The sequence below is a fragment of the Erinaceus europaeus genome, unplaced genomic scaffold, assembly GCF_950295315.1.
Source record: "Erinaceus europaeus unplaced genomic scaffold, mEriEur2.1 scaffold_550, whole genome shotgun sequence".
Lineage (NCBI taxonomy): Eukaryota > Metazoa > Chordata > Mammalia > Eulipotyphla > Erinaceidae > Erinaceus > Erinaceus europaeus.
In genome coordinates this window covers 1-72,089 of record NW_026647356.1, presented here as the reverse complement: position 1 = coordinate 72,089, position 72,089 = coordinate 1, and the positions used below count along the sequence as shown (strand labels likewise).

General features: G+C 41.3%; 3 protein-coding genes across 3 annotated transcripts in view; 1 reads left to right on the top strand and 2 right to left on the bottom strand.

Moving 5' to 3' along the window:
* LOC103122917 (ankyrin repeat domain-containing protein 6) overlaps nt 1-13,786 on the top strand; it is a gene marked incomplete at its 5' end in the record, with an annotated part of 22,024 nt that extends 8,238 nt beyond the window's left edge. Inside the window, 6 exons of the mRNA XM_060183943.1 lie at nt 888-1,022; nt 1,283-1,462; nt 3,754-3,906; nt 5,935-6,048; nt 10,970-11,096; nt 12,299-13,786. Coding sequence (XP_060039926.1) covers nt 888-1,022; nt 1,283-1,462; nt 3,754-3,906; nt 5,935-6,048; nt 10,970-11,096; nt 12,299-12,870 — 1,281 coding nt within the window. The remainder of the gene's footprint in view (nt 1-887; nt 1,023-1,282; nt 1,463-3,753; nt 3,907-5,934; nt 6,049-10,969; nt 11,097-12,298) is intronic.
* Nucleotides 13,787-20,965: 7,179 nt separating this feature from the next.
* LYRM2 (LYR motif containing 2) lies at nt 20,966-24,491 on the bottom strand. The gene is made up of 3 exons (XM_007533526.3): nt 24,381-24,491; nt 22,482-22,622; nt 20,966-21,638 (listed from the first exon to the last, which is right to left on the bottom strand). The coding sequence occupies exons 1-3, from the start codon at nt 24,423-24,425 to the stop codon at nt 21,558-21,560; spliced, it is 267 nt and encodes an 88-aa protein (XP_007533588.1). The 5' UTR covers nt 24,426-24,491; the 3' UTR covers nt 20,966-21,557.
* Nucleotides 24,492-30,118: 5,627 nt separating this feature from the next.
* LOC132536318 (midasin-like) lies at nt 30,119-70,780 on the bottom strand (the record flags this gene model as incomplete). The annotated part of the gene is made up of 19 exons (XM_060183942.1): nt 30,119-31,569; nt 32,822-32,964; nt 41,130-41,193; nt 42,539-42,653; nt 42,757-42,830; nt 44,808-44,982; nt 47,526-47,641; nt 49,520-49,609; nt 50,270-50,433; nt 52,297-52,467; nt 53,813-54,020; nt 55,843-55,944; nt 56,658-56,828; nt 57,923-58,245; nt 61,984-62,131; nt 62,954-63,094; nt 63,953-64,128; nt 66,220-66,361; nt 70,643-70,780. Coding segments are annotated over 19 exons (2,850 nt in total), but the record flags the coding sequence as incomplete, so codon positions are not given.
* Between the last annotated feature and the right edge of the window lie 1,309 nt (nt 70,781-72,089).

The window sequence follows — 72,089 nt, the reverse complement described above, 5'->3', positions numbered from 1 at the left end:
GAATTGTCAGGGACCAGTTTGCAAAACTGGGTTGGGCTCTTTTTTTGTTGGCCTACAAAAGACCAAATGTCTCTAATGATGAGGTGTTTTGTGTGTGGTATGTTCCGGAAGTTCTTGCTCGTAGCATTAGACCCAAGACTATAACTAGTTGGGTACCTACTCAGTGAAATAAAATCAAATTTTGAACCAGGAAAAACATGTGTGCCCAGTTAAGGCCACTATGCAGGGCTTCCTGGGACAGAAATTCACCATTGGCTCAACTCCCCATGGGGCCTTTGGTGAATGAGGTCAAGAAAATTTTTGTTTTGTTTTGTTTTTTTATTAGTGATTTAACATTGTTTTGCATAATTATAAGGTGTCAGGAGTATTTTCATACCCACATACGGTATATAGAAGTCATCACATCCCTCACCAAAGTTCTATGCCTTCTCTCAGCATCTGCCCCTCTCCATAATCATCTTATTTCTTGCATTTTTGTTTTTGCAAGGAGGCAATCTGCTTTTTTTCTCTCTCTCTCCTTCCTTCTCCCTCCCTTTCTTTCTCTTTCTACAAGTTCCTTTGCTTTAGTCATTTATACTCCACATACGAGCAAAACTGTCTGGTAATTGTCTTTCACCTCTTATTTTACTTAGCATAATCACCTCTAATTCCATCCATTTTTTTCCCAAACGATATAGCCTTGTCATTTATTGCAGTATAGTATTCCAGCTGTGGGATATATATATATATATATATATATATATATATATATATATATATACACACACACACACACACACACACACACACACATATGGAACACTATTCTGCAGTCAAGCAAACTTTCACACTGTTACTGACAAAAGGAAGGGCAAGTAAAACATCTTCTCTGCCCTTTTTTCCTTTAGGGAAGTGTCTCTGCAGGAGACACTCCTAGCAGTGAGCAGGCTGCACCCACAAAAGAAGAAACCAGAGAGGAGATCCTGTCAGCCTCTCCCAAGCCCAAAGCCAAGGACAGCAAGCAGAGGAAGTCAAAGCCCAAGGTCAGTAGAGGATGCTGGGAAGCAGGCTGGTGGAAGGACTGGTAGCAGCAGCACCCCCAGTGACTAGAAAATCATCACACAGCTGGCATTGATTTAGGTCACAGAACTGAAACCCAACCAGCTTCAGACACAAGTGCTGGCAGCTCTCTTCTAACACGTGTTGCTGTTGGATTGGACAACAGGGTTTCTGGGCTGGGCTAGTGTCCCATCTTGGATAGGTCACAGTGCTCAAAGGGGGTTGTCCTCTGACTTTCCCACAGGTGTCAGCCTTTTCTGACCCCACCCCACCAGCAGACCAACAGCCTGGCCGCCAGAAGACCTTGCATACTCACAGTCACCCTAAAAAGAGGCATCAATGTTCACCCCCGCCCCCGCCACATGAGTTCAGAGCCTACCAGCTCTACACGCTGTACAGGGGCAAGGATGGCAAAGTTATGCAGGTACTGTGGGCTCTGTGGGGAGAGGGCACCACCGGTCCTGGGGCTGGGACCAGCTTAGGCACTGACTTTAGAAGGTGTGATTTGTAACCTGGGAGGTAGTACAGCTGATAAAGTATTGGACTCTTAAGCATGAAGTTCAGAGTTCAAGCATTGCATATGTCAGAGTGATGCTCTGGTTCTTTCTCAAGTTAATAAATAAATAATTTAAAAGAAGATATGGGGTAGGGTGCTGACACACCCAGTAGAGCATACATGTTACCATGCACAAGGACCATGGTTCAAGCTCCCAGTCCCCACCTATAGGAGAGAAGCTTTACAAACGGTAGAGCATTGCTGTAGTTATCTTCCTCTCCTCTCAATTTCTCTTTGCCTTTTAAAAAATGAAAGCAAAAAAATGGCTGCAAGGACAAGCCAGGTGACAATAAAATAAAATTTAAGAAAAATAACATAAGAAGGCATGGCTTTCACAGTCCAGGAGGTGGCACAGTGACTAGAGTGTTGAACTTAACAAGCATGAGATTCTGAGTTCCTTTCCTAATACCTCATGTGCTAAAGTGATGCTGTGGTTACCTCTCATTAATATATATATATATATATATATATGGAGAAATAATATATATATAATATATATATATATAAATATATTTTTTTTTATTTTTGAACATAAGCCCTATGGGCTAGGAGATAGCATAATGGTTATACAAAAGACTCTCATGCCTGAGACTCCAAGGTTTCAGGTTCAGTCCCCAGCACCACCATAAGCCAGAGCTGAACAGAACTCTGGTCTCACTCTGTGTATCTCTCTCTCTCATTAAAATAAAATAAAATATTTTTTTAAAAAGAAAGAAAGTAAGCCAGATGACTCTTCTCACCTCAGTGCTTCAGACACAATCCTGTAGTCCAGACACACCTCTTTACATACTGCATTTGGTGGGGCCAAGTGGTAGCACACACATTACTTAATTTCACTTAGCATAATCACCTCCAGAGCCCTCCATTTTGTTTCAAATGATACAACCTCATCTTTTTTTCTTTTTCATCTATCAAAGTATATGGCATTACCCTCTTTTTAACAAGCCACTTTTTTATTTGTAAAATTGCACGGTATATTCCTGTAGTTCTGTTATAGAAATTCCACACTACACCCACCATAAAGTTCTGTGCTCTCACCCTCCCATTGATAGCTACCATATATCTCACAAAGTCTTAGAGATAATTTGTTTATTTCTAGTGTTTCTGCTTTATTTATCTATTTATTTACTTTTGAGAGAGATGCAGAGGAAGAGAGAGAGAGAGAAACACCAGACCACTGCTCAGCTCTGGATTATGGTGGTGCAGGGGATTGAACCTGGGACTTTGGAGCCTCAGGCATGAGAGTCTGTTTGCATAACCATTATGCTATCTCCCCCGCTATTTCTAGTAGTTTCTATTTATTATTATTCTTTTTGCAATTTAATGTGTTTCAGTTCTCTAGATCACATAAGAATGAAACCATCGGGGAGTCGGGCGGTAACGCAGCAGGTTAAGCGCAGGTGGCGCAAAGCGCAAGAACCAGCCTAAGGATCCCGGTTCAAGCCCCCGGCTCCCCACCTGCAGGGGAATCGCTTTACAAGCAGTGAAGCAGGTCTGCAGGTGTCTATCTTTCTCTCCCCCTCTCTGTCTTCCCCTCCTCTCTCCATTTCTCTCTGTCCTATCCAACAATGATAACATAACAACAACAACAATAAAACTACAACAACAATAAAATACAACAAGGGCAACAAAAGGGAACAAATTAATTAATTAAAAAACAGAATGAAACCACCTGTTAACTGTCTTTCCCCTCTTTACTTATTTCACTAAGCATAATCACCTCCAGTTCCATCCAGTTTGGGTGGAATATCCAATATCATCTTTTTTTTTATTTTATTGCAGAGTAGTATTGTGAGAAGTATACACCCTATAATTTCTTTATCCAGTCATCTATTGGTGTAGCCTCATCTTTTGGTTTGCAGATTACTATTCCATTAGATATATAGTTTATAACTTCTTTATGTAGTTATCTTTCTGCACCACCCTTAGGTGTCTAGATAATCCTGGATAAAAGCAATTTGATGATTGTAGTCATACCTTTCCTTCTCTGAACCTTCTACTGCCTACAGTTTGGCCTACTGGTTATTCTAGAGTCCTGCCAGGGATGAGGCTTTCTCCCCCATACTCTGAGCCCTCCTGATTTTCTACCTGGCATTCAAAGTCCAGTTATTAAAGGAATGAATGAATTGAATTAACTTTCTCCTTGACTTCCCTCGTAGGCCCCCGTAAATGGATGTCGGTGTGAGCCCCTAATCAACAAGCTGGAGAACCAGCTGGAGGCAACAGTGGAGGAGATCAAAGCCAAGCTGGGGTCAGTGCAGGATAAGATGAATATAAAGCTTGGACATATGGAGAGTAAGACCCAGCACCAAGTAAGTGAGCTGCCCAGCCTCTTTGCAGCCCTGTGTTCAGGCAGGAAATACTAACACTCCAGCATGCCTATTTGCTCTGCAGACTCCACTGTATGGAGTCCAGGTATACTGTCAGAAAAGAGAGACTTACTTGTATGTGATTTTTTTTTTCCCCAATCTGGTCAAAACCCATTTATTTGAACTTCTTTCTTCTTTTTTTTTTTCTCTTGCCTCCAGGGTTATTGCTGGGACTCAGATCCACTGCTCCTGGAGGCCATTTTTTCCTATTTTTGTTGCCCATGTTGTTGCCAATGATGTTGTTGTTGTTGGATAGGACACAGAGAAATCGAGAGAGGAAGGGAGACAGAGAGGAAGAGAGAAAGATAGACATCTGAAGACCTGCTTTACTGCTTGTGAACCCCCCTCTCCCTGAAGGTGGGGAGCCAGGAGCTCAAATCAGGGTCCTTATGCCAGTCCTTGGGCTTTGGGCCATGTGCGCTTAACCCGCTGCATTACCGCCTGACTCTCCCTTATTTGAACTTTTAAAAAGATTTCACCAAATTAAATAAGGACCCAGTTGTTCTCTTTTACTTCCTTGTAATTGGTGAGGCTGAACATACAAAAGGTTAGATTAATTTTAGAAACTCCATTTTTTACTTTAGATATTTTATTAGTGATTTAATATTGATTTACAAAATTATAAGATAATATGGGTATAGTTCCACACCTTTCTTACCACCAGAGTTCTCTGTCCCCATTCCCTCCATTGGAAACTGCATTAGATCACAGATATGGGTTGACTATTTCTGTAACTATATATATGAGTGTGTGTGTGTGTGTGTGTGTGTGTGTGTGTGTGTATCCATTTTTTCTATGGCCCTGCCTTCTCTTCCTTTCTAAGTCACACCTACTACTTTTTTTATTTATTTTCCCTTTTGTTGCCCTTTTTTTTATTATTGTTGTAGTTGTTGTTGTTATTGAAGTCGTCGTTGTTGGATAGGACAGAGAGAAATGGAGAGAGATGGGGAAGACAGAGACGGGGAGAGAAAGATAGACACCTGCAGACCTGCTTCACCGCTTGTGAAGTGATTCCCCTACAGCTGGGGAGCCAGGGGCTCAAACCGGGATCCTTACGCCAGTCCTTGTGCTTCGTACCATGTTGTGCTACTGCCCAACTCCCGACACCTACTACTTCTAAGTGTTCTTCCTTTTTTTTTTTTTTCCCTCTTCTCTTCAGGTCCTGAGAGAGTTCAAAGCCCTCTGGTCATCTTCTCCTAACATTTACTCCTCTGGGAATATGGACCTAAATTTTTGAATCCCATAGGGTGCAAAAAGTGGAAGGCCTGGCTTCTGTAATTGCTTTTCAGCTGGACATGGGTGTTGGTAGTTCAATCCATACCCCCATCCTGGGAAACCCCATCTAAATTTCTGGCTAATATTTTAATGGGTCTGAGATGATTTTTTTAAAATAAAAACCCACTGAAACTAGCCTAAGTTCAGAGAGGATTGTGTCTGGGGAATGCTGGGGTGGCTCATAGACCCCTCTTTGGTCCAAGGAAGGTGACAGCTTAGAATATAGCATCTTAATTCTGATTCAGTGTTGCATTTTACTTCTGTTTCTGTGTTGTAAGGAAAGGATTCTCACCAGTGGGATGCAGGAATCAAGCTTGGGACCTCATGCTTGAGAGTCTGGGATGCAGGAATCAACCTTGGGACCTCATGCTTGAGAGTCTAACACCTTATCTACTATGCCACCTCCCAGGCTGCTCAAGTTTTATTCTTAATGTGTATTCGTATTTGTTTAAACACCTTAGGGCATTATCAGCTAAGAGAAAGACACACTTGTCTACACAGAAGCATGCTCAAGAGTTCAGAAAAAATAGAGTCCTATTTAATGCTTTAGTCACAGGAAAGTAGAGTGAGGGTTTTAGGTTTGCTGGTGCTCTCTCTTCTTCCCAACTTGGTTCGGCCCAGCCCCTCCACAGGAGTCCAGAGATAAATTGGATCCAGATCATCTCAGTTACATGCTCTGTGTGCTTTGACTCCTAGATGAGGGTTCTGGACAAGTTGATGGTTGAGCGACTCTCAGCAGAGAGAACGGAGTGTCTGAACCGCCTGCAACAGCACTCAGATGCAGAGAAGCATGAGGGAGAGAAGCGGCAGGTGAGAACCACTGCTTCACACTCCTTGTAGTTTAGGATGCATCTGAGTTAACTATTCAGACCCATCACTGAAAACTCAAAGGCTCAAAGCTGACAGAAACATTGGTATTACATAGCACTTCCTTTCTTTACTTTTTTCTTTCTTTTTAAATTAAGGTTCTGTTTTTACATTTTATTTTATTTTATTGGATTGAGAGGAAGGGGGAGATAGGGAGAGAGAGAAAGAGACACCTGCAGCACTGCTAATGAAGCTGGACACATGCAGATGGGGAACAGAAAACAGTTCAAACTCAGGTCCTTGTGCATGTCTGTCTTTCTTCCTCTTTTTTAAAGATATTTTATTTATTTATTTATTTATTAACGAGAAAGATAGCAAAAGAACCAAACATCACTCTGGTACATGTGCTGCTGGAGACTGAATTCAGGACCTCCTGCTTGAGAGTCCAATACCTTATACATTGCACCACCTCCCGGACCACATCTGTCTTTCTTTCTTCTCCTCTCCTCTCCTCTCCTCTCCTCTCCTCTCCTCTCCTCTCCTCTCCTCTCCTCTCCTCTCCTCTCGTGTCCCCTCTTCTCTCTCACTTCTCTCTAATCTACTTGTTTATTTATCAGAGTACTGTTCAGCTCTGCCTTATGGTGGTGCAGGGGGTTGAACCTGAGATCTTGGCATCTCAGGCATGAATGTCTTTTTGCATAAATAACCATTATGCTGTCTCCTCCACCTATGTCTGTTGTTTTATCCGGGCTGGCTTCACGGTAGGGTAACAGAGACGACCAGAGACACACGGCTGGGCTGAGAATGCAGTTTAATCTTTATTCACGAACGGGCAAATCACCACACCATGTGCTTTTCTCCATCATCCTCTCTCCACTGCTGCTGCTGGGACTCTGCCTGTCTTTAGCATAGGGGGCGGGGAGAAAGCAGGGTGTGAAACTAGCAAGGGGCAAACCAATTCTTCTCAGAGGTCGGGGGGAATGGAACATACCAACAATTCCCCCTTCTGTTTTTAACTAAATGACCACAGTATCAGGGGTGTGGGGTGAACAGAAACCTATATCGTACAGGCATTTTTTAAAAAGAAACTGGCACAAACATGGAGAAACATGTAAGCAAGTAACAAGAACCAGTGTGCTGCCAAGGGAGGGCCTGAGGGGGCCATTTTTTTGCCTCTGTGGGCAAAACTTTATCAGCTTAAAAAAAAAATTCCTGCCTCTGGGGGGCGTACTTGCCTTGACAGGCATTTTATAGCATGGGGCGGAGAACGGCCAAAGGCAGCTGGCTGCAGTCAGTGTTTGAGAAATATAGCAGAATTTTTGCACTTTTGTGCAAAGTGTCTAAGGGTGTACCAGTGAGTCCAATAGGAGTGCCAGTCGAAAGCAGATGTGCACGGAAGAATGCCAGGGGGTGGAGCATTGTATGAGGAAGGTCCGCTGCTGGAATTCTGCTTTTCTGTAGAGAACTTGACAGCTGCAATTTACTTACTATGAAACAAACTTGTAGCAGGTTAGAAGTTTATCACAATTGATAACTATTACAATTAGAAGTCTTTTTTAGAATGATTTTAAGGTTGGTTAAAGTTTAAACAATAGAATGTGAAAAGGTAAACATGAGAATCAAGGAAAGAAAACCTCAGGCATGAGTATCATTAGCATAGCCATTGTGTAATCTACCATTTCTAATAGGGAAGGTAATCGAGAGTTTTACACATCAACAAGTCTATTTAACCTTTTGTTACACCCATTTAAGATGGAGACACACCCTAGGTGTGCGCAGGTTTTGTTTAGACCAACTTAGTTAAAATATATTGATTGTTAACTAATTTTTACCTCAGACTTTAAATGTAAGTTAATTTTATCTTTATGAGAATTACTTTGAAAACCTTTTTCATTTCACTTTGCCTGGTAAGAATTTAGCCTTAAAGTTATATTCTTAACCTTAAAGTTAATGTTACCAAACTTTAAACACACACATACACATGGTCTTCAATATACAAGGAGAGAAACTTGTTACGAAGACATGTCATTTTTTTTTAATTTTATAGTCAGAAAGGATTTTTTAAAATTTTATTTTATTTATTTATTCCCTTTTGTTGCCCTTGTTGTTTTATTGTTGTAGTTATTATTGTTGTTGTCATTGTTGTTGGATAGGACAGAGAGAAACGGAGAGAGGAGGGGAAGACAGAGAGGGGGAGAGAAAGATAGACACCTGCAGACCTGCTTCACCGCCTGTGAAGCGACTCCCCTGCAGGTGGGGAGCTGGGGTTCAAACCAGGATCCTTATGCCGGTCCTTGTGCTTTGCGCCACCTGCGCTTAACCCGCTGCGCTACAGCCCGACTCCCCGACATGTCATTTTAAACACGAATTTAGATCTATAATGTCTTAGCCGTTCTGGGAGTGTGTTGTCCAGTGGTGGCCTCTTGGGCAGCTTCACTTCTAGGAATTGCAGGTTGCAATCTCTGGACGAATCTCTGCGTATTTTAGCTCGTCTGCCTTCAGACCCAAGCTGGAGATCTCGGCCAGGGGGCCCAGTTTCGGTAGGGAGCCGTGGTCTCCAGGTGGTCCGGGATCTGTCCAGACTTCATAGCACGAGGGCAGGCAGGCCAGCCGTGCAGAAGGCGTGGGCCGAGGTGCCCCGGGGTGGTGGCCATGATAGGCTGCCGCGGCCCTGCCCCATGACCCTGCCATGTCTGCTGCCCTGCTCACAGTGGCCGAGCAGCGTGGAGGGAGCCCACGCCCAGTGCCCCGCGCCACACGGCTCCGCCGGCTCATGCGGGCTGGCGTTGGGCTCCTGCGGGCTGGCGTTGGGCAGAAACCACAGAGTGGTCCAGAGATAAATGTTCAGAAACAGCAAAACAGTCTCGTGAAGAAAGGGCAGACGCCTTTGGAGATCTCTTCACAAGCAGAAGAGAAGGCCATAGTGCATAGGTAGCCAAATTGTCTTCACTTATCTGAGAAATGCGCAGGTCCGGTCCCACGTTGTAGGCGCCATATGTTGTTTTATCTGGGCTGGCTTCACGGGCAGGTAACAGAGACGACCAGAGATACATGGCTGGGCTGAGAACGCAATTTAATCTTTATTCACGAACGAGCAAATCACCACACCATGTGCTTTTCTCCATCATCCTCTCTCCACCGCTGCTGCTGGGACTCTGCCCGCCCTTAGCATAGGGGGCGGGGAGAAAGCGGGCGCAAAACTAGCAAGGGGCAAACCAATTCTTCTCAGAGGTCGGGGGGAAGGGAACATACCAACAATTCTCAAACACTGACTGTAGCCAGCTGCCTTTGGGACTCTAGGCCATTCCCCACCCCCATGCTATAAAATGCCTGTCGAGGCAAGTACGCCCCCCAGAGGCAGGAAATTTTTTTTTTTAAGCTGATAAAGTTTTGCCCACAGAGGCAAAAAAATGGCCCCCTCAGGCCCTCCCTTGGCAGCACACTGGTTCTTGTTACTTGCTTACATGTTTCTCCATGTTTGTGCCAGTTTCTTTTTAAAAAATGCCTATACGATATAGGTTTCTGTTCACCCCACACCCCTGATACTGTGGTCATTTAGTTAAAAACAGAAGGGGGAATTGTTGGTATGTTCCATTCCCCCCGACCTCTGAGAAGAATTGGTTTGCCCCTTGCTAGTTTTGCGCCCTGCTTTCTCCCCGCCCCCTATGCTAAAGACAGGCAGAGTCCCAGCAGCAGCAGCGGAGAGAGGATGATGGAGAAAAGCACATGGTGTGGTGATTTGCCCGTTCGTGAATAAAGATTAAACTGCATTCTCAGCCCAGCCGTGTGTCTCTGGTCGTCTCTGTTACCCTACCGTGAAGCCAGCCCGGATAAAACAACATATGTCATTTTCTATAACTCTGAAATAAATTTAATAGAAGAGAATTTATGGGACACTTTGTTTTTGTTTTGTATGCTGGCAGTAGGGAGAAACAGAATATGTTGGAGCTGGCAAAATACAATTAGATAGTATGCTGCTTTGCTATGTACTCAACCCAAGTTCAAGCCCGGCACCCATTGCATTGAAGGAAGCTTTAGATTTGCAGTCATTCATTCTCTTTCTGCATGTCTGGATTCCTGTCTCTCTGAGAGAGAAAAAACATGTTGATTTCATACACACACACGCACACGCACACACACACACAGACATTTATTAATTCAAAGTAGAGTAAGATACAACTAGACCATCACTGGAATCTGGTGACACCAGAGATTGAACTTGGGACCTTGTGCTTGAACCTAGTCCATATGTTATAACATGTACGTTCAATTGGGTGCACCACTGCCTAGCCTCTGGTCTATTGCTCTTGTTAAACAAGACTTGGTTCCTGCCCTCATGGAGTTTGTGGTCATCAGGCCAACTAGCTGGAAATAGTGTGAGAGTTCATGCTTCTAAGCCTCCAGAGATGCTTGGTTTGGAAGATTTGGGAGATTTTGCATGTCTTGTTTGCTTTTTGTCACTACTGGGTTTCAACTACTTTGGATGACATTTTCAACTAGAGAGGGGAGGAGGAAGGGAGAGAGGGAGGGGAGACAAAGAGAGACACCACAGCACCAGCATTTCCCACAGTGCTATCGTACTACCATGTGTTGTACAGGGAGCTGGAACCTTGGTGACACACATAGCAAAGCAGGTCCCCTCCCAGGTGAGCTTCAGGTGCCTCTAAGTCTTTTAAGGAAGATTGAAGGCAGCAATTTGTGAATTTCAGTGAATCCTGGTGCACTGAAAACAATAGAGGAGGAGGAGGAGGGTGGGGGGAGAGAAGCTGGAGGCTGGAGAATCCACAGCTTTTGAGTTTGTCAAGGGAGCTTCAACTGCCATCACTGAAAATTCCATTTCAGATGCTTTTAATTCATAAACTGTATCAAATTATAATTATTCTGTGCTTGACTGTTGTGAAGTTTTGTTGTTGTTTTCCTCCAGATGTCCTTGGTGGATGAATTAAAAACCTGGTGCATGTTAAAGATCCAGAATCTGGAGCTGAAGCTTTCTGGAGATTCTCGGGCCTCTCGAACAAAGTCTACACCTTCTACTTGCGAGTCCTCCACAGGTATCCCACATGCAGCATGAGAGGGCCCTCTGATATAGATTAAGACAGGTTAGAGAGGGGCATGGGTAGACAGCATAATGGTTATACAAAGGATTCTCATGCCTGAGGCTACAAAATTCTAGGTTCAATCACCCATACCACCATAAATCAGAGCTGAACAGTGTTCTGGTAAAAAAGAAAAAAAAACAGGTTAGAGGAAAGAGTAGTGACTTTTTGTTCCATATATATCACCAGTGAGGCTAGCACAGTACCCGTCAAAGCCCTGGCAAGCCAAGATTATGATGACCAGGGAAGAATGTGTAAGTGACCCAGGTTTGAGCCTGACCCCTACCACACTGGAAGAAACTTTGGTGTTGAGGTCTCTTTATCTCTCTCTCTTTCTGTCTCTCTTCATCTCCTTCTTTTTCTCTGTCTCTATCTGGAAAAGTCTACCCAGAGCTGTGAAGCCCTGTGAATGATGACAAAATAAACTAAATAAATAAGAAGGGGGAGAAGGAAAGAATGGGTAAGTGATTAAGAAGGTGGTGGTTCAGGGACTGGGTAGTGGCACACCTGGTTGAGCACACATGTCACCCACCATGTGCAAGAAACCAGATTACAGGAGTCAGGCAGTAGCGTGGTGGGTTAAGCGCACGTAGCTTGAAGTGCAAGGACCGATGTAAGGATTCCAGTTCGAGCCCCCAGGGGAGTCACTTCACAGGCGGTGAAGCAGGTCTGCAGGTGTCTAGCTTTCTCTCCCCCTTTCTGTCTTCCCCTCCTCTCTCCATTTCTCTGTGTCCTAACAATGATGACATCAATAACAACAATAATAACTACAACAACAAAGAAAAGGCAACAAAAGGGAAAATAAATATTTAAAAAAAGAAAAAAAAAAAAAAGAAACCAGATTACCAGATTCAACTCCCCGCCCCCATCCCCACCTACAGAGGAAAAGCTTCACAAAGTGGTAAAGCAGTGCTGTGTTTCTCTTTCCCTTCCTATCCCCCCTCCCTTCTTAATCTCTCACTGTCTTATCAAATAAAAGAAAAAATGTTGCCAGGAACAGTGGATTCATCATGTAGGCACAATAACCCTGGCGACAATAAAAAATATAAAATAAAAGAGAAGGTGGCAGTTCCTAAGACCCCTGAATGCTGCTGCCCCACTGCTGAGTGAGTAGGTTGAGGGGAGTGGCTCTGATCCTGGTTTCTTGTTGTACTCAGGTGTGGATCAGTCCGTGGTGACAGCAGGTCCAGCAGCAGCTTCTGATGGTTCCCCTCAGGTGGTCAGGCCCAAGGACAAGGCCCCAGGCTCCACTGTCCCCCACCAGCTGCAGCAAGAGATGTCTTCCTCAGACTGCACAGGCTCCCGGCTGAGGAATATCAAGGTCCAGACAGCCACGATGTCCCATCAGGAGGCAGCCAGGTGTGACCAGCAGGCAGGGCTGTGCATAGACAAAGGCACCCAGACCAAGAAGTTTGGGAAAAGTGGGCAGGGGAGGCATCGAGTCCAGCACCCAGCATCCAGCATCACCTATGGGCAGGTACCAGCAGCAGCAGCAGGTGAGCAGCTGGCCCCCCACATCCGAGATACCTCCCAAGCTCTAGAGCTCACCCAGTATTTCTTCGAGGCTGTTTCTACCCAGATGGAAAAGTGGTATGAAAGGAAAATCGAAGAGGCCAGAAACCAAGCCAGCCAGAAAGCCCAGCAAGACAAGGCCACACTGAAGGAGCACATCAAAAGTCTAGAGGAGGAGCTTGCTAAGCTAAGGACAAAGGTGCAGAAAGAAAATTAAGACCCGGGGAGTAGCAGGAGAGAGCAGACTCAGTTTATGCAACTGTATAATGGCTGTGCCCAAGGTGTCAATCATCTCTACATGGCAGACTTGCCTGTCAAAAATGACTAACTTCCAGGCCTGGGGAGACAGTATAATGGTTATGCCAATCACTTTCAGGCCTGAGGCTCTGAAGTTACAGGTTCAGTCCCCAGCACCACCGTTCTCTGGTTAAAAAAAATTTTTTTATTAAATTACAAAATGTGCCAGATGCATACTATCTAGGCCCTGAAGTTCTGGAGATTTCCAGTTAAAGTGAAAATGAGAGAAGCTAGCTTAGTTTCAGGTTTCATTACAAGCTCGGCACTACAGTCAGCGTTCACCAGAAGTTCAAAAGCTCCAGTGGAGCAGAGCCAAACTAAGGAAATGCTGTGTACTTCTAAAGGCTACAATGCAGGATGTATGAAATACCATAAACTGAAAGGGGAAAAAATTCACCTCTTATGAACTTGACTCAAAGCTGTCATTCATTGCAACACACCTGCTGTGCCTAGACAAGCTTTTCTATAAAAGAGCTCTCATGCAGACACACTAAATTCTCCCCCCTGTCTGTCTGTCTCTGTCTCTGTGTGTGTGTCTCTCTCTCACAATAACCAGGATCCAACTATCTTTTATGGAGGAGGAAGGGATTTTTTTGTAATGATTAAGGTTCAAATCTTCTATCATGGCTTCTCTGTTTATAGCCCAAATACAGAAATATTGTGAATGATTGATTATAGTGGTTTTAAAATTAGATTAATAGTAGAGAAATATCCATGTCACAATTAGATAAATCTTTTGTAATTTATTCACAGACACACCTGATTATATTCAATAACTCTCTGAATATGAGCTTATTGGTCGGTATTTTATAAAGAAATGATTATTTTATTCTGAATTGAGTTTTATCACTGGATAATGTTCGTGACTGTGTAAATAATTCAATCACTTGATTTAGACTGTACTATTTCATTTAGCTTCATGGAATCTTACTCTGCTCTGTGGTGCTCACAAAGTTCCCTGCATATGTTAAATTTTTGGATTTGTCTTTCAAATGTCTTGTCTCTTGGGATATAGGGTTATGGGTATTTCCTCAGATTTTCTCATTTGCATAGAAACATCTATTTCTGTAAACTCAGAACAAGATAGCTCAACAATTATCATTTTGAGTGAAATGTTGCTCACCAAGCCAAAAAGAAAATAGTGACTCTTGATACAGGAACACTCAGAAAAACAAAGTTTGCTTTTAGTTCTTTTGGCTGTTTTCCTATCATGTTCACAGTTGGGTTTCTTGTTTTTTAATGGTGATAGTGTAGACATTGCTGGTAAGTATAGATGTGGACACAGATCACCACTATAGAACAATAGGGGCTGATCTGGAATTCTCAAAAATATTTTCAAATTTGTATGTCCTGCTCCTCAAGTACTATATATAGGTGGATTCCTCCCAGAGATTTTTTTTTTTTTTGTATTTGCTAAAAGGCATCTTTCTGTTTCACTTTCCTATTTATCCCTAATGCAAGAATCACAGTTTTCTAAATCTGTCCCCAGTAAGGCAATCACAACCCTCTCTTATTCCTTGACACTGGAGAGGGTGTGTACCTTGTCATGCTTACTGCCCAGGTTTGAGTCCCAGTACCACATTCTAGGTGCCATACTGCTTCTTGATCTGAGTGAAAAAATGGCCCACAGGTTGTGATATCACTCATGTATGCGAGGCCCCAACCACACACACACAAAGAATCATTCCTTAGTATGCATCTTTTCATTTATTGAGAGCTAATACTCTTACAAATAAGAGACAAAGTTAAATCCTGATATGTTCAGTAAGTCATGGTCAGAACAAGTTATTTTTGTTTATTAAAATTCTTCCTTTGCCTCAAGGAATATCTGGTACACAAATTAAAATCGGATCTATCAAGACCTTAGAGTGATCTGGAGGAAATTAGTTCACTATGCAACTCCTACCCCTCAGGAACAAGCAGCTTATCTTTGTGAACTGGCTATTCTTTTTTAAAAGCTTATTTTTTAATTATCTTTATTTATTAGTTAGATAGAGACAGCCATAAGTCAAGAGAGGGTGCTAAAGAGGGAGAGAGACTGAGAAACACCTGCAACAGTGCTTCACCACTAGCAAAGCTTCCCCCTGCAGGTGGGAACAGGGAGCTCAAACCCAGGTCCTTGTATATTGTAGCATGTGTGCTCATCCAGGTGCGCCACCACCTTGCCTCATAAACTGGCTGTTCTTTTTTTTTTTTTTAATATAAAATAGAAACACCAACAAGACCATAGGATAAAAGGGGTACAATTCCTGCCACCAGAACTCCGTATCCCATCCCCTCCCGATAGCTTTCTTTATCCCTCTGGGAGTATGGACCCAGTATCATTATGGGGTGCAGAAGGTAGGTCTGATTTCTGTAATTGCTTCCCCACTGAACATGGGTGTTGGCAGGTCGATCCATACTTCCAGTCTGTCTCTCTCTTTCCCTAGTGGGACAGTGCTCTGGGGAAGGGGAGCTCCAGGAGACATTGATGGGGTTGTCTGCCCAGGGAATTCCGGTTGGCATCATGGTAATATCTGGAACCTGGTGGCTGAAAAAAGAGAGAACTGGACTATTCTTATCTACATCAAGGAGAAAGATAAAGAGGAGTGAGGAAGATCAAAGTCAGCTAGTCTGGAAGACCTATTAAAGTGGGGAAAAGCAGCAGGAGCAAGAGAACAGAACAGGCTCAGTCAACTTTCTGAGCAAAGGTGGTAGTAATTCCAGACCAATGCAGTCACTTTTCATTTCCAAAGATTGTGTGTGGCTTTGTTTCTTAGCATTCCCAGAAACTTAACTATGGGTCCAGTGTGTACTTTCCTTTCTTTTTTCCACTGTGCTAGCTGCTAAAATGAGCAAATGCTAGCCTAGTACTTTTCCAAAAAAGGCAGAACTCTTAATTTATAAGTTGGGGGGAAAAAAGAAAGGGGAAGGGGCAGAGAAGGAGAGACATACTTTTTTCTGTAATATTAAGTCAAATATTTTGACCATAACTGTGAACATACTAATTTCAATCCATGAGTCACAAAAGCAAATCACAACACCAAAAACATTTTCTGAGTACTTTATTTATCTTAATGAGAGAGATATATAGCAGCTGGGGGGAACAGAAAGATATGTATAGAGAAAGAACAACTAGAACACTGCTCAGCTCTGGTGGTGATGGAGATTGGACCTGGGACCTCAGGGCCTCTGGCATAAAAGGATTTTTCCATAACCATTATGCTGTCTCCTCAGCTCCCCCAAACATTTATTTTTCAAGCATTTGGTTTTTATTCTTTACTACTATTTTTAGATAGAGACAAAGGGGCCGAGAAACAGGGAGAATGAAAGAGACCATAGCTGAAGCTTCCTTTAATGAGGTGGGGGCAGACTAGAACTTTGCACCATAGCAAAGCAGCACACAATCTAAATGAGCTATTTCAATGGCTTGAATTTTATTTTATGTTTTATTATTTTAATGAGAGAGAGGGAGAGAGAGACCTCTGCCATATGGTGGTGCTGAGGATTGATCTGAGACCTTGGAGCCTCAGGCATGGAAGTCTCTTTGCATAACTATTATACTGTCTCTCAAGCCTGCATTTTAAAAAAATATTTACTTTATTAATGAGAAAGATAGGATAGAAAGAGCCAGACATCACTCTGGTACGTGTGCTGCTGGGGATTGAACTCAGGACCTCATGCTTGAGAGTCTAGTTCCTTAGCCATTGTGCCACCTCCCGGACCACTGCATTTTTTTAAAATAGAAAATAGAACGTGAAAAAATGCTTTATTCCTTGCTGGCCACATAGCTTTTCTGGACAGTGTGCTTGGCTTGCTGTGCACATAGTCAAGGTTTGAGCCTGACCCCCACTTTATTCAAAGAAGCTTTGGTACTATAGTATCTTTCTGCCTCTTGTCTTTCTATGTGAAAGTCATTCCACAGCAGTGAAGCCCTGGTAATGGGGAGGGGGAAGTGATTTACTCTTCTTAGTAGCAACAAATAGTAAATCTAGTCCTAATATTATTTTCCAGTTTTTTCCATTAAATGAAAATTGAATTAAAAAATAAATCAATTACATTATCTATTTCAAATATTTTTTAAATGTCTACAAGTAAAATAGATTCTGGTGATCCCAGTAGTTTGGCATGAAGTACTACTTTTGATACTGTTTGGGCCTTACTTTAATATTTATTTATTTATTTATTTATGCCACAAGGGTTGTCACCAGGGCTCAGTACCAGCACTAAGAATCTACTGCTATGGCAGCCTTTTAATTTTTTTTTTTCTATTTTATTAGACAAGACAGAAACTTGAGAGGGGAAGGGAAAATAGGGAGAGAGACACCTGTAGACCTGCTTCACCACTTGTGAAGCTTCCCCCCTGCAGATGGGGAGCTGGGCTCAAGTCTAGGTCCTTGCACATGGAAACAGTCCACTTAACCGGGTACACCACCACCCAGACACCCTTACCTTTATTTTTTCAAATCAATATGAATGCTCTTACCTGCTGCTTCTTTTTTCTTTTTTTTTTAAGTCAGTGACAGAGCCCAGAGCACAGTTTAGCTTTGGCACATGGTAGTACTGGGTATTAAAACCTGAGACCTCTAAGCATCAGGCATGAAAGACTTTTGCAGAACATATTAATTTCAATCCATGAGTCACAAAAGCAAATTACAGCACCAAAAACATGCTGTCTCCTTAGCCCCCCTTTCTGTTTTTTGCTTACCTGTTGTATAAAGACATAATTTAGGTAAATGAGTCTCTACCTCTTAGCTTCACCAGAATGTCTCTAAGACTATAATAGTACAAATAGCAGAAAATATGTTTTACTTTCCTCAAATATTATAGAAAGGTATGGGCTTCTGGACACATGTCCAAAGCAATGACTGTTCAATGAATTTAAAAATATCAGAGCACAGCTATAAGAAACAGGGACCTAAGGGCATAGCACAGTGGCTTATCCAACAGACTTTCATGCCTGAAGCTCAAAAATCACAAATTCAATCCCCAGCACCATTAAGCCAGAGCTTACAATGTGTTAAACAATAACCAAGAAAGCTTTAATATTTTAAAAATATTTCTTTTTTTTTCATTTGTGAGATTAAAAAAAAAAAAGTTTCATTTGAGAGAAGTCAGAGCACCACTTTGGGACTTGTAGCTCTTGCCAGGGATCAAACCAGGAGTTTCGGACATTCAAGTCTCTGCCAACAGCCTATTTCTCTAGCCACTAAAGTGTTATAAAAGATCTACTGTAGTTCATAAACTTCACATTCAGACATTTAATATTAAATTTCAGGAACAAAACCTTAACATGGAAACAAGAGTATAATTTATAAGGGAATTCTCAGAAAGGTAATTTGTCATCTGATCCAGAATACTGACACAAAGATGCTGAGGAAAATGGGTTATACCAGCAGATTTACAAAGGCCAACAGCAATGAACTCATACATGATGGGGAGAAAACTCTTCTCTTAGGCTAAACAGTAGGCTTGGCCTATAATTCTGAGGATATAATCAAAGCTTGTTAGTAAACAAATAAAGCTAGTTTTCTACAGGTGAAGGCAAAAATATCTTATGCATTATAATAATCTTAGCTTCTGCAATATAAAAATTCAATTTTCAGGGCCAGGCGGTGGCACACTTGGTTAAGCGCACATATTAGAGTGCACAAGGTCCCAGGTTCAAGCCCATGGTCCCCACCTGTAGGGGGAAAGCTTCACAAGTGTTGAAGCAGGGCTGCAAGTGTCTGTCTTCCTTTCCCTCTCTACCTCCCTCACTCCTCTTGATTTCTCTGTTTCTATCCAATAATTAAAGTATTTAAAAAATAATTCAATTTTCAGTGTTTTACCTATTTTAAAAATCAAAATAGTAGTCCTATAGCTGACCTTTAAAGTGGCTAGAGCTTTGGATTTAAGACCATGAGGTCCTGAGTTTTATCCAGAGTGATACTCTGGAGCTCTCTCGCATGTTAATAAATCTTAAAAAAAAAAAATTAAAATGAGGGGCCAGGTGGTGGCACACCTAGTTAAGTGCACACATTATAGTGGACAAGGACCCGGGTTCAAGCCCCTGCTCCCCACTTGCAAGGGGAAAGCTTCACAAGAAGTTGAGTAATGCTGCAGGTGTCTCTATCTCCCTTCCCACTCAATTTCTCTCTGTAAATATAAATATAAATCAAAGGAAAAAGCACAACAAAACAACCCCCAGCGAAGATTTTCTTGGAATCTATGGTATATCCACCTTGCAGAGTAAAAGCACCAATCTTAAAAATACAAAAAATTCACAAGGACTGGCATAAGGATCCCGGTTTGAGCCCCTGCTCCCCACCTGCAGGGGAGTCACTTCACAGGCAGTGAAGCAGGTCTGCAAGTGTCTATCTTTCTCTCCCCTTCTCTGTCTTCCCCATCTCTCTCCATTTCTGTCCTATCCAACAACAAGGACATCAACAATAATTACAATAACAATAAAAAAACAAGAGCAACAAAAAGGAAAATAAATAAATATTTTTTTAAAATTACCAATCTTCCTATATCTCCCACTTACACCACTAGGAAGAATGTCACTAATTTCCACACATCATGAAAAGATGATTGGTAGCTTCAAGATTTTAGAGTTACTAGAGACTGCCTATATTTTGAGTATGTGTGTCAATCATTTGTCACAAAGAAACAAAATATTTCCAAGTGTCTGCTGCTCAGAAACCTCACAAATGCTTCTCCTAAGTAGACTGATGCCTAACTATATAAAGCCCCCCCAAAGCTGGCATATACACACAAACATTTCAAATTAGATTACCCTGTAGAATTGTGGACTCTGAGGCTGTGGGAGAAGGGAGGACCCTCGATATACACTGGTAGAAGACACGACCAGTTTCTGCTTCTCCTTGGCCACTAGGTACCATATATGCTGGTCAAATTCTTAGATTTTCCTTTTTTTTTTTTTTTTTTGTAGAACAGAGGACTTCAGCTTGCAGAACTGCCAACCCAGCTAGCTTTCACTAAAAAATGTTTTATTTTTATTTATTATTGGATAGAGACAGAGAAAAATTGAGAAGGGGAGATAAGAGAGGGAGACAGAAAAACACCAGCAGCCCTGCTTCACTACTCGAGCTTTCCCCCTGCAGGTGGGGACCAGCAGCTTGAACCTGGGTCCTTGTGCACTGTAATGTGTGTACTTAACCAAGTGTGCCACTGTCTGGCCGCAAATTTATTATTTATTTATTTGCCTCCAGGGTTATCACAGGGGCTCAGTGACTGCACTGCAACTGGAGGCCATTTTTCCTATTTTATTGCCCTTGTTGTTGTTATTGTTGTTATTGCTGTTGTTGGATAGGACAGAGAAAATCGAGAGAGGAGGAGAAGACAGAGATGGGGAGAGAAAGACACCTGCAGACCTGCTTCACCAACAGTGAAGCAACTCCCCTGCAAGTGACTCCCCAAGTCAAGGGCTCGAACCAGAATCCTTGAGCCCGTCCTTGAGCTTCACACCACATGTGTTTAACCCGCTGCACTACCACCTGACTTCCAATTTCTTTCTGTCCTGTCCAGCAAAGACAATGACAACAAAGGTAACAGCAAGGGCAACAAAATGGGAAAAATGGCCTCCAGGAACAGTGGATTCGTAGTGCTGCTCTGCTCGTAGAGCCCAGCAATAACCCTGGAAGCAAAAAGAAAAAAAAATCATGAAAATAAAAAGTTTTATTGAGTTATAATTCATACACTGTGCCTATAAAGTACATAGTTCAATGGATTTATTATGAAACCATAATTGTCATCCTCAAAAGAAAGTCCATATCCATCAGCAGTTATTCTCCATGCTGTGCACAGTCCTCCACAACCACTTATCTGACTATTCTGGACAGTTTGTGCAAATGAAATCATTCAGTATGTGAGCTTTTGTGACTGGCTTCAGTAATCTTTTCAAGATTTATCCATATTTTTGTATATATTAGTACTTTGTTCCTTTTACTTGCTAAATAATATATTATTGCACAGCTATATACCACGTTTTATTTATCAATGTATTAGTGGTACACAAGAGGTACAATTTTAAAAATATTTTCATTTTATTTATTATTAAATACAGAGAAATGGAGAGGGGAGAGGGAGATAGAGACAAAGAGACATCTGCAGCCCTGCTTCACCATTTGTAGAACTATCCCCTGCAGGTGGGGACCAGGGGCTTTAACATAGATCATTGTGCACTGCACTGTAGTGTGTGCACCACTGCCTAGTTCCCAAATATTTTGTGTACTTGTATTTTCAAGTCTCTTGATTATAAACCTAGGCAAATCACTAAATCATATGATAACTATGTTTAACTTTTTAAGCAATTCAAAGTCTGTTTTCCAAAGTGGCTGCACCATCTTCTATCCCCACCAGCAATATATGAGTAATAATTTATATGTATCTTCACCAAAAATTTGATACATCCAGAAACACTGTCACATTGCAGAGTATATTTTTCAACTAGAAGGCATTGTTCTAATGAACTTCTTCTCTGATAGGCCCCACTCCATGTTCTGATATTCTGCCCTACCACTATCCATATAAACAGTTTGACTCAGCTTTGAGTTGCCCATTGTTGAGCAAAGGCTCATCAAAACACTTGGAGACCTTAAAAATCTTTCAAAATGATCCTGTTAATCATGATTTTGCTAAAGCAAGTGTTTTCTCTAGCTCCTTGAGCTGCATGTTGCCTTGAGTAATCATCATCCGGACTGTATCCTGTAGAATAAAGTGAAATCTGGTCACTTTTACCTGATTAAACATGGTACAGCTCTACCACTTTATAAATTAAAGTCAAGAACTGACACTGAGAATTGGAGCCGATGCATATTATGAGAAGAAAACGCTGGCAGTAAGAGTGTACAGTGTCTGGTATGAATTTATACAATCCAGTCTCTCTTCTCAAACCATCTGCTGTGATGGTTTTTATAGTCTTATATAAACTGTTATTTATAGTTTTCTTGTGTGAGTGTGTATGTGTAAGGCTCAAAAAAAAGTAGCACTACTTTAGAATGTAGGTACAGCAAAGAATATCGAACTGAAAATATTTAAGTGAGTGGCTATCAGTAATATTAAGAATTAGAGGTTGTTGGGGTCATAATGCATCAAGAGTAAAAGACTTCTGTATGGGGGTTAGAGTGTTGCAGACACCTATCATGGGAAGATGAGAAATTGTACCCATGTGTCATCAACTACTGTAAATCACTATTTTCCCATAAAATGATCTGAAAGAAAAAAAATCAGAGAAATTCTAAAAAAAAGAAACAGGTCTTTTTTTTTTTTCCTTCTTATTTATTTATTTTTTTTAATAGAGGGGAAAAAGAATCCCAAAGTATAGCCATTTGTGGGGCGAGGGATGGAGGGCACAGAACTTTGATGATGGATTTGATGTGAAACTATAACCCTGTAACCTTGTAATCTTATACATCATTATTAAATTACTACTACTAAAAATAACGAAGTGGAACATAAAGTCTAAGTGACATATATATGCTATGGTGCCTATTAAAATAACTTTAAAAAAGTTAATGCAATAGGTCCCCACCATGATTTTCTTCTCACCTCTTCAGTGGCACTTTTGTTTCTTTTGAATTCGTCCCTTGCCCAGTCCTTCAAGTACTTCTTATCAGAATCATTTGGAACTTGACGAATAGCTCGCAAAATCCTTCTATAAAGAAGGAGAACTTGCTGCCTTCTCATGAACTGTACAATGGAGGAGAAATGGCAAATAACAACTACACAATCTGCAGACTCAGGATTTGACAGCATAACAAAATTTAACTAGATGGCTTCTCCTTGCTCCTCGATTTAAAAAAAATTATTTTTAAATACTTATTTCATTCCCTTTTGTTGCCCTTTTTTTATTGTTGTAGTTATTATTGCTATTGATGTCATCATTGTTGGATAGGACAGAGAGAAATAGAGAGGAGGGGAAGACAGAGAGTGGGTGAGAAGACAGACACCTATAGACCTGCTTCACCACCTGTGAAGTGACTCCCCTGCAGGTGGGAAGCCGGGGCTCAAACCCGCATCCTTAGGCTGGTCCTTGCGCTTTGCACCATGTGCGCTTTAACCCGCTGCGCTACCGCCTGACTCCCGCTCCTCGATTTTTAAAAAAAATTCTCTTTCATTTGTTTTTCCTACTAGGGCCTTCAGCCTGTGCAATTCCATCTAGAGGGATTTATTTTTAATTTCAGAGACAGAGAAGGAGAGACAACAGAGCACTCTGTCCATTCATGGAGCTTCCTCTGATGCCATGTGTGATGCTCTTGTGTGGTACTACATGGAAGGGGCTCGAACGCTATACTGCACAGCAAGGAGCTCTCTCCAGGTCCCTGTTCCTCAATTTACTATTATTTTTCTAACTTTAAATTGTAAAAAATATTTTATTGGGTAGACAGAGAAACTGAATGGAAGGGGAACTAGAAAAACACCTGCAGCATTACTTCACCACGCTACATTTCCCCCAGCCCCATAGGTGTGGATTAGGGGCTTGACCCCAGGTCCTTATCCATTATGAGTATTCAGTTGGGTGTACCCCTTGCCTTCAATTTTTAAGTGGTCAAGGAAAATCTTTTATTTTGTTCTTCTAAGAAAAAGGTAATTCATCTTTATATTTGTTTTGTAACTGCTTATTCCTTTGTCAAACCAAATAACCCTTAATATCCAGAAGTGACTACTGGCCAGGAGCTGAAACCACAGGAACATTTTTTTTCTTTTCTAAAGCAGTTGCTAAAATCCTTTGGGGCTATGCTGGAGGTGGCTAAGTGGATAAAGTGCTAGATTCTCAATGTTGAGGTCCTGAGTCTGAGCCCCAGCAGCTAGAGTGAAGCAGTTCTCTTTCCTCCCGTCCTCCCCTCATTAATAAACGGCATGGTTATGCAAAAGAACTTTAATGCCTGAGGCTCTAAGATCCCAATTATTATTTTTTAATTTTTTTCCTTTTTTGTTGCCCTTGTTTTGTTTTTTTTTTTTTTTTTTTTTACCGTTGTTGTGGTTATTTTGTTATTGATGTCGTTGTTGTTGGATAGGACAGAGAGAAATGGAGAGAGGAGGGGAAGACAGGGGGAGAGAAAGACATCTGCAGACCTGCTTGACCGCCTATGAAACGACTCCCCTGCAGGTGGGGAGCCGGGGGTTACGCTGGTCCTTGTGCTTTGCGCCATCTGCGCTTAACCCGCTGCGTTACCGCCGGACCCCCTATCCCAATTATTAATAAAAATAATTTGGTAACCACTTAGTGCAACAGGCAGAGGACCCTCGCGCTTCATAAAAGCAGCCCCCCCAACATCTGCTGCGGGAAGCTTACCCCAGACCCGGGCCAGAGTGCGCCCTGGGGAAGGTCCCACAGTTGCCACTCCCCCAAACCCACCCTGTACACTGGGTGGAAGGAGCCGTGGAGAACTGAGAAGAGCAGACTCCTGCAGCCTGCTCCACGAGGCCAGTGAGAACAACAGGTACCTGCTTCAGTGTCAGCGTCGCCGGGGGTAGCCGGGAAGCGGCCATGATGACTTGCCCAAGGCAGTCCTGGGGAAGCTCAGCGCGCAGGAGCGGAAGTGAAGGCGCCGCCAGGGGCGGGGCGAGCCCAGTTACGTAGGAGACGACCTGGGGCTGGGCTTCTCCCTGTGGAGCCTGGTGTTGTCCAGGCCTGGAAATTGCTAAAACGCATTTCTCTTGTCCTCAATCTAATTTTCACAGCTCCTCCTCCTTGAATTGTGGTGATAGAGAAAGAGAAAGGGATTTAACACAGTTTCGGGGCAGGTGGCTACATTATATGGAAGTTAATGGGGGGGCGGTTTTGAGGAGGGAAAGTTGTTTTAATGTTCATCTTTTTAGTTGTTTAAAATGTATAGCAGGTGACAGTGGAGACGGCATAATGGTTATGCTGAAAAACGTTCATGCCTGAGGTTCTGAGGTCCCAGGTTCAATCTCCAGTACCACGCCAGAGCTGAGCAGTGTTCTGGTCGCTTCAATATCACACACACACACACACACACACACACACACACACACACACACACACACACACACACACACACACACACTTAAAAAATATGTGTAAGATGGGGAGATACCATAATGGTTATACAAAAAGTACTTTTATGCCTGAGTCTCCTAGGTTCAACTCCCCAAACCACCATAAGCCAGTGCTCTCTGTAACTTGTTTCTCAAAATATTTTAAGTGTACAGCTTCTTCGTCTTCTAGCGTTTGCCCTTCTTCCGTAGCCAGTCAACAGCGTCAGCTTGAGCCTGATGTAAAGTTTCCAGACCTCCTTTGAATCTGGAGAGGTGGCAGTCGTTGACTATGTGGGTCATAGTCTGTCTGGAGCCGCAGGGGCAGTTCGGGTCGTCTCTGGCTCCCCAGCGATGGAACATAGCGGCGCACCGGCCTGTACACTGAAGTATTGTTTCTTTTCTGGAATTTTTATGGCTAACCCCATAAAAATTATTATTATTTTAGATAAGAGAAGGAGAAAGTAAAGAGACCACAGCATCAAAGTGTCCTTCACTGCATAGGAGGGGCAGGCTTGATCCTGGCTGTTGCATGTGGCAAAGTAACACTGTCTACATAACCTATTGTTCTCGGATTCTCAGGCAGAGACCCGAGGAAGCAGTGTTTATTTAATGCTGGCCGGGTCAGCCTGACTCCTGTCCAAAAACTAAAGTGAGCCCCTAGCACAGCTGCACTTGTCATTTTTAGTTATCTAATCAATTTATTATCTTTATTTATTGGATAGAGACAGCCAGAAATCGAGAGATAGGGAGAGATAGAGAGGGAAACAGCTGCAACCCTGCTTCACCACTCACTAGGCTTCCTCTCTGCATGTGGGGACCAGAGGCCCAAACCCGGATCCTTGTGCACTGTAACATGTGTACTCAGCCAGGTGTGCCACCACCAGCCCCTAGTTACCAGCTTCCCCATAGTAACTCATAGCAACAAGCTTAACATTCCCCACCATCACCCCTTGTATAACAGGTTATCAGCAAACTTTGACAGAAGTAGAGGGTCCTAAGGCTACTGTCTGAGGCCACTTTGATTACAGCAATAGATAGCCCTGTTTATGATGAGAGGGGGAGGAAAATTGCTGCCAACTGCATTTTTCTTCTTCAGTTTAAGTTAACCCAGGGGGGCCAGGTGGTGGCACACCTGGTTGAGTGCACATATTACAATGCACAAGAACCCAGCTTAGAGCCCCTGTCCCCACCTGCAGGGGGAAAGCTTTGCAAGTGGTGAAGCAGTGCTGCAGGTGTCTCTCTAGCTCTGGCTTATGATGTGGAGGGCTTTGGATCCTCATATATGAGTCTCTTTGCTTAAAATTTATGCTATCTCTCCCGTCCTTATTTTTTTAAATTTATTCCCTTTTGTTGCCCTTGTTTTATTGTCGTAGTTATTGTTATTGATGTCGTTGTTGGATAGGACAGAGATAAACGGAGAGAGGAGGGGAAGTCAGAGAGGGGGAGAGAAAGATAGCAGACCTGCTTCACCGCCTGTGGAGCAACTCCCCTGCAGGTGGGGAGCCGGGGCTCGAACCGGAATCCTTATGCCTGTCGTTCCACTTTGCACCAGGTGCGCTTAACCCGCTGCGCGACCCCACGACTCCCCCATCCTTATTTTTTAAAGGATGTGTTTAAGAGAGATTATCAGCACCATTCAGGCTCCTGCAACTCCGGGCAGGACAATGACTTACCTGGTTCCGAGCAAATATTATCAAACGCAAGGACCCTGGTTTGAGTTCCTGCTCTCCACTCTTTGAGCCATGAAGGTATGCTTTCTCTCCGTCTCGCCTCCCCTCTCAATTTTCCTGTCCTAGCTTTTTTAAAAAAGTAATTTGTTATGCAATACATAGTGTACACAAAATGTTTTTATTGTAACTTCAGTCAGCAGCAGCGTGTGTTTAATTACTTAAACCTGGATTTTCTACTTTGGGAGGGATGTCTTTAATTGCCTTCATTGTTCAAATACCAAGGCTTCCCCCCCTTTGTTGCTCTTGTTTTTCATTGTTGTTGTAGTTATTATTATTGTTGTTGGATAAGACAGAGAGACATGGAGAGAGGAAGGGGAAAGACACCTGCACACCTGCTTCACCACCTGTGAAGCGACTCCCCTACAGGTGGAGAGCCTGGGGCTCGAACTGGAATCCTTATGCCTGTCCTTGCACTTTGCACCACATGCGCTTAACCTGTTGCTGCTACTGCCGCACTCCCAACCAGGGCTTTTTAAGTGACTTCCACATTCAGCTTTAAGAGCTTTTTATCACTAGTAATGAGAATATGAACATCCCTTAGCCTTAAACCTCTATTTCCTCAACTGCTTAATCCTCCCCACAATACACACTTTTAGGTTATAATACCAAGTGTCCATTCCATCACCTGTTAACATTTACTTGATTGCTTCCTTTGAGAATTCTTGGTGCTCCTTTTTCCTAGCTGTTGTGGCTATTGACATGTTTTGGACTATTTACTCACCTGTAAAACGAAACAAAGGCATCTACCTCAGAGCAGTATTGAATGTAATGTGCTGAAAGTAGGACTTCGAACCTTACCAGGCACCGTGTGATGCAATAGCAATTCATTGACGACCTATTTTTTTTTAATATTAGCTAGTTTAAAAAAATATTTTGATAGAGAAATCGAGAGGGGAGGGAGAGAAGAGATAGACTTGCAGTACTGTTTCAGCAATTGTGAAACTCTTCTCTGCAGGTGGGGACCAGGGGCTTGAACCTGGGTTCTTACACACTGTAATCTGTGCACTCAAGATGCGCCACTGCCTGGCCCCTCAAGTGCCAGTTTTAGTTACATTTATTCTGTGATGTTTGCTCATGACTTTGGCTCACTAATGTTCAAGACCTTTCTTTCAATTTTTTTTTTGTCTGTCACGGTGTCAAGTATGCATGATGGTGCTGCTCCAAGCAGACTTTTTCCAGTAAGTTGGACAGATACACTATAGCACTGCTTCAGCATTCATGGAGCTTCTGTAGGTGCCATGCATGATGCTCCCTATTAGTGCTGGGAGCTGCTGTGCTCTACTGGCTTTTCTTCTTTCTGGTGGAACTGGAGACTTCATGTGTGACAGAGACATCTACAGGTCGTGGTGACTCCCCCCTACAGGTGGGGAGTGGGGGCCCAAAACACCTGGGTCCTTCCATACTACATTTTTTTTACAGCCCCAGTCTAAATGGCCATAATTAGAGCATCCGAGTGACATTTTTAAATCAACTATGGATTAAATTATACAGATAGGAATTTGAGAGTAGAGAGAAAGAGATCTGCAGCACTGCTTCACTGCTTGTTAAGCTTCCCCCCTTACAGGTGGGGGACCCCTGGTTCTCATGCATGGTAAGGAGTCTGCTCAATCGGGTGCACCACCACCCTACCCCTCCTTTTTTTAAATGGACTTTGCTTTTTGGTGTTTTTCTTTTAAGTCTCTACAATCACTTGTGGCTTCTGATACATTTCAATTTCATTTCTCCTATTCATAGCACTATAAATCTCCAACTTAAAACTATTTACTCCATCTAGAAATTATTCGGTTTGTGGTGTGGATAGTTTCCCCCCTCCCCCCAACTCCCCAACTGCTAAGCCAAAATTTCAACACCAAGTATTCAGTATTTCACATTTCTTCCTGGGCTTTATGATGACTTTTGCTCATAGGGTAAACTCTTAGAATCTGAGCAATTTGTTCAGGATTTTTTATTTTTTTGCCTCCAGGGTTGCCTACACTATGAATCCACTGCTTCTGGAGGCTATTTGTTCCCTTTTGTTGCCCTTGTTGTTTATCATTATTATTGTTGTTGGATAAGACAGAGAAATGGAGAGAGGAGGGGAAGACAGAAAGGAGGAGAGATAGACACCTGCAGACCTGCTTCACTGCTTGTGAAGTGACTCCCCTGCAGGTAGGGAGCCGGGGGCTCGAACAGGTATCCTTACGCCACTTCTTGTGCTTTATGTCACGCGTGCTTAACCCGCAGCACCACCACCCGGCCCCCAGGATTTTTATTGTATGCTGTTTTTATTATCTGGTGGGACTGTTCCTCTCTGTAGTTATTTCTGGGGAAAGAAAAAAAGAGTCAGTTTTGTGTTTCTTGAAGCACATGGCTTCAGCACCGAGATAACTTTTTCAGAGACAGGGAAAGAGACCACCTATAGAAGCTTCTTCCAGTGCAGTGGGAGCTGGGTTCAGTCTCAAGCCATGTGCAACTGGCACACTCTCCAGGTGAACTATCTTGCAGACCCTAGATCTTCTGTTACTATGGTCTGTATGAACTTTAGAAATATTTTTTGTATTGTGGTCTGGGAGGTGGCACAGTGGAGAAAGCATTGGATTCTCAAGCATGAGGTCCTGACCTCAATCCCCAACAGCACATGTACCAGAGTGATGTCTGGTTTGTTCTCTCTATCCTCCTAGGTTTCTAATTAATAAATAAAATCTTAAAAAAAAAATTTTTTTTGTGGCAGCTCAGGAAGTGGTGCAGTGCCTAGAGTGTTGTAATTAACCAAAAGCTTGGACTTCTGAGTTTTGATTCCTGACACCCTATGTGCTGGAGTGGTGCTCTGGTTCTCACTCATGTTAAGCTTGAGCCTTGAGTGACAAAAGAATGTATCTTCAGTGACTTCCTCAATGTGACTCAGGCTTGCCATGTTTCTTTCCATGAGGCAGGGGTCTCCTGACCCCACCCCACCAGCTCTAGACAGGTTTCCTAGCATAATTTCCATGCTTCACTACCCCACCCCAGCCCCAAACAAGACAAGCTGGAAAATGACACAGTTGGGTATCTACTTACTGGAATGCCTACTGTCCCAGATCCTATGAGCTATATCTGAGAAACAAGGGAATCACTTGGCACACCAGTTGGGAACCTCTAGTTTAGATGGTCCCGTCAAAAGTAAACATGGCTGACTACATCACTTTTTGTTGAAGTCTTTTTCTGCCATACCCAACTCTAATGGAAAAATTGAACTTCCTACAGGGATTTATTTAAACAATGAAATGTGAGAGGGAGGAATAATTTTGTAAGTAATATCTTTACACATATTTCTACCCACTCGCCCTTTCTTATAGCCCACCCCCCACACATATAAAAAGTTAATACTTAGTAGAGGATGTAGAGTCATATTAGCACAGAATAACCAACAACTCACTGATCCAACAGACATCTTTAACATTCCTTTGTTCTATCCCATTAAGGATGGTAATAATATATATCAACAGTGGTATATTTTTAATAGTTTTCAGAATATAAGCTGCATTGCTTTTTAGAGTAAAAAATAATGATGACATAACCTCAAGTACATGCTTTAGGATACTTGGTTAAACAACAAGCAATCTGTGTCTTTGATGACCACCTAAAATGGTGGTAAACCTCACAGTGTAATTTGATGACATGGAAAGAAATTATTATATTGAGGCATATTGTCTACAAAAGGATACATTGACCAAACTTAAAACAGAACACAGCATACAGTTTCAAGTATTGAAGCACTGCTTTCTGGCCAAATCAAAACTGCTGGAAAACCACACTGCACTGATATATTTGGAGAGAAGGAAAAAAAAAACAAAAAACACAGTCTATTTCTTTTCCTAAACAAGACTGGCTCAGGTCTTTTAGTCCGGCTTGAAGCAGTGTAAGGAATGGTCCTTTCCCCTTAACTGTTGGGGGAGGGGGGTGAACTAAAGAAATAAATTACTACAACAAGTACTATGTCATAGAGAAAGTTAAGTAAAGGGAAAATAAGTTTTTCTATCATTGCATAGTCACCCAAAGCAGCAAATATGAGGACACTGAAGAGCCACTTCATTGTTCCATAGTGCCAAGGGTCATTGTTCCGATTCCTTGGACTCCCATGATGGCTGGTTGCTTCATGGGAAAACACACACACACACCGTGCACGCACGCACACACCCCACATGCTTCTTACCCTCAAAGAAGGTAGTTTCACGTGAGCACAATTAAGAAAGCAGTCATACTCTCTAGAAAACTGCAGCTGTCTCAGCCATCTGACTGCTGAGTACACACAATGGGCAGGCAGGGCAAGGCAGGGCCAAAGGGTCCAAAGAGCAGCTTCCTTTAGTCCAAAGGACTAGCAGTCCCAGGCTGCTGGCATCTCCTCAGGATAGACATCAGGGTCCCTGGTGAAGAAAAGCAGGCCATGGGGCCCTTTGGGTGAAGTTGTGGTCTCCTCTTGGGCCAATGCTTTCATGACAATTCAGAAAGAAAGCTCTTCCTCAGCTCCAGAGCCAATGCTTTTGGTTTTTCTGAACTGTTTCCCAGGCAGGCAAAGCAGGGAGCTTTCTCTAAGCTCAAAGCTTTTTATATATAGCAGCTGAATGAATCTTTATGTATAAGATTTAAGAGAATACATTTTAGAGCCATGAGTTCAGAAGCCTAAAAGGGAACACCTAGGCAAGAAGTGTGACATTTTTGCCATGGTTTATAGTCTCACTTTGTCTTCTTTTTCTGGTCTAGGGGTGGTCAGAGGCTGTCACCAACTCAAACCACTGCCTAAGAGCATCACTGAGTGTCTCAGGAAGCACGTTCACATCACGAAGAATGACATAGAATGGGAATGGGAACTCTTCCATGTAGGATCGGATTTCAGGCATCTCACCTGGCCCTTTAAATATTGGTACTTTAATGTCCAAAATAGAATCCTGTCAACAGAAGACATTTTGAATTAATAATTGCATTCTTTTTTTTTTTGCCTCTGGGGTTATCACTAGGGCTCGGTGCCTGCACTACAAATCCACTGCTCCTGGAGGGTATTTTTTCCCTTTTGTTGCCCTTGTTTATCCTTGTTATTATTGTTGTTGCATACGACAGGGAGAAATCGAGAGAGGAGGGGAGGACAGAGAGGGGGAAAAAAAACACCTGCAGACCTGCTTCACCACTTGTGACACCTCTGCAGGTGGGGATCTGGGGGCTCGAACTGGGATTCTTAGGTTGGTTATTGCGCTTCACACCATGTGTACTTAACCCTCTGTGCTACTGACTGGCCCAACAATTGCATTCTAACTAGCTCTCCCACATGGGGACTAGGGCTTCCTGACTTTTTTTTTAAAAAAACATTTATTTATTTTCCCTTTTGTTGCTCTTGGTTTTTTATTGATGTTGTATTTATTATTATTGATGTCATCATTGTGAGACAGGACAGAGAGAAATGGAGAGAGAAGGGGAAGACAGAGATGAGGAGACAAAGACAGACACCCGCAGACCTGCTTCACCAAGAGGCAACTCCCCTGCAGGTGGGGAGCCGGGGGCTCGAACCGGGATCCTTACGCCAGTCCTTGCACTTTGCACCACATGCAGTTAGCCCACTGTGCTACCACCAGACTCCCTGCTTCCTGCTTTGTAGAGGTATTGCTGGAACAGAAGTAACTAGGAAGGGCAGATTTACATTTCCCACTGGGCAGTGTCTATTAACAGGAATGCAAGGGGGAGATGATGAACCACCAGAGTGGTTAGTTAGCATAAGAAGTGGTCTCTGGAATCAGTGTGAATCCTCACTTCCCTATTCACTACCTATAACCTCTACTTTATTTATTTTTTACCAGGGCACTGCTCATCCTTGGCTTATGGTGGTGCAGGGGATTGAACGTAGGACTTCAAAGCTTCAGATATGAGAGTTCTTTGCATAACCATTATGCTTTCTATCCCCGATTTCACCCCTTGCCCCCAACCTGTGTTTCTGCCTTTGACTATAATGGACTTAATGGTTCCTACCTCACTGAGTAAGATGAAAAAAATATTGTAAAGTGCTAAGACCATATAGTGCCTGATAGGACACCAGGAAAAATTAGGAGTTCTGGACAGGACAGTGTGAGCCTTTATTTCAGGTTAAGAGTAGATTGAAAGGAATTAATTCCTTCTCTATCCTGAGGAAAGTAGTTTTTAATAGTCACTCACCCGTGAACTGGGATTGTCCAACACCACAAAAATGACAAAGATGTTAGCATTCCGGGCAGCCTGAATTGCTGCTAGGACTCTATCTTTGCCCTCGAGGAAAAGGCCACGTCCATCAGAAACCACCAGGAGGAGTTGTGCGGTTTCTATAGTAGAATGAACAACGGAAGAAAAAAACAGACAGAATGAAAATCCATTTTGAGCAACTCAAAATTACCTAAATTAAGATATATTAGTATATAACCTTCTTTGTATCATTAAGATTAAATACTTAATTTTGTCTTCACCAGGGCTTCACAGATCTGGTCTGTTTCAGACAGAGATGGGGAGAGGGAAAGATAACACAGAATCAATCCCCCAGGCAGTGGGGGGCCAGGCTTCAGCCATTAATGACAAAGCACATACCCTTCCCCACCTCCAAGCTATTTTACTGGCTTCAAATATTTATATATCTATCTATCTATTAAGTGAGTAAGTGAGTGTGAGTGTGTTTAAGGTCAGAACATCCACTCCAGCAGATATAGTGCTAGAAATTGTATCTAGGCCTCTCATATGCAAGTCTTACACTCTATTCAGAGCTACCCTCCTGGCTGTAAAACCAAGTGTTTTTTAAAAATGAATTATAGTCTGGGACTTCCGGAGGCAGAGCTACGAGCAGCAGATTGCTTTCTCTCTTCTCCTCTCCTTTCCCGGATCAACTAGGAATACCAAAGGACACCACCCGGACAGAAACAAGACAGGACTAGAATGACCACAGAAACCCAGTAAATCACCCGTGAGTACAAACACGCGTGGCTGGTGACAGAGAGGAGAGAGAGGCCTAAGGAGAGATTAAGTGACTGCTAACAGTTCGACAGTTTGTCAGTGGAGACACCACCTTCAGTCTGCTCCACCAACAAGGGTACAGCTGAAGGGAGGAAACGACTCCCCAGAGACTCACCAAGTGCAACTCTGAGTCTCCATTGCTACTACCCTCAGAATCTGGAGCAGCAACAGGGAGGGACACCAGGGGACAGAGATCTAACCGGGAAACTCGGTGGCATAGCTGAGGGGCTGTGAAAGTCTCTTTGCATAACCACTGGATTATCTCTGCCACACCCTGCTTTATCTCTTGGTCAGGAGTCAGTGATTAAGCTAAGAAGCCTATTGATAGTTTAAAAGCCCTCAGGCTCCCATAGCCTACAGGGGAAAAAAAAAGGCTTTTACACCACTGAACTCCAACTCAGGGATTGAAAAAATTGTTAACTTATTTAAAATGGTTAAAACAACAAGAAAAAATATTGGAGACTCGAACCAGGACAAGAGTCCAGCTAAAAGTCCTCCAGAGGGTGAAGCACAAAACAACGAGTTCAACATCCAAACATTAGCTAAGGAAATAATAACAGGAGTGAGTAAAGAATTTGAAAAAATTGTAATCAGAAATGCAGGAACAACAAATGAGAATATGGAAGAAAATTCTAATTATCTCATGGTTATTAGAGAGCTGAAAGCTGAAATCGCTGAGCTAAGAAGGCAACTAGCTGAACAAACTAAAACAGTATCACAGCAGGGCAACAAAATAGATGAACTCCAGAAAGCAGTAGAGGGCAGAGAGAATAGAATCTATGAGGCTGAAGACAGAATTAGCAAGATTGAGGATGAATTAGAGACAACTAAAAAAGAAGTAAGAGATCTCAAAAAGAGATTAAGAGATGCTGAAAACAACAACAGAGTGCTATGGGATGACTTCAAAAGAAACAATATACGCATTATTGGCTTACCAGAGGAAGAAAGAGAAGGGGAGGAAGAAAGCGTTCTCCAGGCCATAATAGCTGAAAATTTCTCTAGTTTAGACAACACCAAAGACATAAAGATTCAAGAAGCCCAGAGGGTCCCAAACAGAATTAACCCAGACCTAAAGACACCAAGACATGTCATACTTAGATTGGAAAGGAATAAGGATAAAGAAAGGATCCTCAAGGCTGCAAGAGAAAAACAAAGAGTCACCTACAAAGGAAAACCCATAAGATTAGCAGCAGACTTCTCCATACAAACACTACAGGCCAGAAGAGAATGGCAAGATATCTATCGAGTGCTCAATGAGAAAGGCTTTCAGCCAAGAATACTATATCCTGCTAGATTGTCATTCAGACTAGATGGAAGCATCAAAACCTTCTCAGACAAGCAACAGTTGAAGGAAGCAACCATCACCAAGCCTGCCCTGAAAGAAGTTCTGAAAGGTCTCCTATAAACAGTCAGACCACCACAAATAAGACATATATCAAAACACTCTAAAACTCTACAAGAATGGCGTTAAAATATCTTCAATCTTTGATATCAATAAATGTCAATGGCCTGAATTCACCTATTAAAAGACACAGAGTAGGAAGATGGATCAGAAAACACAACCCAACAATATGTTGTCTACAGGAAACTCACCTAACTCAACAAGACAAACACAGACTTAAAGTGAAAGGATGGAAAACTATCATTCAAGCCAATGGCCCACAAAAAAGGGCAGGAACAGCTATTCTCATATCTGACATGATAGACTTTAAAATAGATAAGATTAAAAAAGATAGGAATGGACACTACTTAATGCTCAGAGGATCAGTCAATCAAGAAGACTTAAAAATTATTAATATCTATGCACCCAATGAGAAGCCATCTAAATACATCAAACTTCTACTGAAAGAGCTACAACAATATATTAACAGTAACACAATCATAGTAGGGGACTTCAACACCCCACTATCTCAACTTGACAGATCATCCAGGCAGAAAATCAGTAAAGACATAAGGGAGCTAAATGAAGAGATAGATAAACTAGAATTATTGGACATTTTCAGAGTCATTCATCCCAAGAAACTGGAATACACATTTTTACTAAATTCCACATGGATCATTCTCAAGGATAGACCATATGTTAGGCCACAAAGACAGCATCAGCCAATTCAAGAGCATTGAAATCATCCCAAGCATCTTCTCAGACCACAGTGGAATTAAACTAACACTTAACACTCAACAAAAGATTAGTAACAGTCCCAAAATGTGGAAGCTCAACAGTACACTTCTTAACAACTTCTGGGTCAAAGAGGAAATCAAGGAAGAAATCAAAATGTTTCGAGAGTTCAATGAAAATGAAGACACAAGCTATCACAATATTTGGGACACAGCTAAAGCAGTCCTAAGAGGGAAGTTCATAGCTATACAAGCACACATTAGGAAACAAGAAAAGGCACAAATAAACAGCCTGATTGCACATCTTAAAGACCTAGGAGAAGAACAACAAAGGAATCCTAAAGCAACCAGAAGGACAGAAATTACTAAAGTTAGGGCAGAAATAAATAACACTGAGAATAGGAAAACCATACAAAAGATCAATGGAAGTAAATGTTGGTTCTTTGAAAGAGTAAACAAAATCGACAAACCTTTAGCCAGACTCACAAAACAAAAAAGGGAGAAGACCCAAATAAATCGGATAGTAAATGAAAGAGGAGATATCACAACAGACACTGCAGAAATTCAACATATCATGCGAGGCTTCTATGAACAATATGCCACCAAGCTAGAGAACCTGGAAGAAATGGACGATTTCCTAGATACCTACCAACATCCAAAACTAAGTAAAGAGGAAGCGGATAACATGAACAGGCCCATCACAGCTAATGAAATTGAAACAGTTATCAAAAATCTTCCCAAAAATAAAATTCCTGGACCAGATGGTTTTACAAATGAATTCTACAAAACTTTCAAAGAAGAACTAATACCTCTACTTTTAAAAGTCTTCCAGAAGATTGAAGACACTGGAATACTCCCTGCCAGCTTCTATGAAGCCAACATCACCCTGATACCAAAAGCAGACAGGGACACAACCAAAAAAGAAAACTACAGACCAATATCTCTGATGAACATAGATGCAAAAATATTGAACAAAATTCTAGCCAACCGGATACAGCAGTATATCAAAAAGATTGTTCATCATGACCAAGTGGGGTTTATCCCAGGCATGCAAGGTTGGTTTAATATACGTAAATCAATCAATGTGATCCACCACATCAACAAAAGCAAGACCAAAAACCACATGGTCATATCAATAGATGCAGAGAAAGCCTTTGACAAAATACAACACCCCTTTATGATCAAAACACTACAAAAAATAGGAATAGATGGAAAATTCCTGAAGATAGTGGAGTCTATATATAGCAAACCTACAGCCAACATCATACTCAATGGTGAAAAACTGGAAGCATTTCCCCTCAGATCAGGTACTAGACAGGGCTGCCCACTATCACCATTACTATTCAACATAGTGTTGGAAGTTCTTGCCATAGCAATCAGGCAAGAGCAAGGAATTAAAGGCATACAGATTGGAAGAGAAGAAGTCAAACTTTTCTTATTTGCAGATGACATGATAGTATACATGGAAAAACCTAAGGAATCCAGCAAGAAGCTTTTGGAAATCATCAGGCAATACAGTAATGTGTCAGGCTATAAAATTAACATTCAAAAGTCAGTGGCATTCCTCTATGCAAACACTAAGTTAGAAGACATTGAAATCCAGAAATCAGTTCCTTTTTCTATAGCAACAAAAACTATAAAATATGTAGGAATAAACCTAACCAAAGAAGTGAAAGACTTGTATACTGAAAATTATGAGTCACTACTCAAAGAAATTGAAAAAGACACAAAGAAGTGGAAAGATATTCCATGTTCATGGGTTGGAAGAATTAACATCATCAAAATGAATATATTACCCAGAGCCATCTACAAATTTAATGCTATCCCCATCAAGATCCCAAGCACATTTTTTAGGAGAATAGAAAAAATGCTACAAAGGTTTATCTGGAACCAGAAAAGACCTAGAATTGCCAAAACGATCTTGAGAAAAAAGAACAGAACCGGAGGCATCACACTGCCAGATCTCAAACTGTATTATAGGGCCATTGTCATCAAAACTGCTTGGTACTGGAACATGAATAGACACACTGCCAGTGGAATAGAATTGAGAGCCCAGAAATGAGGCCCCACACCTATGGACATCTAATCTTTGACAAAGGGGCCCAGACTATTATATGGGGGAAGCAGAGTCTCTTCAACAAATGGTGTTGGAAACAGTGGGTTGAAACATGCAGAAGAATGAAACTGAATCACTGTATTTCACCAAATACAAAAGTAAATTCCAAGTGGATCAAGGACTTGGATGTTAGACCAGAAACTATCAGATACTTAGAGGAAAATATTGGCAGAACTTTTTTCCGCATAAATTTTAAAGACATTTTCAATGAAACGAATCCAATTACAAGGAAGACTAAGGCAAGTATAAACCTATGGGACTACATCAAATTAAAAAGCTTCTTCACAGCAAAAGAAACCACTACCCAAATCAAGAGACCCCTCACAGAATGGGAGAAGATCTTTACATGCCATACATCAGATAAGAGTTTAATAACCAACATATATAAAGAGCTTGCCAGACTCAACAACAAGACAACAAATAACCCCATCCAAAAATGGGGGGAGGAATTGGACAGAATATTCACCACAGAAGAGATCCAAAAGGCCGAGAAACACATGAAAAAATGCTCCAAGTCTCTGATTGTCAGAGAAATGCAAATCAAGACAACAATGAGATATCACTTCACTCCTGTGAGAATGTCACACATCAGAAAAGGTAACAGCAGCAAATGCTGGAGAGGGTGTGGGGTCAAAGGAACCCTCCTGCACTGCTGGTGGGAATGTCAATTGGTCCAACCTCTGTGGAGAACAGTTTGGAGAACTCTCAGAAGGCTAGAAATGGACCTACCCTACGACCCTGCAATTCCCCTCCTGGGGATATATCCTAAGGAACCCAAAACAGCCATCCAAAAAGATCTGTGTACACATATGTTCTTGGCAGCACAATTTGTAATAGCCAAAACCTGGAAGCAACCCAGGTGTCCATCAACAGATGAGTGGCTGAGCAAGTTGTGGTATATATACACAATGGAATACTACTCAGCTGCAAAAAATGGTGACTTCACCGTTTTCAGCCGATCTTGGATGGACCTTGAAAAAATCATGTTGAGTGAAATAAGTCAGAAACAGAAGGATGAATACGGGATGATCTCACTCTCAGGCCGAAGTTGAAAAACAAGATTAGAAAAGAAAACACAAGTCGAACCTGAAATGGAATTGGAGTATTACACCAAAGTAAAAGACTCTGGGGTGGGTGGGTGGGTGGGGAGAATACAGGTCCATGAAAAATGATGAATGAAATAGTGGGGGTTATATTGTTAAATGGGAATCTGGGGAATGTTATGCATGTAAAAAAAAAAAAAAAGAAGTAGAAACGCAAAGCAGAAATTGACTGAGTTTGGAGTATGGAAAAAAAGAAAAAAAAAAAAGAAAAATGAATTATAGGCATAACTGGATCACCTGAGTCAGAGATAAGGCCAGTCAATAACAAAGTGAAGCTCCTGTCAGTAAAATTTCTCATTTGTGCTTTAGAGAATATTAAGCATAGATGAAAGTCAGTGTAGAACAATATATATGAGGAAAAAAAACCAAGTGACTATAAAAGTATAAAAAGGGCAGGGCTGAATAGATCAGATCATTAGAAGGCCCAAATCGAAACTGCCTTCCAAATTTCAATCATTGTTGATCGCCTTCAGATTATCCTAATTTTTTTTTTCCTCCAGTGTTATTGCTGGGCTTGGTGCCTGCACCATGAATCCACCGCTCCTGGAGGCCATTCCCCCTCCCCCTTTTGCTGCCCTTGTTGTTGTAGCCTTGTTGTGGTTATTATTATTGCCATTGTTGATGTTGTTCGTTGTTGGATAGGACAGAGAGAAATGGAGAGAGAAGGGGAAGACAGAGAGGGGGAGAGAAAGATAGACATCTGCAGACCTGCTTTACTGCCTGTGAAGCGACTCCCCTGCAGGTGGGGAGCCGGGGGCTCAAACCGGGTCCTTACGCCCGTCCTTGCGTTTTGCACCATGTGCGCTTAACCCACTGCACCACCGCCTGACCCCCAGACTATCCTAATTTTTAAGATTTATTTCACAAAAAAGAGAAAGGGAGTTTCGACTTACTTACTGTGACACCTCTTCCATTAATTAGACTTTTGCTAATTTTCAAGGGTTTATTTTTATGTATTTATTTTTACTTGATGGGACAGAGAAAATTTGAGAGGGGAGGGGGAGATAGGTAAAGAAAAAGTGAAACCTGCAGTACTTGCTTCACCACTTGTGAATCTTCCCCTCTGCAGGTGGGGAGTGGGGGCTTGAACCCAGGTTTCTTGCTATGGTAATGTGTACACTTAACCAAGTGTGCCGCTGTTGGCCCCCAGGTTTATTTATTTACTAAGGAGAGAAGTAGAGCATTATTCTGGCATATGTGATGCCAACAATCAAACTCAGAACCTCATGCTTGTTAGTCCAATGCTTTATCCACTGCTACACCTCCTGGCTTGTAATTACTCTGTGTTTCCCCTTCTTCTTCTAGCGTTTGCCCTTCTTCCGTAAACTTATAAACAAAAGTTAAATAGAAGTATTAAAACGGTGAATACACTTTTTTTTTTTTTTTGCCTCCAGGGTTATTGCTGGGGCTCGGTGCCTGCACTACGAACCCATTGCTTCTGGAGGCCATTTTTTCCCATTTTGTTGTCTTTGTTATTATTGTTGTCATAGCTGTTGTTGGATAGGACAGAGAGAAATCGAGAGAGGAGGGGAGACACAAAGGGGGAGAGAAAGATAAGACACCTGCAGACCTGCTCCTTCACTGCCTGTGAATCGACCCCCCTGCAGGTGGGGAGCCAGGTGCTTGAACCAGGATCCTTATGCCAGTCCTTGCGCTTTGCACCACGTGCGCTTAGCCCACTGCGCTACTGCCCGACCCCCAATAATTTATGTTTTAAAATGTGTTGCCACATGCCACACTACTGAGCCACCTCCTGGCCCATTATTTTAATTCTGTATCTTAATAGAGAGACCAAGTACTGCTCTATTGTTTAATCCACTTTCATTCTTGATGCTGTCTTTCTTTCCATTTTTATAATTTATTTTTTGTGAATAAGTGCATTTAAGAAAAAAAAATCCTATAAATTCTTAATTATCTCCTGTTCGTTTTTCCTGCAGATCTATTTAGAACACCACTGTTTCGCTTCAACATATATACTCAATAGAGTCGGAGTTTAAAAAAAGTATCTCACATAAACCACAGAGCAATCCCCCTGGCCATGAATATATATTTTTAAAAGCTGGTGACAGGTATGGTGAAATAAAGCAAACAACTTATGAATACAGACAACAGAAAAGCATTTTGTTCACAAAGAGGAAAGAATGCAACTCACCTGGACTGATACTTTGTGAGAGCTGCTGAGCGGCTGCAAACATGCTGGCTACAGACTCTAGAAACTAAACCAGAACCAACAAAAGTGATTAGAAGATGACTTTTAATTACTTCTGATACTTAGGTGACTTTTCAGGTAACAACCTCAGATCTAAAGGTAAATTAAAATTTTCCCCCAGTTACCTGAGGTAATCTTGGCATTTGCCTTTGAGTCCTGACATTCTCAAGTGTAGAGAAGACAAATATCTCTAGCATATTGCTCCACCACTAGTGTTATCTAAGATACCCCAAGAAAAGAAACACATTCCCAAGGGAATATGAAGTCAGCAGTAACTGGCCAGATGAAGCAATCATTTTCTTAAAAAAAAAAAAAAAACGAGTCCGCAAGACAGCTTATTTGAATAGGGCACTTGTTCCCCTATACATGTGGCCCAGATTCAAGCCAGGTCCCCAATGCACTGAAGGAAGCTTTGCTGATGTGATATTATTCTGTTTGTCTTTCTGAAAAGCCTGGCTGGTGCAGTGAAGTCCCAGTGATCAAAAAGCAAAACTTAAAACACACACACACAAAAACCCCACTCCACTCCCTAAAAAATGTATATACATATATATATATACATATGCATACATATGTATATGTATGATGTATGTACACATCAACAAAAAAGGTATACATGAAAATATCTACTTTCATCTCAAGACAGGAGGCTAAATTAGGCCAGGAACAAGGCGGATAGAATTATTATTCCATACTGTGTTATAAAGTTATGTCAATCAAATAGTCTCTCTGTAACCCCCAGTAGTCATTTTATCTTTTCTTCTCTAGGCTAAGTGGGAAGAAGAAATTGTCCTTAGTCACCTGACAAGGTTATTAAAGATGACTTATTTAAAAAAATTTTTTTTTAATTATCTTTATTTATTTGACAGAGACAGAAATCGACAGGGAAGGGGGGTAATAGAAGTATAGAGACAGAGACACCTACAACACTGCTTCTCTACTTGTAAAAAGCTTTCCCACTGCAGGTGGGAACTGAGGGCTCAAACTTTGGGGTCCTTGCGCATTGTAACATATGCCCTCAACCAGATGTACCACCACATGGCAGCCCAAGGTGCTTTATTTTTGTAAAAAAATTCTAAACCTTTCAAAAAGAAGAGGAAAAATAAATAAATAAATAAATCCAAAGTCAATAAAGAACTCAGAAAAAGAGGTCACACCTGGTTTAATGATAGCTATCAAGAAAGTTATTGTCCTATTGATACAAAGACTGAAGTTTAGAGCTACCCTTGTCAATTTTACCTAGTGCCATATTGTAGAGGAGAGAGTTCTAAAATTATGAATCCTGTGTCTGTTTAAGATTAACTGCAGAAAAAACTTTTAATCTCCTGGTAAAGAAGATGTTGTTAGCATACCTGAGCAATCTTGGTTTTCTTCTGCTGGAATTTGCAGAGCTGCAGAATTTGGGACCCTGAGTAATCAGTGAACTGTTCATGGAATGGGTGTAACAGCTTTACAGACTCTCCAAAACTTGGGGAAGAAAAGTCAAATACAGTAAGTTATTTGTTTGTCATGTGGCCAAAATGACAAAAGAAGGTTGATTGTGCTGAGTGTGGTTAAAAGGCAGCCTCACCTGCACACTGCAATCTGACCCACTTCCAGGAGTGTCAGCGCATTTCCAATCACAGCCAAGGATTCAAATGCAAGCTGCAAAACAGAGAGAATGGAATCAGAATATCCTCCAGACCACTTTCTATACCAAGATTCTCAAAGAAAACGGTTTTGTGTGAATCACACATAGATAACAACGCTGATATGTATATTCCTAACCAAGCTAGAGTCTTGGGTGGTCTTAGGCTCTAAAACCACAGATTGGAAAACTCAGTTCCAGACATCACTTAATAAGTGCTCATGAGAGATTTGGTCTCTAAACTTACCCAAGTCATATAGTAAGTGTGGAGCTGAAATGTGAAATCAGCAGCATTACAGGTTATATTGTTTATCTACTATAGAATATATAAACTGGGAGTCGGACAGTAGCTCAGCAGGTTAAGTGCACATGGCACATAGACACCTGCAGACCTTGCTTCACCACCTGTGAAGTGACTCCCCTGCAGGTGGGGAGCTGGAGGCTTGTGGACCAGCATAAGGATCCCAGTTCGAGCCTCTAGCTCCCCACCTGCAGGGGAGTCACTTCACCGGTGGTGAAGCAAGGTCTGCAGGTGTCTATCTTTCTCTCCCTGTATCTGTCTTCCCCTCCTCTCTCCATTTCTCTCTGTCCTAACAACGATGACATCAACAATAACAATAATAACTACAACAATAATAAAAAAACAAGGGCATCAAAGGGAAAATAATAAATACAAAAAAGTATTTAGAATATATAAACCCACATTCTTCAGTAACACCATAAATAATTGTATTTACGCTCCCAACCCATGTTAAATCAAATAGGACACTGACTCTAGGTAAGTGTAGACTTATTGAAATATGCATTAAATATATACTTCAGCATATCATAAGTAATTGTATTTATGTTCATGTTAATACAAATAAAGCAATAACTCGAGATAAGTGTAGACTGAGATGTGCACTGAATACATTTTTTAAAAAAATCAAAAATACTGGGGCCAGGTGGTAGCGCAGCAGGTTAAGTGCACATGGTGCAAAGCACAAGGACCAGCATAAGGATGCTGGTTTGAGCCTCTGGCTCCCCACCTATAGGGGGAGTTGCTTCACAATCGGTGAAGCAGGTCTGCAGGTGTCCATCTTTCCCCCTGTCTTCCCTTCCTCTCTAGATTGCTCTCTGTGCTATCAAACAACAACAATAGCAATAACAACAATAACAAGGGCAACAAAATGGGAAAAATGGCCTCCAGGAACAGTGGATTTGTAGTACAGGCACTGAGCCCCAGCAATAACCATGGAGGCAAAAAAAACAAAAACAAAAAAACCAATAAATAAAATAAAAATTGAAAAACTAAAAATAAATCAAAGATATTCTGTCATAAAGATAATGTTGTACATGATATTTAAGAGTAATTTAATAGTACATTACACTTTCTGGAAAATAAATGTTAGAACTACTGATTTTGGAGCATAAAACAGCATAGCAGAGCTAAAAAACAAAACATTTAAAAGACCTACACTGGAAAGGAACTAAAATATGTGCAATATTTTGAAATTATCCTTGTGAACTTTATAACAATTTTAGGTCTTCCCAAACCTGGTATCTTATTTTCAGAATGCAGTAATTGTGATTAGGGTTTTCTTGCCAGATTACTTAATACATTAGGTGGCCCATGGAGCGTAGTTTAATCTCAATTTTTCATCAAACTGCCACCATATTTCTCTCTCTCTCTCTCTCTCTCTGTGCTTCCAGGGTTATCTCTGGGCTGTTTCAACACTACGAATCCACTGATCCTGGCAGCCATGTATTTTTCCACCCCCCCTTTTGTTGTTGTTGCTGTTATTGTTATTGTTGGATAGGACAGAGAAATTGAGAGGGGAGGGATGGGGAAGAGAGGAAGAAAGACATCTTCAGAACTGCTTCACCACTTGTGATGTGACACCCCTGCAGGTGCGGAGCTGGGGGCTCAAACCAGGATCCTTGCACTTCATTCTATGTGCACTTAACCCGGTGAGGCACTGCCCCCCCACACACACCATATTTCTCTTCATTACCTGTTTGGTATGGTTGTCTACCATGCTAGAAGAATCATCGATAGCCAAACAAATTTGGTACTGGCGTTTACTGGGCTTGGTCCTTCGAAGCCAAATCTTGTCTTTCCGAAACTGACTAGCGATGTATGGAATGACTTTCCGCATGTTCAGTCGCTTTCCAGTTCGATAGTCTCCTCTATTAAATTTACCCAAACAAGGTAAAAATAAATTAACAACTGCTCATCTATTACTTATTTTGGATAGACAGAAAGAAGTGGGGGGGGGGGGAGAGACCTACAGCACTGCTTCAACACTCATGAAGCTTCCCCCTGTAGGTTCGGACTGTGTGCTAGAACCCAGGTGCACTTTACTGGGTATGTGACCATCCAGCCCCCAAGAATTTTTTTAAAGAGTAAAACCACACTAAGAACACCTCATCTTTTTTTTTTATATTTATTTTATTTATTTATTCCCTTTTGTTGCTCTTGTTTTATTGTTGTAGTTATTATTATTGTTGTAGTTGTTGGATAGGACAGAGAGAAATGGAGAGAGGTGGGGAAGAAAGAAAGGGGGAGAGAAAGATAGACACCAAAAAAAGAAAGATAGACACCTGCAGACCTACTTCACCGCTTATGAAGTGACTCCCCTGCAGGTGGGGAGTCAGGGCTCGAACTGGGATCCTCATGCCGGTCCTTGTGCTTTGCGCCACCTGCACTTAACCTGCTGTCCTATAGCCCGACTCCCTAGAACACCTCATCTTTTAACCAATAGTAACAGATAAGTAATTCTGCATAGTGAAGTGTTATTAAGAGCTGAGGATTAAGGGCCAGACTTTTTTTTTTTTGATCTTTAACCAACCCAGTAAGTTCACTAAAAACAAACAATTTATTAATGAAATAAAGAGGGGGGAGGGCAGGGAGAAAACACTCTGGAATGTGTTGCCCCAGGGACTGAACTCAGGACCTAAAGCTTGAAGGTCCAACATTTTATCCATTGCACTACCTTCTGGGCTGCACTAAAGCTCATTTTTAAAAATTAGAGGAAAAAAGATGTGCATCCCTGAAAATCTCAGGTTCAATCCCATTTATCTCATCTGTCAGAGCTGAGTGTTATGTTTTCTCATAAAAATAAATATTAAAAAACCAAACAAAATAAAACAAAACAGGGGCCAGGTAGTGGAACACCTGGTTAAGCGTACATACCTGGTTAAGTGTACAAAGACCTGGGTTTAAGCCTCTGGTCCCCACCACAAGTGGTGAAGTAGAGCTGCAGATGTCTTTCTGTCTTTCCCTCCCATTTCCCCCTCCCCTAATTTCTGCCTCTATACAATAATAAATAAAAATCTAAAAAAAAATAAAAATTAAAAATAAATAAAAGCAAAAACAAGTGTTGTGTTGACTACTAAGCCTTGGATTCTCTTACTTTTTATTTAATTTTTTTTTTTTTTTTTTTTTGGCCATCAGGGTTATTGCTTGGTTCCTACACAATTCCATTGTTGCTGGTGGTGGCCATATATTTTTTTTTTTACATCTTCTTTCTGTTTGAATAGAGAGTGATAGAGGGACATATAAAAGGAGACACATGCAGTGCTTCACTGATTGTGAAGCTACGCCCTCTACAGATGGGGACTGGGAGCTTGAACCTGGGTCATTGTGCACAGTAATTTGTGAGCTGTATCACATGCACAATTGTCTGGCCCTCTCAAAAAATTTTTTTGTTAAGATTTATTTATTTATGTGCTAGTGGAGGGGGAGAAGGGGAAAGGGAGAAGGAGAGGGAGGAGAGACAGAGGGAAGAGAAGGAGAAGGAAAAGGAGGAGGAGAAGGAGGAGAGAACAAATACCTAAGTATCTTTTTGCTATATGCAATATCAGGGCCTCATGCTTGAGAACACAGTGCTTTCTTTACTGTGACACATCCCGGTCCACTCTCTATTCATAAACTATGATTTTAGACATATCTTTGAAAGATCAGGTGAGCACCAAAGTAAAAGACTCTGGGGTGGATGGGGGGAAGAGTTCAGGTCCTGGAACAGGATGGCAGAGCATCTAGTGGGGGTTGTGTTGTTATGTGAAAAACAGAAATGTTATGCATGTACAAACTACTGTATTTACTGTCCACTGTAAAACACTAATACCCTAATAAAGAAATTAAAAAATAAATTTAAAAATTCTAAATTAAAAAAAAATCAGGTGAGTGATTTACACATGAGGATCCCAGTTCGAGCCCTGACTCCCCACCTGCAGGGGAGTCACTTCATAAGCGGTGAAGTAGGTCTGCAGGTGTCTATCTTTCTTTTTTTGGTGTCTATCTTTCTCTCCCCCTTTCTTTCTTCCCCACCTCTCTCCATTTCTCTCTGTCCTATCCAACAACTACAACAATAATAATAACTACAACAATAAAACAAGAGCAACAAAAGGGAATAAATAAATAAAATAAATATAAAAAAAAAGATGAGGTGTTCTTAGTGTGGTTTTACTCTTTAAAAAAATTATGCCCAAAGACTTGGCTCAGTTTCCCATCATATACTAATGAAACAAACTGCATTCATACCAAACTTTGCAAATTTCTGTGCCAGAGGAAACAACATGAAGACAGGGTAAGGAACACATAATATAGTCCTGAGGCAAGAATGGCAACCTAGAGGTCAATGCCACAGGTAGCCAAGTGTGAAACTCAACAGAGGTGACAGCACTTCTCTCTTCAGTACACTGAGGAAGGCTCAATGAGGAAAACTTACCTCAATTTGGCTGCCTGTGTAGGCTCTAAGATGAGACGGAGCTGCTCACATAACTGTTGTGACAGAGGTGCTGTTATGACCAGGTAATTCTGCCACATCTCAGCGGCAGCCTTTTCCTACAAGAGCAACAATGGGCAAGTTACTCTTAGAATATCAGAGACAACTTAAGTCATTACAGCAAAATGAGGGCTTGAGGACTTGCATGAACTTGACCAACAAAAACACTTTAAGGAGGCCATGTGCAGAGGGTTAAGGGCACATGGCACGAAGTGCAAAGATCTGCACAAGGATCCCAGTTCGAGGCCCTGGCTCCCCACCTACAGGGGTATCGCTTCATAAGCAGTGAAGCAGGTTTGCAGATGTCTATCTTTCTCTCCCGTCTTCCCCTCCTCTCTCGATTTCTCTGTCCTATCCAACAGCAATGACAACAAGGGGGGGCAACAAAATGGAAAAAATGGCCTCCAGGAGCAGTGGATTGTAGTGTAGGCAATGAGTCCCAGTGATAACCCTGGAGGCAGTAAATAAATAAGAATCAATTAAAAAAAAAACATTTTAAAACTTTTCTCAACAAGCTGCTATCCTGCTGAGAGAAGCACACCAGACTTTAATGTCTAATGTCCAAGGTCTCAGGTTCGACCTCCAGAACTAACACATGCCTGCATTAAGCAGTGCTTGCTTGCTTGCACGTTCTCGCTCTCTCCCACCCCTTTCCCGTCTCTATCTCCTCTGAGTCTGGTTTGCTTACCTTTCTCCATCTCCTGGGCATGGGAAACATTTTTAATTAAGTGAATAGGATAGCAGTTGTTGAGAAAAGTTTTGAAGTGTTTTTTTAAATTGATTTTCATATATACTAGGGCCAGGTGGTGATACACCTGGTAGACTACTACTCATGTTACCATGCATAAGTTTCCAGGTTCAAGTTACTAGTAACTACCTACAGGGGAGATGCTTCATGCGTCTCTCTTTCTCCCTATCTTCCCTTTCCCTCTCAATTTATCTATAAAAAATTAGTGAATAAAATATTTTTATCAGTATAAGTCCAATGTGCTATCATTGTACCACAGAGCCACCTGTGAATAAAATATTTTTAAAGGAAATATATTTCTTTATTAACATGGTAGAAAGAAGGAAAATAGACAACTAAAGCATCTCTCTGGCACATGAAGGATACTGGGCACTGAATTCAGGACTTCATGCTTTTTAAGTCCCTGTATCACTTCCAGGACAAGAAAAAAAAAATTTTTTTTAAGGAAAAAAAAATCTCTCCTTCCACCAAAATCACAACCCCCAGTTCAAGTGAAAAAGAATAAACCAAGACAATGAAAACATCAAAATCCATGACCAAATCAACACCTAATCCACATCAGGTAAGGAAGAGACTGTGAATGGGCAATTTTGGTGCCAGCATTTCTAGTTACTTAAATCATGACATCTCAGGAGCAAGTAACAAAGTGAATGACAAGTGAATGCAAATCTCCCAATTAATCTATTCAACAGTGTGTTTATTCAGATGCAAAAGCTCCACATTTTTTTGTGTGTGTGTGCCTGCTATGGCCAGGTACTCAATACACTTATGTTGTGAGAATGATGATAATAGATATAAAATAAAATATGTAAATTTGGTCTACTAAGTCATTAGATATGAAACTTCTGTTCAATCTACATTGTCATGTGAATTAGTTAACACCTCCAGGTGGCAGAGGAAAACTCAGTGTAGACTTCTGCCCCATTTTTCAATCACTCTCACATCTATTACATCTACTACAGAGTGAGGAGCAGCAGTTACAGAAACTAAACATACCCAGTTTCTGTTTTTATTAAGTGATAGATACAGCAAATTGGGGAGAAAGTAGCAGATGTAAGCATCAATTATAATTATATCCTCCATGTACTCTGTCTGTTATACAAATAGAAATGGAGCTATTTAAGATACAACATTTGTTGTATCTTAAATAAACAAGTCAAGAAGTTTGATGAAAAGACTAGTGACTTACTTCTTCTGGACTTCCAGGTTCATGTGACTGCCACATTTCTAGCTGTCTCTCCAGCTCTTGTCTTAGTTCACTGACATCTTTTAGAAATGGCTAATAAGAAAGGATCACATATGAGAAGTATCCCAAGTTAGAACCCACAACTCACTGCTTCTGGCTTCTTCTTCTTGGAGTATGAACTCCAACTACATACCCGCGAGAATAAGACTTCACAAATGTAATGGCATGGTAAGAAAATGAGAGACAACTATTTTCGTTGGTATCCCACTTTGTAAAAATAGGGTGGATACAGGAATTCTGAACATTTATAAATCCACCCCAGCTAAATAGAGATAATATAGCCACAAATATTTCAATAATAAAAACATTTTCTGATTAATCTAGATGGCCATTAACTCAAATAACCAGGATAAATAACTCAGCAGTTAAAAATGCAGGCATTATGCCAAAGTTCTTGCTATGTAACCAATACTAACTGCTAGTTGTTCTACAAGCTTCTCATACGCATATGGTGGATGTGAGAGGAGTCTATGTGAACACCAGACACTTGACCCCTCATTCTAGCCAGGTCAGGGCACAGACCACCTACTGTGGATTAACTCTAGGATTAACTATTGGAATAGTATTCTTTGCTTAGAGAACTGTCATACCCAACAACCAGATTTCCCATATAGTTTAAAGACAAAGATTTAAAAGCACCATATATATATATTATCCACTTATTAAATCAGGAATTTATGGAGGTTTTAGTACCGGGAAAATTGTATCTATGAGAAGCTGGTGGACTGTATGAATGGTTGAATCTCGACTTCTCTCTGGCTTCTCATTCTCTGTCTCCTCATGAGATTTGTCTTTCCTGGAGTCTTGGTCTTCTTCTTCTTTAACAGGGTGGGTCTCCATCTCCATCTCATCAAAGACTGTTTGCAGATAAGGACATAGTTTTACTTACTGTAACAGTAACAATGAATGCTTCCTATTACCTATCAACACTATTGATCATTTCACTCATTCATTCCTCAATGCATGTGTATTCATAAAGTTTTTCTATTTGAAACAGATGTTTCCAATTATTTAAAAAATTTTTATATTTATTTATTTATTCCCTTTTTGTTGCCCTTGTTGTTGTAGTTATTATTGTTGTTATTGATGTCATTGTTGTTGGATAGGACAGACAGAAATGGAGAGAGGAGGGTAAGACAGAGGGGGAGAGAAAGATACCTGCAGACCTGCTTCACCACTTGTGAAGTGACTCCCCTGCAGGTGGGGAGATGGGGGCTCGAATCGTGATCCATACGCTGGTCCTTGTGCCACCTGCGCTTAACCTGCTGCACTATCACCCAACTCCTTTTCCAATTTTTACTCCCCAAATTTTCCCTTTTTTTTTTTATTGGCCTCCAGGGTTATTGCTGGGGCTCAGTGCCTGCACTACTAAACCACTGCTCCTGGAGGCCATTTTCCCCCCTTTTGTTGTCCTTGTGGTTATTATTGTTGTTGATGTCGTTTGTTGTTGGATAGGACAGAGAAAAATGGAGAGAGGAAGGGAAGACAGAGAGGGGGAGAGAAAGATAGACACCTGCAGATCTGCTTCACCTCCCATGAAGTGACTGCCCTGCAGGTGGGGAACTGGGGGCTCAAACCGGGATCTCTACGTTGGACCTTGTGCTTTGCGCCACGTGCATTTAACCTGCTGCACTATTGTCCGACACCCATTTTCCCTTCTTCTAACTCTTGTGTTGAAGACAGCTGTTTACTTTGACAAGCCTGGTAGAATTGTGGCTTTAAATTGTGTGTCATGTGGAGCTTTTCTTATAAGAACTCAAAATATTTTATAATTAATATAATATATATAAAATAATTATACAATAAAATAGGAATATAAGATATAAGAAATTTTATTATTTTTCATATACATCTCCCCCATTCTAATTTTTTAATTATTTTGCTACATCTTATGCATTGATATTGTGTACCTTCATAAAATTGAAAACATTATTTCTGTAATAATTGACACAACTAGAGTAAACATTTTGTTCTGTTTTCTTTTTTTGCCTCTAGGGTTATCGTATGGGTACTTGCGCTTCGTTCTATGTGCACTTAACCCAGTGTGCCACTGCCCAGTCCCCATTTTCTTATATATGTTTATAAAAGACTTATAGGAGCTGGGGCGATAGCATTGGTAGTACAACAACCTTTCAATAATTTTTACCACCATAAACCACAGCTGAGCAGTGCCCTGGTAAAAACAAATAAAATAAATAATATTGGGAGTCAGGCAGTAGCGCAGCGGGGGTTAAGTGCAGGTGGCGCAAAGCACAAGGACCAGCGTAAGGATCCCGGTTTGAGCCCCTGGCTCCCCACTTACAGGGGAGTTGCTTCACAAGCGGTGAAGCCGGTCTGCAGGTGTCTATCTTTCCCTCCCCCTCTGTCTTCCCCTCCTCTCTTGATTTCTCTGTCCTATCCAACAACAATGACAACAACAATAAAACAACAAGAGCAAAAATGGCTTCCAGGAGCAGTAGATTTGTGGTGCAGGCACTGAGCCCCAGCAATAACCCTGGAGGCAAATAAATTAATTAAATAAAAATAAATAATATCAATGGAATTTTGTCAATCTCCTTCAATAGCGGCCTATATCACGACTCCCAAGTGAAATTATTAGTGGCAAGAGTATCTAAGCCAAAGAGGAGATGGAAGAGCAGGTGACATTTGACTGTGATACAGAAGCTGTGACTTCACAAAGCCAGAGAGCTTAGGGAAGATCTGCTCGCATTTGGGCTCACCCAAGCTTGCTGTCGTCCCTGACTTGACCTCTTCTGGCTTCAGCTGCTCCATGTCTACTGCTCTGAGCTCCTCTTGCTTGTCTGTGTCCATGAAGTTATCCTCTATCTCCTCTTCTTCCTGATCCTTTTGAGGGTCTTGTGCAAGCTGCTGCTGCTCCTCACTGGCCACATCTGCCAACAAAACACACACACAGACGAGTAAGAAATTAGGCAAGAGCAGGAGAGACAAAATAATGGTCATGCAAAAGACTTTTATTCCTATGGCTCTGAAGTCCTAGGTCCAATCCCACACACAGCCATAACAAGCAGAGGAGTGCTCTGGTAGAAGGGGAGGGAAAGTGGGAGGGAGACAGAGAAAGAGGGAGGGAAAGTGGGAGGAAGATAGAGAAAGTGGATTCAAAAAGGCCAATGTGAAAATCCTCAAATTGTGACTGGAGTAATTCTTACTTTTTTTAAAAAAAATTTTATCAGCTTTTTAAAATTTATTATTATATATTTTTTATTTTATTATTTAAAAAAAATTTTATCAGCTTTTGGTGGTGTTGGGGATTGAACCTGGATTGTTAAGAGCCACAGGCATAACAGTCTCTTTGCATAACCCTTATACTACCTACCTCCACCCTAGTTCTTACACTTCTTTGGGCTCAAAGTGCACAACTTTATGATGGAAATATCTCAGGGTTGGTATCTCCTTTGCCATGCTTGCAACTCAAGTCTGACCCCTATCACACTGGAGTTCAGTGTTGTGTTTTAACTGCTCTTTATCTGAAATGTTTGCCCAGAGTGGTGAAAGCCAGGTAATGACAGAGAAGAAACATATAAAATAAAGATATTCCAGCTCATACATTACTGGATGAGATTTATGGTCATTTTCTGAGCAACAAAGTGAACAGTCATTACATGGTAGCTATTATTATTACTAATTATTATTACTGCTCTAAGAAGCAGACTTGTGAAAGAAAAACAGAACCTATAACTGTGCAACCATTTTTGTACCATCCAGATGTGGCTAGTGTGAACATCAGTTTACATACTAGCAATTCAATAGTGAAGTCACCCGCTGAAACTAAGGGGAGACTGATCAGCCACTAACCAGTTGTTCCATGTGCAGAGATTTATTTTTCCCCCTCTTCCTTTTCAACTAATAGGGAAAACATGTATTTCAAGTTCACAGTTCCCAACACTGCAGGTTATCAGCCAGAAGAATTAAAAAGAAATATTCAGTACTAAGAAACCCTGAGGTCAGTATTGGGTTTGATGTGGCAAATTGTTGTCAAGAATATTTATAACAGAAAATAAAAACCCAGGAACCTTGACTATTTGCACTTATCTGTGAACATCTTCACACCAAAACTAAATTGTATTTCTGCACAGCTCCTATTAGAGAGAAAATAAGACTTAAAGAACTCTTCTCTCCACACATGTGTTTGTACTAACACCTGGAAGGTATACAGTCACACAGAATAAGCTCATACAGAACTCAGCAAGCAAAGGCAAAGCCTTGCTGGCACCTTACCATAGGTTTGTGCATCATAAGCATCACTGCCTTGTTTAATATGTTCAAAGGCTTCAGCATCCTCCACCTGGGCCTGAGTCTGGGGCTGGACTGGCTCCTGCTCAGTGGGGCTGTCAGTATCCACAGTCTTTAGCCGCTTATGCACACGCTCGTTTTGATCACCCATGGAACGTTCATTGTCAGCCTGCCCAGGTTTCCTTTTAAAACTCTGTGGGAAATATGAGGAAATTCATTAAGAGTATTATCTATAATGGTAACAAGGAGGCTGGTAAATAAATCAGGCATAACCACACAGGAATAAGCTCAATGTAGCACCTGAAGAAGGAAAAAAAAAGGCAGATCTCTATATATACTAATGTAGAATGACCTCTATGATAAACTTTATACGTGAAATAAAGGTAAGGGACCAAAGAAACAGGTGGTTTGAGAACAAGAATAGGATTTAAAAAAAAAAAAAAAAACTTAGGGAATTGTTTTTTTATCATGTGTATATGTATTACTTGTTTAAAAACTAATTGGGGTGGAGGAAGCAGGCAGGTGAAGCACACATGAAGCAAAGCACAAGGACCAGCAGAAGAACCCAAGTTCAAGCTCCCCACCTGCAGGAGGGTCACTTCAAAGGTGATGAAGCAGGGCTGCAGGTGTCTCTTTCTCTCCCCCCTTTGTCCTATCCAACAACAGCAGCAATGGCAATAAAACAACAAAATGGAAAAAAAAAAAAAAAAAAGGCCTCCAGGAGCAGTGGATTCATAGTGCAGGCAAACCAATAAAAGTAATAATAAAAAAAATTCTGAGGCCAGGGCAATATTCTGGTTCTCTCTCATTTTAGTAAATAAATCATTTTTTTAAATGGGTTACTTCCTCCATTTTTTTTCATTGACAGAAAGAAACTGAGTGGGGAGAGGGAAGATAAGGAGGGAGAGAGAAAGAGATACACTTGCAGCACTGCTTCACCAATTGTGAAGTTTCTCCTCTTCCAGGTGGGGACTGGGAGCTTTGAACCCAAATCTTTGCACATGATATGTGTGCACTCTGTCGAGTGAGTCAGTGCCCAGCCCCCCGTAAATAAATCTTAAAAAATGGCCACTGGGAATGGTGGAGTCATGTGATGACCCTGGTGTGTGTGTGTGGAGGGGGGGGGGGTATAGACACTGCTGATGCAGACCCCAGGTTCAATCCCTAGCATTGGCACATGCCAGTGCTGAATAGTGCTCTGGTCTCAGTCAAGGTCTCATAAAAATCTATCAAACATTTTTAGAATTTAAAGAAAAAAAAAGGTCAAAATGATGAAAAGTATATTTAAAATAAATAATTTATGCCTGCATGATTCCACTGCTTCTGGTGGATTCTTTTTTCCTGAGAGACATAGAGGAAAGAGGGAGACCAAAAGAGGAGACACACTATAACACCACTTGTGAAGCTTCCTTATATACACAGTGTTTCCATATCATGGCCAAAGGCTCAAATCTGGGTTCTCATATATGGTAAAGTGTGTGCTTTAGTGGATAAGTACCTGACCCAGCAAAATCTACTTTCTTAAAAAAAAAAAAAAAAACTTTTAAAAAAGATTTATTACCTTTATTTATTGGAGAGAGCCAGAAATCAAGAGGGTAATAGAGAGGGGGAGGGACAGAGAAACACCTGCAGCATTGCTTCACCACTTATAAAGCTTCGCCCCTACATGTGGGGACCGGGGGTTAGAAACCAGGTCCTTGCACATTGTAATACGTGTGCTCAACCAGGTGCACCACCACCCGGCCCCACAAAATCTACTTTTCAAGTGAAAAAGTCTACATACAATGAAAGGAGTAAGACTGGTTGGCGCTAGGCAATGAAATAAAACACCTGGCTCTTAAGCCCCATAAAGGCAGACAGAGCTAGAGAAGAAGTGTGCATCCAGTTGCAGTCCAGCTGCAGTGAACAAGTCCCAGTGACAGGGGTCCAGTGGGAAAACTCTTGGTCTTTGCCCTTTTAGAGTCTCATTTCTTACACATCATTTATCTATCATTAGGTGGACAGTGTTAAGAGACCTGTGTGTTTTTCCTGGTGTGTTTCTGGGAGGCCAACCGAGCGATGAAGTTGGATTCATGGCCTTCTGCCTGGTTTGCATCCGCAGCTCCACTCCCATGCTCCTAGGAAATCCAAGTCAAAAAAAGAATTGAGTATGAAGGAAGCTACTGAGGCAACTGGCTACCATACTGCATTGTGCACAGCTTCTCTTCCCACTGCTCCTGGGGGCCATTTTTCCCCCCATGTTTTACTGGATAGGACAGGGTAATTTGAGAGGGATGGGGAAGACAGACAGGGACCGAGAATGATAGACATCTGCAAACCTGCTTCACTACTTGTGAAGTGATCCCCCTGCAGGTGGAGAGCCTGGGACTCAAACCCAGATCCTTGCATGGGTCCTTGTACTATGTGCGCTTAACCCAGTGTGCCACTGCCTGACCACCCATGATTGCTTTTATCAAAAACGTGCTATTAGATGTCATCTAGAACAAAGAATTATATATAATTATTGAGTGCACATGGCGTAAAGCACAAGGACTGGAACATGGTCTGCAGGTGTCTATCTGTTTCTCCTCTTTGTCTTCCCCATCTCCCTTGATTTCTTTCTGCCCTATCCAACAGCAGCAGCAATGGCAACAACAAGGGCAACAAAATGGAAAAAATGGCCTCTAGGAGCAGTGGATTCATAGTGCAGGCACTGAGCCCCAGCGATAACCCTGGAGGCATAATAATAATAGTAATAATAATAATAGTTATTATTATGATTAGAGTGTGGCTTCAGACACGCAGAAGAAATTCTCCAAAGAGCAGCTGGCTGAGTGACAGAGCTCATTACCTCCTTCCCCTGCTCCTTCTCAGGCACAGCCCCAGCCAGCTCCATTGCTTGCTCACTCTGCACACTTTCCACACCAGTCTGCCCACAGGACTCATGCTCCTTCCTCTCTGTAGCCTCTGGCACTGGCTCCTCTGTGTCAGAGTGCTCTCCTCCTCCTCCTTCTTCTTGCTTCTGTGGAAGAAATCAAATAAACTAGTAAATCACTCTTAAGGGAGAACATGAGGGGAGACCCCTCCCTGAAGCAAGCAGACACCCCAATCCTGACAGAGAGGAAAGTCTACAGAGAGATGATAAGCCAGAGAGGAGTGTAAATAGAAACCCAAAACTGGATGGCAAATATCCCTGAGATTCTAATAATAATGTAGTCTTAACGGGAATTGGCATATTGCACCAAAGTAAAAGACTCTGGGGGGGGGGAGGGGACTACAGGTCCAAAAATAATGACAGAGGACCTAGTGGGGGTTGTATTATTATATGGAAAACTGGGAAATATTATGCAAGTACAAACTATTATATTTATGGTTGAATGTAAAACATTAATTCCCCAATAAAGAAATTTTTAAAAAAGGAATAATGTAGCTTCTCCTCCTCACTATCACACATAACATAAGTCACTGAGAAAAATGGCTCCTGAAATTGGGGCAGCTTGGAATGTTCCTACTCATGACCACAGAATGTGAGCTCAAGATCTACAGGAATGCAATGGTCACATAGGCTCCTAAGCTGAATATGGGCCCCAGATCACATCAAATCGATGCGGTTTATAGTCAACAATATTTATATACCTTTCTCATATTTAGGAACTACTTCTTTCCTAATCCAGTTTTCTAGCATGTGGGAATTGTGTAGTTGTAACCCTCTTATCCTATGGCTTTTGTCAGTGCTTCCTTTTTATAAAAATAAATAAATAAGATAAGCCAGAGTGTTGGGCAGTAGCGCACTGGGTTAAGCACAGATAGTGTGAAGCACAAGGATCAGAACAAGGATCCCAGATAGAACCCCCAGCTTCCCACTCATAGGAACCCATTGTGTTGCTTCAAAAGTGGTTAAGCAGGTCTATCTTTCTTTCCCCCTTTCTGTCTTCCCCATCTCTCTTAATTTCTCTGTCCTATCCATTAACAACAATGGGGAAAAAAAGAGAGGGTTGTGAGGAGCAATGAATTCGTAGTACAGGTACCAAGCTCCAGTGATAACCCCGGAGGAAAAAACAAAAACAAAAAATAAACAAACAAAAAACATAAGACAAGCCAGAAAGTCCAAGATACCTGGGGCTGGAGACCTTGGTCAACAGACACCCCATTCTCTTCATTTTCCTCACTGGCTTCCTTGTCCCTATCCTCGAGGGACTGTTGTTCCTCCTCTGAGTTTTCTTCAGGATGTTCAGCAGCATCTTTGTCATGGTTATCAGCTCCTGTGTCCATCTCTTCCTCTACCTCCACTTTGTCATCTTCACCAAGACCTTCCTCAGGCTCATGTTGACCTTGACCTTCACTCTGGTCAGCCTCAGTTTCTTTGTTTTCTTCCTCAGCTTTACAGCCTGTTTCTTCAGTATCCATGGATTTTTCCTTAATTTCCAAAGGATTCTCTTCTAGATAGAACAAAAAGAACATGGAATTTTAAAAACAGTAGAATTTCTTTCTACTAATGGAGACACCACCTCCAGTCTGCTCCACAACAAGGGGACAGCTTAAGGGAGGAAAGGACTCCCCAGAGACTCACTAAGTGCAACTCTGAGTCTCCATTGCTACTACCCTCAGAATCTGGAGCAGCAACAGGGAGGGACACCAGGGGACAGAGATCTAACCGGGAAACTCAGGAGAAGACCTATACCTCGGTGGCATAGCTGAGGGGATGTTCAAGTCTCTTTGCATAACCACTAGATTATCTCTGCCACACCCTGCTTTATCTCTTGGTCAGGAGTCAGTGATTAAGCTAAGAAGCCTATTGATAGTTTAAAAGCCCTCAGGCTCCCATAGCCTACAGGGAAGAAAAAAAAAAGAGGCTTTTACACCACTGAGCTCCAACTCAGGGATTGAAAAAACTGTTAACATATATAAAATAGTTAAAACAACAAGAAAAAATATTGGAGACTCGAACCAGGACAAGAGTCCAGCTAAAAGTCCTCCAGAGGGTGAAGCACAAAACAACGAGTTCAACATCCAAACATTAGCTAAGGAAATAATAACAGGAGTGAGTAAAGAATTTGAAAAAATTGTAATCAGAAATGCAGGAACAACAAATGAGAAAATGGAAGAAAATTCTAATTATCTCATGGTTATTAGAGAGCTGAAAGCTGAAATCGCTGAGCTAAGAAGGCAACTAGCTGAACAAGCTAAAACAGTATCAGAGCAGGGCAACAAAATAGATGAACTCCAGAAAGCAGTAGAGGGCAGAGAGAATAGAATCTATGAGGCTGAAGACAGAATTAGCAAGATTGAGGATGAATTAGAGACAACTAAAAACGAAGTAAGAGATCTCAAAAAGAGATTAAGAGATGCTGAAAACAACAACAGAGTCCTATGGGATGACTTCAAAAGAAACAATATACACATTATTGGCTTACCAGAGGAAGAAAGAGAAGGGGAGGAAGAAAGCATTCTCCAGGCCATAATAGCTGAAAATTTCTCTAGTCTAGACAACACCAAAGACATAAAGATTCAAGAAGCCCAGAGGGTCCCAAACAGAATTAACCCAGACCTAAAGACACCAAGACATGTCATACTTAGAATGGAAAGGAATAAGGATAAAGAAAGGATCCTCAAGGCTGCAAGAGAAAAACAAAGAGTCACCTACAAAGGAAAACCCATAAGATTAGCAGCAGACTTCTCCATACAAACACTACAGGCCAGAAGAGAATGGCAAGATATCTATCGAGTGCTCAATGAGAAAGGCTTTCAGCCAAGAATACTATATCCTGCTAGACTGTCATTCAGACTAGATGGAAGCATCAAAACCTTCTCAGACAAGCAACAGTTGAAGGAAGCAACCATCACCAAGCCTGAAAGAAGTTCTGAAAGGTCTCCTATAAACAACCAGACCACCACAAATAGGACATATATCAAAACACTCTTAAAAAAAAGAGAGAGAGAGACAGAAAGACACCTGCAAACCTGCTTCACCACTTGCAATTGTACCCCTCTTATCTCTGGTAGTAGGAACTGTATGCAATTGTACCCCTCTTATCCTATAATCTTGTTAATCAGTATTAAATAACTAATAAAAATCAATAAATCCATTTAAAACATTCTAGAAGTCACCACAAGCAAGAACAATATTTTTGACCACTGGGAACAGTTGGTGAACTTCATTTTGTTAGAAAAATTAAAAAAATATTTAGTCCCCAGCATATAGATATAATATGCATGAAATGCATAAAGTGAGACTGGATGTTCACATAGAGTAAATAGCTTATAAATATTCTCTTAAAAAGACATTTTAAATTTTCTTTATTGAGGGATTAATGGTTTACAGTTAACAGTAAAATACAATAGTTTGTATATGCATAATATTTCCACATAACAATATAAGCCTCACTAGGTTGTCCTCTGCCATCATGTTCTAGGACATGACCCCCCAACCCCACTGCAAAGTCATTTATTTTGGTGTAATACACCATAATTTTTTAATTATCTTTATTTACTGGGTAGATAGGCAGAAATTGAGAGGAAGGGGGTGATAGAAAGACAGAAAGACACCTGCAGCAATGCTTCACCACTTGTGAGGCTTTCCCCCTGCAGGTAGGGACTAGGGGCTTGAAACTGGGTCCTTGCACACTATAACACAGGTGTGCCACCACCTGGCCCCCACTTATTATATTCTGTCTCTCTCCCTCTCCCTCCCTTCTCAATTTCAGTCTCTATCCAAAATAAAAATATTAAAACAATGAAAGAAAAATCAGTATTATGCCAGCCATATCTGGCTGAGAAAGGGGTTCAGTATACAGTGCAAGATTTGCATGCATGAGGTACCAGGCTCAATTTCTGGCACAATTTATGATGTGTGTGTGTGTGTGTTAAATTTCTGGCACAATTTATGACAGAATATGGTTGTGTGTGTGTGTGTGTGTGTGTGATAAATTTCTGGCACCATTTATGCCAGAGTGATGGGTATGGGTGTATGTGTGTGTGTGTGTGTGTGTGTCCACATTAAGTAACAAAACGAAACAAAATAAAAATCGCCACACCACCACATGGGAAATACTATGGCAATGAGGAATCTCTCCCTCTCTATCTGAATGAAAAAAATAGAACTAGAATGATGACTTAGTACATGTGTGACATTCAGGTTCTACCAAAAATAAATAAATAAATAAACTCTTCTCAATTCAACAGATGTGTTAATACTTTCTTGTATCACACTATTGCCACTTTTTGTTGTTTTTTTTTTTTTTTTTGTACAGGACCACTGCTTAGCTCTGGCTTGGGTGATGCCAAGGATTAAATCTGGGACCTCAGAGCTTTTGGTATGGAAACTCTGTCACTTGTTCTTTTAAGAGTTCACTGGTTATCGGTATAACTATCTGGAGTCTTCATTCTATCTCCTCAGACCTCACCATACTTGCCTGAAGTTACTATTTAACTCCTTTCTATATTTTTACACCTATAAGTAATATTTAGGTTTTTAAAAAAATTTAATGTGGCAAAATGGTTCTTGTCATATAGTCTTTTGTAACCTACTTTTAGTTCCACTATGGTTTTATTATTGTTGTTTTTACCAGAGCACTGCTCAGTTCTGGTTTATGGTGGTTTGGGGGATTAAACCTGGGACACTGAAGTCTCAGGCATGAGAGTCTCTTTCTATCATGTACCCACCTCCCATATGGTGTTTAAAAACAGTAATCAGCCTGCATTTTTCTTTTCTTCACGAAGGTGAGGCCTCTCTTACAAGCAGTATTCATTAAACAATGCACATTCCCCAGAAAAGGCTTTGAATCTTAGACTAAACCCAGAACTTAACATAATCATCAATAACTGAAACAATTATTTTCCTAAGAAAGCTGAAAATGGACTCCAGAGAGGTCTAGCATGGTCAGACTGCCGCTTTACATCAAACCATGAGGTGGGGCACACAATGGTGACTATGAGGAGATAGAGCTCCACCCAGGCACAGTAGCACCAAAACACAGGACAGGTAACAAATGACTGACCTGTTGGTTTATAAGCTTTGAATATACTTAGATAAGAAATGTGACAAAGCAGCAGTAACATTCCCAAGCAGAAGCTGAACTGAACAGACTTACAGCATGGCTATAAAATTGGCCTGAAATGAAATCATTACTGTTTTCAAAGGGTTCAAATTAGTCTCTTCAGGTCTGCATAAGACTTACCTTCTCCTTCTTCATGGTCTGTGTCCTCATTGCCATTCTTGTCTTCAGCATCCAGGTTCAAGTCATCTGGAAGGTCTAAAGCTTCAGGTTCTGGCAGCTTTTCCTGACTGCCATGGTAAGGGTCCACTTCATTCTCATCATATTCTCTCTTTGGAAAATGGAGAGAAGGGGGTGGAGGGAAAGAATACATACATATTTTTCTTTTCTTTTTTTAATATTTATTTATTCCTTTTTGTTGCCCTTGTTGTTCTACTGTTGTAGTTACTGATGTTGCTGCTGTTGGATAGGACAGAGAGAAACTGAGAGAAGAGGAGAAGACAGAGAGGGGAGAGAAAGATAGACACCTGCAGACCTGCTTCACCACTTGTGAAGCAACTCCCCTGCAGGTGGGGAGCTGTGGGCTCGAAGCAGAATCCTTATACCAGTCCTTGAGCTTTGCACCACCTGCGTTTAACCTCATATATTTTTTAAAGTAGTAGCAGTCATATAGAGTAATTTCTAGTTACACTGAGAGAATGTCTCTTCCGTAAAATTATTAGCACATCGGAATTTTACTAATATTTTTAGATATTCTTGGAATTTCAAATTTCACTAGAAAGGCTCTTGGTTACTCAATCTAAAATAAGAAACTGAAACTTATAAGAAGAAGAGGGTTCTGGGTTTTACCTTCAGACTACAGTTTGAAGACTACCTAACTAGTAACTAATGGATAGGTTTATTCCCTGCAAGAAGCTTTGCAAATCATCTTTTATAAAGTTATAGGAAACAAATGAGAAATGGCAAGAGAACTTTTCTTTTTTTTTTTTTTTTAAGATAGAGACAAAGAAAGTGAAAGGCATCACAACATCAAAGTTTCCATCACCAAGGAGGGGCTAGGCTCAAACACACATGGCAGGAAAATTTGCTCTTCAGCTATGCCAAAAGCTGTGCCATGTAGTTTCATTGACCTTGAGTTCCTAATCTTCATTACCTCATCTATTTGTTCATTAATTTTGTCTTGGCCATTTCCATCATCAACTTCTTCCTCTTCTACCTTGTCCTGTTGTTTTTTATCTCTTTTTGACTTCTCATCATCCAAGGTGTCATCTTTAGCAACAAGTCCACAATCTTCCTAAAGGTCAGAGGAAGAAAAAAATAAAATATTATCACTTGAGACCTTAGAAACTGCTTTCACACAGGGTAGGTCTACCTAATGTAGCTTTAACACATGTGCTATTTCTGCCTGTTGGGCCTACTGCACAGATTTATCAAACTAGGAGGGTATCATCCCGGTACTAGAAAGAACTGCCCATGATGCAACAGTAATGGTGAGAGTGAGTGCTGTTGTATACTGAGTGGCTGTAGAGCCCTGGAATTCACCTTAACTAGAAGCTAGAGGAGGCCAATAGTAGAATTAGAGCATATATACAAAGTCTTAACTTTGCTCTTCCATGATATGTAGGCTGGTACAGGCCAGGCTAATCTTTTTTTTTAACCAGAGTACTCTGGCAATGGTGGTGCCTGAGATTGAACTTGAGAACAGAACTTGAAATTAATTTGCATAACCATTATGCTGCCTCCCCAGCCCCCTCCCCTTTTTAAGATGAGAGAAGAGGGGGAGGGGGTAGAGACTCTCATGCCTGGGGCTCATAAGTTGCAGGTTCAAGCTCCCATACCACACTTTAAGTCAGAGTTAAGCAGTGCTCTTGGGGGGGGGGGGGGGAAGGGATAGGTAAAGGGTGGAGGGACACCAGAATATATATCATCTTGGTACATGCAATGCTGGGGATCAAACTCAGGTTTTATCTACTGCAACATCTACACTGTGGGGTCACACTACTATTTTTTCCTCTGAATATAGTCAATAAGGGAGAGAAACAAAAAGAACAAAGACAGAAAAGGAAAAGCAGTATGTGACAAAGTCTGGGTAGATGGGAGATTGCCTTCTCTGAACCTGGAAACTATGGGATGGTGAAAATCATTTAATTACCTCATCCATTCCTGGTCCAGTCTCTTCAGTTTTACTATCTTCTTCCTCTTCCTCCTCTTCATCATCATCATCATCACCCCAAAGTCTTTCATCTAGTTTGTCAGCTTCCTCACCATTCAGATCACCCATTTGTTTATCCAACTCTTTGCTCTCACTGTCTGATTTCTCATCATCTTCTGAAAAGGAAAGACTGAGTTTAGTAGCCAGATCAAAGTGTACAGGTATGAACCCACTACCCAGCAAGGACCCTGCCTGGGGTTTATATTTCTGCATTGCAAAATTTTTGTAATGTGGGTAGGGAAGAAGAGAAGACATGCACCAGAAGAGAGCTGTTATTGTTCCTTTAATGCAGCCAAAGCAATTTACTTGTGAGATGAGAGATAAGCTCTTTTCACCTAAATTCCCTAAAGAGTATTGTTAAGCCACTTTATCTAGCACACAAGGCACGACAACATCAGTGTGTCTATTAATTCAAAGACGAATATGAAATTAGCAATAAACTCTGTCTGACTGGAGATGGTAATGCCATATGTTTGTGGCTCCTGTTTTCAACTGCAGTTAAACAAAGTTAACAAACAGCTGGGGCCCTATTCAGGGAGTCCTGAGATTCTCAAACAGATATGATGGGCCTAGACTTCAAATGAATCCCTCTCCATTGTTACCAGTCATCTCTATCAGGAACAACACAAGAGACCCCTTTGTGGGCCCCCATAGGACCTTGCCATCAACTTAGATCAACAATGGTAGAGAATGTTCCATCCTCCGAAGGGATGGAACATATACTCTATGCTACACCTGAGGGCACTTGGGGTAGCTTGGAATGTTCCTACTTATGACCACAGAATGAGCTCAGATCTAGAGGGAAGCAGAGGTCACATAGGTTCCTAAGCTGAATATGGGCCCCAGATCACATCAAATCAATGGGGTTTATAGTCAACAATATTAATATACCTTTCCCATATTTGGGAGCTACTTTCTTCCCTGATCCAGCTTTCTGGTCCTTTTTCCAGCCATGACATCATCTCCCCAGACAATAACTTATATCCACTTGCATATCAGATTTCAGGTTCAGGGTAAAAAAAAAGAACTAGCATAGCCACAAGCCCTTTGGAATATAACTAAAATATGCCTACTAGCTATCTACAAAATGGAGACAAACCACCACCACCCCCACTCTTCATCTGCACTATTCCAGCCTTTAGGTTCATGGTTGGTCAACAATTTGCTGTTGTTTTAATGAGGGGTACAGCTTCGCACAATTCTCACCACCAGAACTCTGTATCCCATCCCCTCCCCTGATAGCTTTCCTATTCTTTAACCCTCTGGGAGTATGGATCCAAGGTCATTGTGGAATGCAGAAGGTTGAAGGTGGTTGGTCAACAATCTGTTTTGCTTTGTATGTTAACTCTCTTTTCAGCCACCAGGTTCCAGATGCTAGCATGATGCCAACCAGACTTCCCTGGACAGACAACCCCACCAATGTGTCCTGGAGCTCCAATTCCCCAGAACTCCGCCCCACTAGGGAGAGAGAGAGAGGCAGGCTGGGAGTATGGATTGACCAGTCAATGCCCATGTTCAGCAGGAAAGCAATTACAGAAGCCAGACCTTCCACCTTCTGCATCCCACAATGACCTTAGGTCTATACTCCCAGGGGGTTAAAGAATAGGAAAGCTATCAGGGGAGGGGATGGAATAAGGAGTCTGGTGGTGGGAATTGTGTGGAGTTGTACCTCTCTTATCCTATAGTTTTATAAATAAAATAAAAATTAAAAAAATAAGAGTTATAGGGAGTCTGGTGGTAGTGCAGTGCGCTAAGCACACATGGCACAAAGCACAAGGACCGGGGTAAGGATCCCGGTTCGAGCCCTCGGTTTCCCACCTGCAGGGGAGTCGCTTCACAAGTGGTGAAGCAGGTCTGCAGGTGTCTATCTTTCTCCTCCCCACATCTTCCACTCCTCTCAATTTCTCTCTGTCCTATATAACAACAAACAATAATAATGACCACCACAATACAAAGGCAACAAGAGGGAGAAAATGGCTTTTGTGGTGCAGGCACCAAGCCCCAGCAATAACCCTGGAGGCAAAAAAATATATATATATATATATCCAAGGGCAACAAAAAGGGAATATATATATATAATATTATTTATTATATATATAATAAAGTTATCAACTTGTTCCAGAAGGTTATAACTAGCTCCTTGTCAGAACATGTAATTTCCTGAAGTGTTTTTTAAAAAACAAGAATCAAGTAATAAAGTCTCAAACCTTGTTCTTCAAGTTCCCCATCATGCATTTTTCCATCAAAGTCTTCTGACATCTCAATGGCATTATCCTCCCCCTTAATATCTGCTTTTGAGTCAGGATCCTCTTTATCTTTTTCTTCACCTTTCTGAAATGTATCTTCTGCCTGTATCCAAAAACATTACAGCAAACTAACATTATAATTAGTCACTATTTGGTGCTAAAAAAATAATGTCAAAGTTAGTAATGCAAAATTATCTTTAGGAGAAGGAAAAAGGAGAGCCAACAGATTACGAAACACAATGAACCTGGTTTGCTTTAACATTTCTGCACTTTAATATATATTTTACTTCATTTGTAGGTCAGGAATTTTGAATTTTTCATGTCAATTAAGAAAAATCAAGACATTTGCAAATTCTATTAGGTAAAAATTTATTGATTTTATCATCATCATCATCTTTAACAGCTATTTTAATCACTGCTCATTCAGACAAACTTCATTACAAATGTAATCTTGTTCACTTTTTCTTATGCTATAAATTACTAAATAATCTGTTATATTTGGGGCAAAAGATTCATGATTATTCTCCTTCATTATGGTTAGATTCTAAAGTGTTTTTTAAAAATAACAAAGTAAAAGAAATTAATTCAAAGAATTTTAAGTGAAACAGAATAAAACAAACTTCTTGTGACATCTTCTAAAATTCCCACTGGTTCCATCTTTACCTATGACTATATATCAACAAATACATGGTAATTTACTACTCTTGCCTCCCCAATTTTTTAAAACATAAAAGGCAGCATGTTTTACAAACTGTTCCACAGCCTTGCAGCTTTCCTTCCCTTCTTCACCAGAGTACTGCTCTCAGCTCTGGCTTATGGTAAGGAGAGGGACTGAACCTGGGACTCTGAAGCCTCAGTCATGAGACTCTCTTTGGATAATCATTATGCTACTTCCTCAACCTGGTTTCTTTATATTCAATAGCTATAATAATGTCTTAAATATAGTTGGTAAAATAGCTCACTTGGAGAGAGTGCTGCTTTGCCATGCGTTCAACCTAGGTTTGTGCCCAGCCCCCACTATACTAAAGATGCTATGATCTCTTTCATGCTCTCTGTTTCTAAAAATTAAAAAAAAAAAAAAAAAAACCTTAAATGGGGGGGGGGGGGGGCCAAGAGGTGGTACACCTGGTGTTCACATTATAGTACAAAAGGATCCAGGTTCAGGTGCCTGGTCCCTGGGGGAGTGGTGAAGCAGGGCTGCAGGTGTCTCTCTCCTCAATTTCTGTCTCTATCTAATAATAATAATGATGAATATATATGAATGAAAATGCCTTAAGTTGAAAATGTATGTGTTTACATATAGAAATTTAGGGCAACAGCTGAATTATAGTTAAAAAAAAAAGTCTGACAGATGATGGATGAAATTATTCTTGGGTGGGAGTAGATAGCATAATGGGTATGAAAAGAGACTCTTATGCTTAAGACTAAGAATTTTAGTGGCAACAAAAAAGTATTCCATTACCTCCTATTTAAAGTTACCACTGGCTTATTTAAATGATGGGGTAAATATGAGAAAATTGCCAAATGAGATAAGCATTAAAAGAAAAAAACTACACAATGAGGTTAACCCACATAATTTGAATGTTTCAAAAATATTCTTTTGAGACATAAGAGGGACAGAGGAATGAGATGTACCACAGCATCTCTCCCCACTCCTGGAGCTTGCCCCTGTGCAGTGCAGTGTTCCTGTGATACCAGGAGCTCAAACATGGGTCCCTGGACATGGTGATGGGTGCATGCTAAGGGGTGAGATATCTCCCAGTTCTTCAATTTATCAAAATAAATATATAGTATAAAGAAAATCTTTGGGGGGGGATAGATGGTATAATGGTTATTTAGAGAGACTCTCGTGCCTGAGGATCCAAAGTCCCAGATTCAAGCCCTGCTCCACCATATGCCAGAGCTGAGCAGTGTTCTGGTTAAATAAAATAAAACAACAAATATTTTTTAAAAGTCTTTTTTTTTTTTTGCCTCCAGGGTTACTTCGGGGGCTCGGTGCCTGCACTACGAATCCACTGCTCCTGGAGGCCACTTTTCCCCTTTTGTTACCTTGGTTGTTTTATCATTTATTTTGGTCATTATTATCATTATTGATGTCGTCGTTGTTGGATAGGGCAGAGAGAAATGGAGAGAGGAGGGAAGACAGAGAGGGGAAGAGAAAGACAGACACCTGCAGACCTGCTTCACTGCCTGTGAAGCCACTCCCCTGCAGGTGGGGAGCCGGGAGCCCGAACCAGGATCCTTATGGCGGTCCTTGCACTTTGCACCTCGTGTGCTTAACCCACTGCACTACCGCCCAACCCCCGAAAAGTCTTTCCTTTTTATATATATATATATTCCCTTTTGGTGCCCTTGTTGTTATTGATGTCGTCGTTGGATAGAACACAGAGAAATGGAGAGAGGAGGGGAATACGGGGTGGGAGGGGTGAAAGACACCTGCAGACCTACTTCACCACTTGTGAAGTGACTCTCCTGCAGGTAGGGAGCCAGGGGCTTGAATCCTTGCGCTTTGTGCCACGTGCACTTAAGTCATTACGCTACAGCCTGACTCCCTAAAAAGTCTTTTTAAGATAAGAAAGGTAGATAGTGTGGTCCGGGAGGTGGTGCAGTGGATAAAGCACTGGATTCTCAACCCTGAGGTCCTGAGTTTGATCCCTGGCAACACATGTACCAGAGTAATGTCTGGTTCTTTCTCTCCTCCTATCTTTCTCATGAATAAATAAATAAATAAGTTCTTTAAAAAAAAAAAAAAAAGAAAGGTAGATAGTAATAAAATAAAATGAAAAACATTTAAATATTTCTTAAAAGTCTTTTTAAGATAGAAAGATAAGATAGTCAAAGAAACCACAGCACCAAAGCTTCCTTCAATGTGGTGGGAGTTGTGCTTGAACCTGGGTCATGGCAAAGTAGTACTCTGTCCACATGATCTATTTCACTGGCCCTAGATTAAAATTTTCAACATATTTTAAAGACACAGAACAATAAACTTTTTTTGTTTATTTTAAACAAGTGTTGGAGCTGGGTGGCAGAACACCATTAGAGTATACACATTACCACAATCGAGGCTCCAGGTTCAATCCCCTGGTCCCTACCTGAAAGGGGAAGCTTTACAAGCCATTGAGCATTGCTGCAGGTATCTCTCTCTTTTACTACCTTCATCCCATTTCTGTCTCTACTTAAAAAACAAATTTCAAAAAGACCACTGGGAGCAGTGGGGCCATTGTGCAGATACTGAGCCCCAACAAAAGCCCTGAGGGAGAGGGCTTGGTGGTAGCATACCAGGTTAAATGTGTAGAGCGAAGCGCAAGGACCGACATAAGGATTCCAGTTTGAGCCCCCCATCTGCATGGGGGTCGCTTAGAAAACAGTGAAGCAGGTCTGCAGGCAGTTATCTTTCTCTCCCCGTCTTCTACTCCTCTCTTAATTTCTCTGTCCTATACAATAACAGCAACAACAATGGGAAAAAAAGGATGGTTGCCAGAAGCAGCAGATTTGTAGTGCTGGCACCAAGCCCTAGTAATAACCCTGGAGACCCCCCCCTGCAAAAAAAAAAAAAAAAAAAAAAAAGCCCTGAGGGACGGACGGATGTCTATTTTATTGTATTGTTTTTATGGAGTTGGGCCTCTCACATGTGTAACTTCACTGTTTCAGGCTGATGTTTCATTCATATACAGGGGAAATAGAGACTAACAGCACTGGGTCTCTGGTTCCATAAGCACCTCTGATATGCTGCTGGGGCTCAAGTCTGGGCTATGTGTGTATCAAGGCAGGCACCCTCCCACTGACATATCTCTGGCACAATAATACCTATTAATAGAAAGCTTGGGTATTATTGTGTAATGCAATCATAACTTAGAAAAGTCAAGTTTTTTTTTATCCTTAAATGAACCACTATCAAAAATACTCTATGAAAAATTCATAAACTTTCCCATTAAAAATAATTTTTCAACAACTGTGCTTATAGGGTTAAGACTTATATGCTAGAAGTTCCTGGCTCAATCCCTGGCATTGTGTTCACTGTTTCTCTCATGTGAAATTCCACCATGTACAATTATATTGCAAAGTTCCTTCCTTTAAGTTTTTTAACACACAATCCCCAAACTCCATCCAAATAGCAGTTTGGAAACCTTTAATAAGTGGACCAGGAGATGGCACATTGGCTACAGATTTGAGCTGCAAAGTATGAGTTTCCAATTGATCCATGGCATTTCATGTGTCAGAGTGATGCTATAGTGCTCTTTTTCTCTCATGTTAATAAATAAAAAATATTTTTAAAAATTAAAAACAGAAAATGGGAAATGTGTAATTTTAAATATCAAAAACGAAGGAAAAATGAGCATGCTTCTGTAGACTATGTACACATTTCACATATGTGAAAACATACCTGCTCTTCATTCTCTATCCGGTCACTCACATCCTTCGTGCCCTCGCCTTCTCCAAGGCCGCTTCCTTCATAGTCATGGAATTCAGTTGCTCCCTCTCCTGCTGAATCTTCCATAAATTCTTTGGGTAGGCAAAAGCCCTTGAAAATAAGAGCCAATAGTTAAGTCACAAAAGCAGTAAAAAAAGATTGTCAGTTCTGTCATGGGGAAAAATTATAAACAAAGCTTAATTCATTTTTTTCCTCTAATGATGTATCCATTTATTTATGTTTGTGTGTGTGAGACAGAGAGCGCATCCAGACCAGCATACACTGATAAGATAAATACAGAGATAAAAATGCTCCTCTCGGGAGTCGGGCGGTAGTGCAGTGGGTTAAGCGCAGGTGGCACAAAGCGCAAAAGATCACCATAAGGGTCCAGGTTTGAGCCCCTGGCTCCCCACCTACAGAGGCATCCTTCACAAGTGGTGAAGCAGGTCTGTAGGTGTCTTTCTCTCCCCCTCTGTCTTCTCCTCCTCTCTCCATTTCTCTCTGTCCTATCCAATAACAGTAACATCAATAACAACAACAATAATAACTACAATACAACAAGGGCAACAAAAGGGAATAAATAAATAAATAATACTCCTCTCACTTTTCTTTCTTTCTTTTTTTTTTTTTTTTTGCCTCCAGAGTTATCGCTAGGCTCAGTGCCTGCACTATGAATCCACTGCTCCTGGAGGCCATTTTCCCCCCCTTTTGTTGCCCTTGTTGTAGTTGTTACTGTTGTCATAGCTGTTGTTGTTGGATAGGATAGAGAAAATTTGAGAGAGATGGGGAAGACAGAGAGAAGGAGAGAAAGACAGACACCTGCTTCACTGCTTGCGAAGTGACCCTCTGCAGGTGGGGAGTTGGGGGGATTGAATCAGGATCTTTATGCCGGCCCTTGTGCTTTGTGCCATGTGTGCTTAACCTGCTGCACTACCTCCCAGCACCTATCTTACTTAAATTTTTTTTAAATGAATTTTATTTTTATTTATTTATTTATTCCCTTTTGTTGCCCTTGTTGTTTTATTGTTGTAGTTATTATTGATGTCGTTGTTGTTGGATAGGACAGAGAGAAATGGAGAGAGGAGGGGAAGACAGAGAGGGGGAGAGAAAGACAGACACCTGCAGATCTGCTTCACCGCCTGTGAAGGGACCTGCCTGCAGGTGGGGAGCCGGGGTTTGAACTGGGATCCTGACGCCGGTCCTTGAGCTTAGCGCCACCTGCGCTTAACCCACTGCGCTACAGCCCGACTCCCTTACTTAAATTTTATTTATTTTGGATAGAGACACAGAAATGGGATACAAACAGGAGATGGGAGAGGGCAAGGGAGAACTCCAACACTGCTTTACTGCTTGAGAAGCTTTCCCTGTACAGGTGGGGGCCAGGGGGCTTGAACCCATATCCTTGCATACTGTAAAATGT

Bases quoted from the DNA above. Each gene is read 5' to 3' on its own strand.
- LYRM2 (XM_007533526.3), bottom strand. From the start codon at position 24,425: ATGGCCGCTTCCCGGCTACCCCCGGCGACGCTGACACTGAAGCAG. The intron at 22,623-24,380 runs GTACCTGTTGTT...TCCATTGTACAG, and splicing joins CGACGCTGACACTGAAGCAG to TTCATGAGAAGGCAGCAAGT. The intron at 21,639-22,481 runs GTGAGAAGAAAA...TTTATTCTACAG, and splicing joins ACAAAAGTGCCACTGAAGAG to GATACAGTCCGGATGATGAT.